Genomic DNA, 70,814 nt, shown 5'->3' with positions numbered 1-70,814 from the left:
TGCTTTGTCGTAGTAAAACCTATATGCATACATAAATACATCACAACAGCATTACCAGCATTACCAGTTTGGGGAGAATTGTATGGGGTGGGAAGTAAGGGCAGTTGAATCCCACCTCCCAATGTCTTGGTTTGGTCATGTGCTCACTCAGACAGGACCAAGTGTACTCACTAATCAACACTGAGATAAACTGTTTGATGTCTAATACATTCCTCTGCTTCTATTTATCATGTGTACAGAAACAGAGATAAAATTTGTAAAAATCCTCAACCCTGCATGTTAACATTTATTTAACTATGCGTTTGTTTTTCGTTTTCTGCCATGCAGGTGGCATTTCTATAAAACCAGTCTGCTAAAACCATTGAAAAAGCATAATAAAACATCAGTTAAATCAAACATTTTTGCCTTAACAGTGCAATCCTATGTACATCGACCCAGCAGTAAACCCCATTGAGCTCAATGGGATTTACTCCCAGGCGAGTGTGTATAGAATTGAGGCCTACAGGCAAAATATGCCCTGATTATAAGGCCCAATTATAAGTCTGAAATCAAGTGTATTATCTTAGCAGAAGTATATGTGTGCCAAATGCAGCTTTCTATCTGTTCTGCAAGTATCCTAACAGTTCCCACTGCATGCCCCATGAGCGAGCCTGTTGGTAAGGCTCAAGTATTTTTATATATGTAATATCTATCTACAATATATTGGTTGTTAGTATTATTCTAAGTATAGCCATATTTTATCAATCATAGGAGTGATGTCTATTTTAGCTCCTAGGTATCAGCCTTTTAAATTTTTATTTCCTTTGTGTAAATTTTTGGGCTGGTTTGGCCATCCTCAGCTGCAAGACCCTTTTCCTAATTCTGTTTATTAGGTAGATATAAATCTTGTTCCAAACCAGGAGTGGAAAACTTCAGGCCTGGGACAGAGGATGTGGCCCTCTAGGCTTCTCTACCTGGCCCTCAGAATTCTCCCCAGACACATCTCCACATGCTTCACACCCTCCTTGAGTATTTGTACCTGGCTGGAATGTGTCCTTGAGCTCCCGATAAGGTCTCTTGCTTGTCTGGATGGAGGAGAGAGAGCTGAAGGAGTAGAAACTAGCCTATTGTACAAAGGAAACGTTTCCATTCCTTGCTCTGCACAATTTTGCCTCTGGCATATGGCTAGCCTAGAAGGTTATTGTGCTCCTCCACAGCATCAAAAAGTCAACTATGTTCCCAGTGATTTATGTATATCCGACCTGTTTTACCAGACCAAAGGACAGTGTTTTAGCCACATAACAATATTGCAGCAGTAGGTTCAGGATAAGAACCATTATGAGATATTCACAGCTGAGCAGCGATTTGAAGCTGATTTTTTTCACATCCAAACCTAATACTTTATAGCACGATCCTGCTCAGAAGTGAGTCCTGTTTAATTCAATGGGGTTTACTCCTGGGTAACTAGGGTTAGGATTGCAGCTGCTCTACACCAGCTCTAGGAAAGATATTGTGTTCAAATTGAGACATACATACCAAAAACAAAACACCCCACCAAACACACATACACAGAGCTTTGCCTTTCATTGTGGGTGTCCCCCCCCCCGCTCCGCCCGCTTATAAAACATGCAGAAGAAGGGGTGGGGGGAAGGATGCTGAGCAAATGAAAGATTTGAAAATGAATTGACCACCAGCCTGGGGAAGCAATACTGCAGCAACCAGATTTAATCCTTGTGTGGAGCAACGACAGAGACGTGTTGAGAAGTACCGGTACATGTTATTTAACATTTATTTCAAACATTTTACAGAACTTGAAAGTTCCCTGTCAACCATCTGAAGAAGGAAAAAGGCCAGTATGTTGAAACATCAACCCCAGCTAATGCATGCTGCTGCCAGTCCTGTATTAAGCACTGTTAATATTTGAGATTATCTCCCCTGCTTCAAATATGACTGGTTGAGTTAATATCTATCTCCACACCTCATTCACATTCAAGATTATCTCCCTAAGCAAGCAATTTGCATATATCACCTCATTAGTATTCTTCAGCAGCTAATCTCAGCTCATGCTGTGCTGGGGATCACCCCCCTCCCTAGTAATTCATTAACATTCAAGCTTACTTTATTATAGCAGGGCTGTCAGATAGAAGGCCAAGGATTGATTAGGCCTCATGGGGTCTCCAGTGTAGCCTGCAGCATCCTTCCACATTCCACCCAATGCAATCACTTTCAAGGCCACAAGTGGATGCTCTTTCCGCTAGCTAAGCAAAGGGACTCTTGGCAATGGCTGCTATTGCATCCCAGGGCATCAACCCCTCTTGAATTGTATTCATGACTATTAAGTAGTGAAGTGAGCATAGCACTGAGTAACATTTGCTACAATCCGCAACCTAGTTCCTGCTTTCATTTATTTTTGTTCCTTTTTGTTCCAGTGCCCCACACCCAACACTACTTGCTTTTAAAACATTTCTAGTTCACACATACAAAGGTCTTCACAGGAATCACTCACAAGGAAGTAGGCCAGTGGCAAGGAACTTGTGTGCCTTCAGATGTTGGACTAAAGGTAAAAGTAAAAAGGTAAAGGACCCCTGGACAGTTAAGTCCAGTCAAAGGCGACTATGGGGTTGCGGCACTCATCTCGCTTTCAGGCTGAGGGGCCCATGTTTGTCCACAGAGAGTTTTCCGGATCATGTGGTCAGCATGACTAAACCACTACTGGCGCACGAAGGACCGTAATGAAACGCTATTTACCTTCCTGCCACAGCGGTACCTATTTATCTACTTGCACTGGTGTGCTTTTGAACTGCTAGGTTGGCAGGAGCTGGGACAAAGCAACGGGAGCTTACCCGTCATGGGGATTCGAACCACTAACTTTCTGATCAGCAAGCCCAAGAGGCTCAGTGGTTTAGACCACAGAGCCAACTGCCATCATCCCTGACTATTGGCCATGCTAGCTGATGAGAGTCAAGCGAAGGCTTGCCATATTTCCTGACATGTCCTTGGTTTTGGGTGTAAAAACGGCATCAGGAAATTTTTGCTGAAACAGCAAAATGTCAGGTGAAACCCGGATGTATGGCAATGTGATGGGAAAAGCAGTGGAAACAGCTCAAAAAGCTTAACATCACTTTGTGGGAGGGAGGTTTTCCTAAAATGGCTACAGCAACACCTGCAGGACCAATGTGATGCATCCCTGAAGCAAACTCCTACTATGTGCTTTTAAAATGCGTATGGTGCATGTGCCTCTCAAACTTGAGCCTTCAGCAGGACCATAGCATGGCAGAAAAGGGGTCTATCCCTTCTCCTCCTCCATGGACCCAATCTGCTGTTAGCCATGGAAAAGCAAAATTTGCTTGCTAAGAAATGTAACAACTCAGGTTTTCTTCTCTGTAACTCATAGCAGCTCCCAATGAGCAATGTGGCTGCAGCTTAGGGGAATGTGGCTGCACCTCTTCATCTTCCATGGGTGCCCAGAAAAGGGCTTCTGATGTAGACCCCAGGGTCCAAGTGTGTTTCTATGGGAAGAGGTGGCCCCCCCTGTGCTATTTTGGGAAGAAGGGCAAGCTATAAATTTAATAAGTAAATAAGGCTTTATAGATCAAAACCAGAACCTTGAATAGACTCTGGAAATCTGATAATGCTGTATTCTACTGGTAAAATGTGTCCTTATGCAGCGAAGGCAAAATGGTAGCTTTACATTTATGCACAAAAAACCATGCAATCATCATCTAAGGCCTTTTTTTCATGTGCCTCGTCCACAAGGGTCCGGAGGGTGGCAAAACAAGAACGGGCCTTTTCTGCAGTGGCTCCCTGTTTGTGGAATGCTGTCCCCAGGGAGGCTTGCCTGGCACCTTCATTATACACCTTTAAGCAGGGGAAAACGTTCCTCTTCAACCATGCCTTTGGTGGATTAACATCCTATATTTTTCTAAATGTGTTTGTGGGAGGTGGGGTTATTGTTCTGTTCTTGTTTTTATGTATTTTGTGTCAACCCATTCAACAAATAACAATTAAACACAAAACAGTGGAATAATTAAAGGGGGGGGGCAGATTCCAGCTCCTGAGGGGGAATTAAAGGATGCACAAGGGGTACACAATCCATAACATTCAGCAGTGTGGATGGGCACTAAGAAGACCCTTGTGGGAATCAGGTCAAAAGTGCACCTAGTCCATTCTGTTCTCATAGAGTCGCAACTATACACCTCTGGGAAGCCCACAAGCAGGATACTTAGTGTAAAAGCAACTATTCCCACTTGCAGGGGTGAAACTAGGTTTTATTTTACTCAGGTCAAAGACCCAGTTTGGCACACCCACCCATGTGCATTTGCATACACCTTCCTCTTTGGCAATCACTCAATAGCTGAGTAAGATTGTCTTAACAATGAGTCCATAAGTGACTGTGGAGGCCAATTTTGGATCCACACATCCTTCCACAGTGGGCACATAGGTTTCTGGACGAGTTGATCATGGTGAGGGTTTGCCAAGTGTGCCTTCCTCTTAGCACGTTTCTCCCATTCATCCTGCGTTTGAGCTTCAAAGCCCACGACACCTTTGGTAAAGGCTGTTCTCCATGTGGAGCACTTGCAGGCCAGTGTTTCCCAGTTGTTGGTGTTTATACTACATTTTAAAAGATTTGCTTTTGTCGACCACCAGCATTATGCTTTCCACTCAGGCTGGCAGCCTCTGTGGGGGCTTCATGGGGGGCAACAATGTTGCAGCTGCTGCACTGCCCACTTGTGTTATCTTCAGCAACTGATATGGCAACATGGCCATTTTAAGCCAAGGTAAACCTTTGTGCCGATTCTCTCTCTCAGTGTAGTCCTCTGTCTACTCAGATGTGAGCCCCATTACAATCAACGAGGCTTAACTCCCAAGTAAGTGAACAGAGGTTTGCAGCCTTAATCATGAACGCCTTCAGAGAGCAGTTGCAGTCTAAAGATGTTTCCAGTGAGAAGGAAGTTCCTTCACAGATGGTGCTAATGGCAGCTGTCAAGTGTGTATGTCCATGAACATTATTGAGGACAGGATGGTTGAGAACATCTCGAACTGGTCGCCCGAGCAGTCATTTCCCCTGTTAAGCCCCACCCGCTTCTTAATGTATCCCGTCATTATGCATAATTATTAGACGAAATATATTTAACTTGTTCAGCCCTAATTAGCTGCTTCCTGTCGTCAGTTGGGCGGGTTTACTTTTCTCATTTGGCCAATTAGGAACCTGCCCGCTTTGTTTGAATAAGGAAGAACCAGGGGCAGAGCTTTCCCCGCAGCCAGACACTTTTTCGTCGCCTATTGGCTACATCGCTACGTCAAGTTACTATTTCTCCGAGCCGCGTCTCTCGCGCACTCTCACATTCTATTGGCGAAACGGCGCGTCAGTCGAAGGATTTGAAATTCGCCCCCACCCAGTTTCTTCCCGCAACCGTTAGCAGATAAACAAACTATAGTCCCTTTAAACGCCGCTTTCAACAAACGTTCGTATTCAAATCCGTCCAATCAGGCACTATAGCGCCGCCTCTCCACTACGCCTCTCCTCATTGGCTGCCGGCCGTCGCGGACATTGGTTGTCAACGGCTCTCCGCGAGGAGAGCACCCGAGAAGGGAGGGGGGAGGAACGGACCCCCTCCGTTCTAACGGGCCTGATTGGGCGGTTGGGGTTCCAAAGGGGTGTGGCTGGCTTTGGCCGAGGGTTATAAAAACGTTTGCTGGGCACCGGCCACCCTCATTAAAGTGAGGGTGGCATAAGCGAGTTGGTAACAGCGTGGAGAAGGAGGAGGGTGGGGGGAACATCTGGTTTCCCCCCCGTAAATGCATGGGAAAGGTGGAACTTCTTAAACCCTAGTATCTAGCGTTTTTTCAATAGGGGTAGGGGGCTCCTGACCCAGGTTAGGAGTAGGCGCACGATATTTTAGGTGTAGACTAAGGTGCGTATGTGAGCCCTCTAAAGGTTGTGCTGTTCTACAATCCTCTGTGCAGACCCTACACAATGGTGAGTGGCTTTTGGCTCGTTTGCCCATGCCTAATTTGAAGTTTTCTCCTTGGTTCTGGGACCCACCAGAACTTGGTTGGGATTGGTGGCATGTGACTTTTCTGCACAATAACGATCAAAGGTTCAGGAGATGGGTAACATGGGGATCTGTTCACATTTGTGTGCCTGTAGGCAAAATCCAGGAGTATGGAGTGAAACTGTTTTCAGCTGGGTTCCAAGGTTATGGTTTTGTATTGGGGAAGGGATCTGAGAGTGGGGTTCTGTATAGGATTTGCTTGTAATAAGATACTTGGATTTAGCATTGGAGGTATCTCAGTGTTTGTGGCGCGAGTGGTGAGAAGCCTGTTGAAGTCCTGGTGTAGAGAAAGGGTGGAATTTCCTGATCTAGTGTCAGGTGTGGGTTAAGATCTAGTGCCAGGCTTAGGGGTGTCATGATAGAGGAGGAATCCTAATAGAGGAGCTACTGATGAAATATGAAGAGAAAGAGAAACATTCAGAAGGAGCTTCTCAGTTCCTAAAGGAACTCATTTTAAAATATAGTGAAAGAGGCCCATATTCTTTGGTGTGGAATGAGTACACTGGAAAGGCATTTAAAAATGGAGGTGCAAGTATAACAGATGTAGTGATGCCGGTTTCTCTGAGTATTTGTTTAAATTAAGCAGGGTGGGGAAGCTGTTATTGGACTCCTACTGCCACCATCTCTGACCATTGGCCATGTTGACTGGGCATGATGGAAGTTGGAATCCAACAACAGCTGGAGGGCTGCAGGTTCTCCATCCCTGGTATAAAACCCTAATGAAGTCGGACATTTTAAAAGTGTTTATGGGAGGAATAATTTTTGTATAGGAGGTGTGGGCAGTTACCCACACTGGAAGTCAAACTTGAAAAAAACTTAATTCCCCACTTGCCACAATATTTTCCATCCTTTGTTACAACTTTGCTCCTCCTGTTTCCTTTCTTGGATGTATGAGCTGTGGCATCCTTGATGCATGTTCCATATGAAAAACACACATTATTGAGAGTATCAAGGTCTTTAAAAAATCCTCAGATATTTATTTGGGACAATAGATTCCTTACAGGGTAAATAATGCATTTTGATAATAGCCACCTTTGCTTTTCTAGAATTTAAATACATTCCCTGTTTGGATCATATTTGTTGAGGCATATTTTATATTGTTTGATTTATAAGTGAAAGACAGAATGTATTTCTTTCCAGTGGCTTCCAAAATACCTTGTATTTTGTTTGATTTCCAGGTGCAGGGCTAAAGGCCTATTCCTTGCTGCAAACACAGAAAGTCATCACTTGTACAAAATAATACATAATAGAAAAGGTGGATTGTTCTTTTTACATATGGGGAAACATCTCAGACATTCTTTATTAAGGTTGGAATCCTGGGCATTGAACACCATGAGACTTGCTCCTGAATAAACATATAGGATTGTATTGGGAGGCATCTAGAGTTTGCTTTCTGAGTAGTTTTATTTTTTCGTAGTATGAGGATTTAGGAAGATACAGCAGTACTCTGAACAGTTTGTCTTCTCCTTCTCCCCCTTTCTCTCAAAGCAAAATCCTCCATTTTTGCAAACTCTTCTACTCAGTGGAGTTGTAAGAGTACTTCTTTAAGGTCTATAAAGTTGGTTAGCCTTTTAAAAACCTTTTGTCTTGATTTGTTCCAGTCTAGGCCTTTGGTTCCCTTGGGTATATTTTTCTATGTGCAGTGCTGCATACATGTTTTTAAATTTTCATCTTGTATTTGAGACCTGCGCAGTCCTTTGACCTCTTACATGCTTTCAGATGTGTTTAATTGTAAACTCTTTCTCATGGGACGAATCCTTGGCAAGCAGTGCTCTCTCCTCTTCCCCACCCCCACCCCCCAGCAGATGGTTTATACACAGGCAGCAGTTTTGTGTGCAGGGAAGGACTGAGCTTCCATGATAACTTTATTTTTTTGTAATCTATCAAAAACCATTGGTCGTTTCTCAGCACATAGTGTATGTGTGTGTCAGTGGAGGTTAAGCACTTTGTAACTTAAGCAGAAGTGACGACTTTTATGGAAGAAATGAAAATGTTCCATGTAGAAAGCCAATACATAGTGGTGTGTAATATTTTTCTCCTTGTTAGTGTGTTCTTTATCTGTATGCTCTTGAGTGTTGGTACTTTATTTTACAGTTACTCCAAAGAGATGCTAGGATGCCTCTTCTGATGTCTTCCTTTATAGCCAAGGGTGATACATTTTTGCCATTTGACATCCTTACTATTGGTTTACTCTTGAAATGCCCTTTGGGGGCAGCATTCCCACTGTTGGTGACTTTGTGTTTTAAGTTCCATTAGAATGAGCCTGGCATGGAATCTGATTTTTGTTAGCTTTGGAGGATCCCAAGGAAAAAACATCCAGCAACGTGGGACACATTGCTTTGATCCAGATGGGATCAGAAATGGTATTGTGGAGTGTTCTGTTTAAATGTGGCCTTCTCTGTATTTCTGGTAGAGGAGGCTGTGGATGTAGTTAACTAATTAGACTAGCCATTCACAACTTTAGGTCCCCAGGTGTTGTTGGACTAAAATCATCCCTGGCCACTGGTCCTGCTAGCTAGTCCAACATAATCTGAGGATGCAAGATTGATAGAGAGTCTGAGTTAGACTGTGACCCAAATTGTTTATTTTTCAGTTTGGGGCTACATGCTTTTGTGTCTATGTACGCTACAGTAGTAAAACTTAGTTTCTATTGGAGTCAGAGAGAGAGAGAGATGGGAAAGAACTCCCCAGGAAGAGTTGGTGCATGTTGGAAGCTAGGTCAGCTTGCTCCTTTTAAAATGGCAAGTGGGCAACCCCTTTAGCACTCTGGAAGATGTATGTGGGCACCTTTAGGGTGTGTGCAGAATTGGTCTGAGAAGCAGAGGCTGCAAATAGCCACCCTATGATGTTGAACTGAGGTGGAGTGTTTGTAGAAATGACAGCCAAGTAACAAAAATTGTACACCCACAAATACACACTGTGTCTGAGGGAAAAGTTAAGGCATTCCTTGCCTAAAGACTGCGTAACCTAAGTACAAAAGGTTTTCTTCCTTCGCAATTGTCCTGCTTTTGTGTGTCAATATTTGCTGGCAATGCAGGCCACTTAATTCCTTCTGAAGGTACAAATGAGGATCTACAGTTGACAGGTGTCAAAATATAAATAAATAGCAATTGGGGGGGGCTGTTTAGATGAGGTGTTCTCAGGATTAGGGGGGGGGGTGAAAGGTGAGAGCAGACTTGCCTTCTCCTGTATGTTTTCTTTCTCTCTATTTCACTCACTCACTCATTCACTATCACACACACACACACACTGAAAAAGTGACTAACAGACCAAGAGATCCTGTGTTTGTTTGAATGGGGAATCTCCTCTGCTTTGCCAGATTTAATCTCTGCTTTGAACAATCATGGAATCCCTTGCCTTTGTCCATTGGCTTAGTAAGTGAGGAGAGTGAATTGGGAAACTGTAGGCCTGAGGCTTGCTCCCCATCTCTTTCTGGCTACCTCATTTGAGTTGGGGGGTCACACACCATCTGAACAGCCCCAAATAAAACTGTCATTCAGGTATCTGCTTAATTTGTGTGTTTCTCTGCTTGCTTTCACCCCGTTTCTCACCTGAAATTAAAAACATACAAACCCGTGTGTGCAAAAGAGGGTTAGAAAAAGCCCAGCCACTCCAGATTTGTTGTGTTTGAAAGCAGTGCTGCAATATTGGCAGCAGACTTTTGAGAAGTCAGATTCAACTTTTGCTGTGAAAGCTACCTTGCTAGTGTATTTTCTCAATCCATTATTACATTTTACTCTTGCCTCTTCTCCAAAGGGTTCAAGGGCTGTGCCCATGATTCTTGTATTTCACTCTCCCCTGTTTTACCCTCACAATTAAACTGTGAAGCACAGTAGGTTGTTCTGAGAGTGTGTGATCGGCCCAAGGTCACGCAGTGGGCTTTGTGACTGAACTTGCCTCTCTGATCCTAATACAGCCCTCCCTGTCCTCACCACACTCACCCACATTGGCTTTTCTCAAGTAGCAGCATTTGCCTTGGGGGTGGAAGGGTTTTATGTAGGATTTGACACTGTCCCCACCAATTAGTACTTTTGAATGCTGGGATTCTTGAGCCAACGTGACTTTGGCTCTTTGTAACACATCTAGCCTTGTTGTTTTGACAGTTATGAGAGTTTGTGCTCCACCAAAGGACTGCGAGCTCAGGGCTGCAAAGTAGCTGCTTCCCATCCCTTCTTTCCTCATCCCTGGAAGTTCCACTCAGGCAGTTTTGAGGAGGAATTGTGCCTGTGCTTTCAAGAATTGCCGCTATGAGGGATGTAATATTGCTTTAAAATACTTACCATTGGGCTTCTGATCCCTTTGGAAGCAATTGATAAATGAAACAAGATAAATCAATTTGCGCAAACAAGCTGTTCCTTTTTCTTTTACTCTGTCTAATTTGATGCGCCTTTGCTATTTGGGATGGGTGTGTCTTCATGTCACTCTTCCCATATGTGTTTATTTCTGCCTTGCAGTATACAGTGTAGTTGCCCATGAGCTTATGCGCACATAGATAGATAGATAGATAGATAGTGTTAATTTTCATTTTAAAAAGGGTTCTTCCAGTTTATAAAGCATCCCTGGTTCTTGCTTGCCATGTGCAGGCAGGTGAGTGGCTGTTCAAAAGTACATTTTAATTTGTGCTGTTTTGCCTTGGATCTCTCTCCCTGAGTCTGTGTGTTGGTGTGTCTTTTCAGGCTAGAGGTACATGGTTTTTTAGTGGAGAGAAATTAGACTGTCTTTGGGTTTTGCAGTCGGGGGCTCATCAACAAAAAATTACTTTAAAAATAAGACATGCATAATTCTTGGTGAGTGAGAATTAATCAGAAGAAAGTGCATTTTGAAATGGATCCTATGTTTTGTCATCCTCCTGCTGCATGAAATGGCTTTCGGGGAGCCTACTTGTGAGTAAACATAGGAAGCAGACTGCGTTGCTGCTTGAATTGGCAGGTTCATGTGGGTTATGGGGAGATTACTTAGGAGTAAGCATTTCAAGTGGCATGCTGGCAGAAGACAGTGTTCCAGTGACATGTCTTGGAAAGCAAGTAGCTATTTAATGATTCACTGACTTTGCTGGGAGAAGACTAGGAAGTGGAGGCTTATTTTGGATGGTGGTGTTTCTCCACAGGTGTGTGTGTTCCAAGGCATTGGGACATTGTTTGACCCAAGTAAGCACCTTTTACATGCACCATGCTTTCCTTCCCATTCCCTCCCCCAAGTAAATCTGAGTATTACTAGTGCCTAGAGCTGGCCTTCCTGTTCTGTGTTGCTGTTGGCTCTTGGGTAGATCTGTTGGTCACCCTCTATGCAACTTTTCAGGCATTCTGCAGCACATTGTCACTCCCAATATTGGTCAGCCCTTCCCCCTTCAAGAGTAGCGGGTGGCAGATCCATGCAGGGACTGTATTTCAGCTAAGAACCATATTCTTCTTTGCTTTTCCCTCTCCCACCTTTTCTGTCCTGCAGAATTCCAATGTAGAAAATTTGCCTCCCCACGTGATTCGGCTGGTCTACAGGGAAGTCTCCACTCTGACCTCAGACCCACCCGAAGGCATCAAAGTATTCCCTAATGAGGAGGACATCACAGATGTGCAAGTTACCATTGAAGGACCTGGTAAGAAGGGGCACGTGGGGTTTGCTTTCCGAGACTCCTTTTTTAAAAAAAGCATGTGGTTAGGAGGCAGAGGGCAGTACCTGCATCAAGTACAGCAGAGCTCTAGCTTATGGGTTGTTGTGAAAAGGGCAACAGTGCCAGGTGGCATTGTCCAAGCAAGAATGGAAAGGTGACTCTTTTAAGGGGTTGTGGGGCTCTTCTCCACAGGCAGCCTAAATTTAGCTTCCCATCAATATTCCTATGTTGTCCAGGAGAGCTTGTTCCCGTCACCTGCTTCCAGGATGGGGAAAGGAGCTCTCTTCCGCACCTCCTGTGAGGGAATCCAGATACCTTTGTGCTGCTTATAGCATGCAGGTATTTCCAGTGGTACCTCTGGTCGCGAACGGGATCTGTTCTGGAGCCCAGTTCACAACATGAGCAAGATGCAACCCGCGTGTGCGCGGGTCACAATTTGCCGCTTCTGTGCATGCGCGTGACACCATTTTGAGCATCTGCGCACCCTTTCCGGTACTTCCGGGTTGCCGCAGGACGCAACCTGAAAAGATTTAACCTGAAGCAAATGTAACAAGAGGTATGACTGTATAATATATATGTATATATAATACATATATATATATTTATATATTCTAACCTTGTGGTTAGAAATAAGACAGTTGTGTGGGGTCTTGTAGGCGGAGGGAAGCTCTGGAACCAAGCTGCAGCCTTGAGCCGTGGCTCAGTGCAGACATAACACTGAAGTAGAATACAGGAGGTCAGGACTATTGGGGTGTATCCAGTTAAATTATACTCTGAGTAGATGTGTTGAAATTAACGGGCCTGTGTTGATTATGCCCATTGATATAAATGGGTCTAGGGCTAACATTGGAGACAGCCCATTGGGCCAGTATTCTGTCTTTTAGCAGAAGAGAAGTTTTAATTCTCTAGGAATACCAAGTTCTCAGTTTCCACAACGCGACCATATACTTTCAGACTTCTAGCAATAAAACCAAATTAACCCTTTTCCCACCCCTGGTTCTAAGAAATGTACAGGAGGGTCCATATCTACCAAAGTTGAGGTCCACTGGTTTCAACTGGTGAATGAATCCTGGAGCCCCAAACTGGAAATTAAAAGGGAAAAGAAAAATCTAGCCCCTATGAAGCTTGTGCTGAGAGGAGTAAAAATATCTGCCTTGCAAGTAGACAACCTTGCCCCAGAAAAGGGCTTGGGGTGAAGGCTAAAAGAAAAAAGGGGGGGGGACCAGACTTATTAGTTAGCTCCTTAAAAAAAGAAGTCAGCAAGCCTTCAGTATTCAGGAGAGTTGCTGGAGAAAAAGCAAAACTGGGCTAAATAATTCTAAAAAGGAAGCAAAATTAGGGTACAAAAATTAGGGTACACTCTAGTTTGTCTCCTTCAGTTAGACACATATGAATAATATACTCATTAAAAATTAGCCTTTCATTAATTTATAATGACAACCCCAAAATTCTGGATTGTTTCTTCTCTTTTTCCTCCTTGTACACTAAGAATCCTTCCTTATTTCAGTTGGGTTGTAAATATTGTTGAGACCAAGAGGAACCTTGAGACTTTTTTGTATCAGATTTACAATCTCTGTCTATGATTTCTCAGCCTCATTGCCCAAAGTAGAATCTTTTATCTCTAAACGTGGTGTTTCAGAGAGAGAAGAGTTCTCTAATGTAACAGAGGTATGGTGGGCTTTATCTAACATTTGGGACATTCTCTCTTAACTGAAGAGAAGATTCAGTTTTATTGAAATACCAAGTTCTCAGTTTCCACAGCAAGACCATATAATGTCTGTCTTCTAGCAATAAAACCACACCAGAAATAAAATGGGAAAACAGAAACATTTTGCGTTTTAATATAACACACTCATAATTTCATCTGGGCCTATATAAACTTTAACTTTTAACTATTAATTTTTAAAATGCCATCTTTTTTTGTCTTGTGACCAACCAGTATTAAGTTCTGGGACTTCAGATACAATACATGAAAAGAAGAACAGAGGTTTTCTCTGAATTTAAGCAGGGCTGAATCAGGAATAAAAGTACATATTCAACGGTAATAGAAGAAAGTTCTGCTAATCCAGAGACGTGAGGATGATGATAGTATCAACCATTGTTGCCTCAGAACACTGTCCAAGAAAATAATAATTTAGGAGTCAAATTACTTTCCCCTCCTTTTCAGTGAAAATTCCACAGTTTTTGACAAGGCATATCATTTGTTGGGGGGGTGTTATAATGCTGTGGTCTAAACCACTGAGCTTGCTGATCATAAGGTTGGCAGTTTGAATCCGCCTGATGTAGTGAGCTCCCGTTGCTCTGTCCCAGCTCCTGCCAACCTAGCAGTTCGAAAGCACACCAGTACAAGTAGATAAATAGGTACCACTGCAGTGGGAAGGTAAATGCATTTCCATGCGCTCTGGCACTCATCACAGTCCTCCGTGCACCAGTAGCGGTTTAGTCATGCTGGTCACATGACCTGGAACGCTGTCTGTAGACAGACACTGGTTCCCTTGGCCTGAAAGCAGAGATGAGTGCCACACCACGTAATCTCCTTTGACTAAACTTAATTGTCCATGGGTCCCTTACCTATAATGTGCTTGAGAGGGGGGAGTTATTGGATTGTTCTTGTTTTTATTTTGATTATGTATTCTGTGTTTTTATATCATGATTTTATCTTGTGAACCACCCTGAGACCTGCAGGAATAGGGCAGTATACAAATTTTTACAAAATAATTTGTTCCCAATGTGGTACAGAGCACCAACCACATCATAAACAACACTCAGGTACCAATAGCTTGGCCAGCATCTTTTTTAGCTCCCAATGTCTTGTGGATCATCATGGCTGCTGTAGAAGATGGAATCTAGAGGAGGCCATATTGGCGTTCTCAAAAAGTGGAGACGTGGTCATATGGGAAAAGGGAGCACTCCTTGGGATCAGGCCGCCAACAAAGCAAAATAGTTAGCTGGACATCAGAGATAACTGAGCTGTGGTTTAAACCATGTGTGGGGTACAATGAGTGGGAGATGCCATCCTGCAGTATTGCTGAGACAACCCTTCTCCTGTTCCTGCTGCAGAGGGTACCCCATATTCCGGTGGCCTCTTCCGCATGAAGCTCATCCTCGGCAAAGACTTTCCAGCCAGCCCACCCAAAGGCTACTTCCTGACCAAAATATTCCACCCCAACGTGGGGGCCAATGGCGAGATCTGCGTCAACGTCCTCAAGAAGGACTGGAAAGCGGAACTGGGCATCCGACATGTCCTGCTGGTGAGTGTGGTTTTTACTGGGTTACATCCCAAAATGGTATGTTTGGGTCCTGAATTGGGGTGTAACCAAAAATTGTTAATATTGTTAATTCACCTGGTCAGTCTTATCGTCCAGTACTTTCTATACTGCTTGGTATTGGTGTGACAGGGTTTCAAGTAGGGAGATACATTTCTTTTGCCTGGAGCCTAAGATCCTTTCAGTAGGCAATACCAGGGATTGAACTGCATGCAAAACACGTGTCTCACCTCTGAGCCATGGTCCCTCTCTTTGCTTGGTCCTGGGCTTATCTAGGCCAGTGGGGAGAATGGTTCAACCTAAAGCAAAACCTACCATGAAGTGTCCTGCAAATGTCCCATTCAAGTGACAGAGAAAAATGGCTTGGCCAAAGCTGTCCAGTGATGCGTCATGGCAGAGCATTGAACCAGGAACTGTTTAACTCTTGGCATCAGTGCATTAAACCAGACCTCTGGACTTTGTTTTCATGCTAAAAATTTTAATTAAGTTTTTAACAAACTTCAATGCAGTTTACAAACTTGGTGCTGGAGCAAACTGAGACCTCCCTCTCTCTGTTAATAGTCAGGATGTGTCTTTCAGTGCCGCTTCTTCATTTCCTTTCATGTTTGGTGTCATGTGGCTCCTGTGTTCCAGCACAGGGTATCTAATTCAGGTGGCGGCAACCTGTTGTTACTTGGAGGGATTGGTTCATAAGGGTATGATCTCCACTGAGAAGATGTTCAACCTGATTCTTGGCACGCTGCCCAGCCAGCCTGCCCTCTTTTAACTAGTTATTTAAAAGATTTCCAACAGTACCTTTCCACTGATGCTTCCAAGGTAGTTCACACAGCAACACTATTATTATTATTATTATTATTATTATTATTATTATTATTATTACATCCAAATCACATCCAAATTTAATTTAATTTCAAAAGAAACATTAACTAAAAGCAAAAGTAAAAGCAGCAATAAACAAAGAAATGGCAATAATAATAATAATAATAATAATAATAACAACAACAACAACAACAACAACAACAACAACAACAACAACAACAACAACAACATTTATACCCCACCCATCTGGCTGGGTTTCTCCAGCCACTCTGGGTGGCTCCCAATCGAATATTAAAAACACAATACAGCATTCAACATTAAATAATAATAATAATAATAATAATAATAATAATAATAATAAATTGTTTGTAATATTATAATATAATATTTATAATATTATCTCTTAGGAGAAGAAGAAAAACTTCCCTTGGTGCTGATTGGATAATAAAGTTGGCATCAGCCACGCTGTCCCTGGGGAGAGCAGTCATTGGCTAGGGCTTGCCCTCTGCCTGTGTGCTGAAGACTGGCTTCCTGCATGCCACAAACCAGCATTCCGGAACCAAAGCCTCATTTTCCAAGTTGGCAGTGAGAACAGGGGATTGTGGTGCCTGGCTTTGTTTAAAAGAGGTATAGATAATTTGATGTATAGAACACCCCAGGCAATTTACAATAAAAGCACAGAACAAAAAGCAGCCTAAACAGACACCAATTGTCCCTTCCCACCCTTCTGAAACCTTCCTCCATAAGTGCCGCAGAGCACTAAAGGGCTCAGTGCCATTTTTCCTTTTCACCTTTCCTAAAATCTCTCTGTATGGCAGGGATGAGGAGCATGTGGCCCTCCAGGTTTGTGTCATTGCACCCATCATCCCTGACCAGGTGGTCTGTGCTGGCTGGGGCTGTACAGTAGCAGAGTTTTCTAAACCAAGTGCCATGCATCCCTCCCACCCTAATATCTCTAATATCTCTATTTCAAGCAGGCCAATTTCCACCCTCCTCCTGAAAAAAAAAAGGTACCTGGGTTAATGTTATTTTAAAAAATAACCCAAAGTATAAACTGAATATATTAAAAACACAAAACAATACGATAGTGCGGTTTAAAAAAAAAGCACTAAAGCTGAGGATTCAGTTTTACACGATGAAGCCATGCAAAATAAATGATGAGAAAAATTCTTTTATATAGTGCCACCGGACCCTGTATTTCATTATAATAAATGTATCCAAATATTTACAGTAGCCTGTTAACATAGGGTTTCCTATAGCTTTTGTTTTAACTCTTGTTTTAGAGGGCTGGATGGTGATTATTCTTGATTAATAGGCAACTTGACTTTTGTGTACCTGGAGAAGTTTGTGTTCAGAAACCACCAGGTCATTTTTAGATTGTCCCCATTTTGTACCTAACCAAGGGTCCACCCAAGCATTCAAGGAAATGATGTGATAATTGGTGGGCTGAAAGAGAGTGAGGCAGGAAGAAGAGAGAATGTGCAGCACAAGCATTTTAAAACAGAGCAATAAGCATTAATTGGTAGATTAATTGACAAAAACTTTAGTTGATTAGTGAGCATGTGTTAATCGGTCAGTACTGATTGCTAGTTTTGATGCTGTGCTGGTTTGCCCCTGTCATTGGGAATATGACCATTTTCTTATGGGTTCTTCCCATGCAAGTGGATAGGTCTAAGCAACTCTTAATATTTTGGCAGTATGCTGAAGTATTTAAATTTAAGGAATCAGTTAAAAGGGAGGTGATGAGTAAGTTAAAAACACCTTAGTCAGCGGCCATAAAAACTTGCTCCTTTCTAAGTTTCCTACCACCTTTCCAATCTTTAAGTTAGGTAACTTTTGAAGCAACAGAGATAGGGCTCTGTGGGAGCTAGGGATAGATGATGCCACAGTATTTTGGTGCTCCTGGGGCCCCAGAATATTAGCTGCTTTTTCCTGGATTTGAATTGCAGCTCTCCATCATGGTGACTAAGGAAAAAAACATACTGCAATGCAGGACAGTTCCTGTTGTCTGTTCCACCTCAGAATGTATGAGAGAAGAATCTTGCTTTGAAATCATCCACTTATAATATCCCTGCTAGTAAAACACTTGCAGCTCAGGAAGTTTGCTTGCTGCTTCCTTAGCCTTTTCTCTAACTCATTCACTTCCCACAAGCTTTGAGCTTTTGACAGGCACTTTCAAACCAGCAACACTCCTTTTTCACAAGCACATATCTGTACCGAGGTGATAATAGAGTACCTTGTTCCTGGCTCCACTTTTTAATCTGAATCTGGTGTCGGGCTGAGAGTGAGAAACTTCCGCAGGCAGAACTCAAGTCTGCTTCAGAGTTACGCCCTGTCTCTAGAACTGAATGATTTCCAAAGGGCAACTTGCAACACATGGGCAGCTTGATGCCCTCCAGAAATTTTTGTCTACAATTTCCATCAGCCCCAACTACTGGCCATGTCAGCTGGTGCGGCCAAAGGGAGCTGCAGTACAAAACATCAGGAGAGCACCACATTGGGGAAGGCAGCCAGTGTGGTATAATGCTTAGAGTGCTGGACTATGACCTGGGAGACTGGGGTTCAAGTCCCCACTCAGCCATGAAGCTCTTAGCCTAACCTACCTCACAAGGTTGTTGTGAGAATGAAATGGGGAGGAGAACCTTGTACACGACATTGACCTTCTTGGAAGACAAAGGTTGTATATATAAATGGAATAAATAAATAAATAGAAATAAATTCAGGCAATATGTAAAAGGGTGCCTAGCAGCTTGTGACCCACTGACTGCTGACAGGGGTCAGTGCATCTTTCTCCTCACTTTAGCAGTCCAAAGACAACTGGTTCATGAAGCAGATTTATTGCTGGGGCAGAGGGAAGCAGCAGCCAAGCAGTGGCTGAGACCATGCTGGTCTTCCTCCTGTCCTGCTGCTGCTCCTGGGAGGGAGTGGGCACAACTTCCTGAGACGCCCTTGTTTGGCTGGCCAATGGCAGAGCTTGCTGGATTCTTTCCCTCAAATAATAATAATAATAATAATAATAATAATAATAATAATAATAAAATAAATAAATAAATAAATAATTTATTACTTAAACCCTGCCCATCTGGCCGGGCCTCCCCAGCCACTCTGGGTGGCTTCTAACAGGATATAAAAAGCACAATAAAAGATCAATAATAAAAAACTTCCCTAAACAGGGCTGCCTTCAGATGTCTTCTAAAAGTCAGATAGCTGTTTATTTCCTTGACAACTGGTGGGAGGGTGTTCCACAGGGTGGGCACCACTGCCAAGAAGGCTCTCTGCCTGACACTCTGATAATGTCTCGCCTTCCCCTGGTTCTGACTGCCCTCGCTCCTTGTTCCCCTCGTAGACCATCAAGTGTTTGCTGATCCATCCCAATCCAGAATCGGCCCTGAACGAGGAAGCAGGGCGCCTCCTGCTGGAGAACTATGAGGAATATGCCTCCCGGGCCCGCCTCCTGACGGAGATCCATGCCCAGCCTTCGTCCGGCCTGCGCACCAAGGACCCTGCCGAGCCTTGCTCTTCTTCGGCCGGTGCCTCTGGGGAAGGCCCCATGGCTAAGAAACATGCAGGCGACAGGGACAAGAAACTGGCCTCCAAGAAGAAGACCGACAAGAAGCGAGCTCTCCGGCGGCTTTAGGGGCCAGCGGGGACGGGGTGGGGTCTGGCACACAGGGTGGGTGGGTGTGGTGGGCGTTGGGGTTCCACAAGTACATTCTCCATTTCTCCTCTCTCTTCCTCTCCCACCTTCACGTTGAGGCTACAGTCCAAGTCTGTCTCGCCCTTGTCAGATTTTTCTTCTTTTCCGTCTTTAAGTTATTTAAATTATAAAAGCAGAAAAATCTATTAAATGCCTTTTTTTTCTTAAGAAGGCTCTTAATGTTTGGTTGTGCCATCTAAAACCAGCGGCCCACGTTGAGAATGCTCTGCCCTTACCGTTAAAAAGGATGTTAATAGAAGCGCAGAGGAGCATCGAAATAAGAGGATCGGAAATGGGGAGCATCTTCCTTTTTGACAGAGGGCTTTAAAAAGAGGTTGCTGCTTTACGGTTGGGGGGGGGAGATATCAAAGAAGAGACTTTATAGAGGTGGATAAGATTGTGAACCGTGAGGAGCAGGTAAAGGGAAAGAGGATTCTTTACTGTTGGACTTCAGGATTGCTTTGTTGAAATTGTTTGATGAAGGATAACGAGAATGTTTCTCTGCACAACACATAATTAAGGAATTCATTGCTCCGAGTTGTGGTTTTGACCACTAACTTAGTTGTTTGTTTGTTTTCAAAAGGAAGCTAGGCAAATCTAAGCAAAGAAGGGCCCTTTCCATGCAAGCTAAATGTGACCTCGGTTTAGAGGCAGTATGTTGGGGTAGCCATGGGCTTTCCTGGAAACATCTGGTTAGCTGCTTTTCAGGCCTTTGGCCTGATCCAGCAAGGGAGTTCTTAAGGCAAGTCAGCCGAGCAGAGTGATCTCCCTCTGTGTCCAAATGAATTCGCTCATTCAGAATACTGGCCTCTGCATCCCTTACCACCACGACCGCTTAAATTGTCCTATGGCACCAGTGTTAAGCTACCTTGATGTGGGAAGAGGTGATGAATGCTGGGATTTGTTATGACACGAGGGGCATCCGAACTGTTTCACACATTAGCTGGCAAGTACTTAAGTGATTTAATGGAATGTGTGAATTTCTTCTCCCTCCATCAGTGTCCCAGTTGTATGCATTTGTATCATAAAAATGCAGGGGCAGCTTGGGACAATACTAGTACGGTTGTCTTTACCCAGTTCTGTAGTTTACACACACAGACCCCTCAGCAGTACACAACATGCCAGCAGCATAAGGTAGCCCACATGGTTTTTTAAGGGCCTTGTGGTGCACCCTCTGGCTGGCACAGTAGTAGGCAGTCAAGGGGCTGTTTGGTTTGACAGGTCTCCACAGTTCCTTGTATGCTAATGTGCACACACATTTCTCATGGGCTATACCGCATGGTGTGTGCTTCTTTGTGCACACAGAACTTTAACAACTGTCTTCCCTCCCACAATTGCCACCACAGGGCTAGGGGGAAAACAGATCTGGCTTTTTAGAAGTGTTTTTCTTCCTCCGTAGTTTTTCCTCTGTAGCTTATATTTACTATTTTATTAAATAATTTTTAATAATGTTTATTTGAAATATTTTCGTGTAAAAACATTTTGAGGTTCACCTGGAAAGCAGTATATAAATATTTTAAATATTTTTTTAATATACCACTTTTCTAAAAGACGTGGTGCAGAGTGGTGTACAAAATTAAAAACAGAAAAGCAATAAAGTTACAATTCAGTTGCAGTTCAACAATCTAAAACTATCGACAAACACCTGTTGCCAAGTAGGGGCTATGAAACGTCTTAAAACTGCACTAAAAGCATTTGTTAAGTCTTCAAGAGAAGGACAAGAAGAAGAAAGCCTGACACCACCAACGGGAAGGCCCTGTTTCTGGCACTTGTCCTTTCAACTTCATGTGTTGGTGGGACAGCAGACAGGGTTCTTGAACCTGATCTTAATTGTGATGCAAGTTTATATAGGCATAGATAGTCCTTAAGGCAACTTGGAATGTTTCCTGTTTCAAACAGGAATGTTTCAGTGTGAGTCGTCCTTTTGGACTTGGGTTTAAACTTTGTTTAGTTGGGAAAAGTCAAGGCGGTTCAGATTTGCACTTGGTGAACTCTCTAAATGATTTGTCACCAAATGCAGCTCACAGATAAGTCATTCTGCCATTTCAAACTGGGTTCATCTACTAACCTGCATAAACGTTAGCTGAGCACATAAAGCTATATGGCAAATTAATCTGATGAACTCTTGGGTAAGCTTGATTTGGAGGTATGAATATAAAAAGTTCCTGAAATGAGGCTGAAAACCAGTCTTATAATGCAACACTGAAAGCTGAACAACTGAAATGGTCACTGGCTGGAGCACCTCTCCTATGCGGAAAAGCAATATTGGGAGCTTTTCAGTTTAGTGTAAGGAGCATTTATTTTTGGCACACCTATGCTGCCCCCATTACCAGAGTCTTCTAGGTGGCTTGATTTTTTTATATAAAAAAGATGTAAACACAAAAAATAAGAATACAGCATACGTAAGAATACCAGTGGAGACAAAATCTTAGTAAAGGTGGGCAGATGCTTTTCTCCAGGGAAATCCAGCAAAACTGAAAATCCAGGATGAGAGGAAGTACTTCAGACAGTTCACAGAAAACTGGGATTCACGGCCACAAGATACGACTACCACTAATTTAAGTGACTTAAAGTAGATTAGAAAAATTCATGATAGGTAAAGCTGATACTGAGATGACTAGCTATTCTACCTCCAGATTTGTAGTCTGAACCTCTGAATTTCCATTTGCTTTGGAGCAGTAATGGGAAGAGGGCAGTTGCCCCAGTGTCCTGCTTATGGGCGTCTCAGAAACATACTTTGCCATTGTGGGAATGATTCTGGGCAGGGCTTTCCTTGCGTTATTACTGCATTTTGGATGTCGGAATATACTGAACCAGCGGAGGGCAGCACTGTCCTTTATTATCTTCCTGTTTTGTGTGTGTTAGCCAAGTTTCTTTGGATGAGCCGTACAGAACATTGGTACCCTAGAGGTGTAGGCCTCTCAACACATGAAGGAGAATTGCCTGGGGGTAGTGTGCCTTTCCCTCACCACACTTGGCAAGTTTCCTGTGTATAAATTTTGCTTTATGCACAGATTTTCCAGAGCTGGCCCAGGACATTTTGCTGCCTGAAGACAGAGCAACAAACAGTCCCAACCCTGCTCCCTACTGTCACCCAAATCAAGGCACAAGGTCATCCAGGCCAGTCAAGTTAATTTTGGCATCTAAGGCCGAAAATCCAATATGAGCCTCTCCCCGCAACTTGGCAGCAAAAATACAATAATAAATAATGGACAATTTACTGTCCTTTTGAGATGCTCAAAAAATCTGCCTGAGGTGGCCACCCCAGTTGACCTAATGGTAGGACCGGCTCTGATTGGATGAATGGATAAAGGTGAAAACTTAACTTTGCACATATTTGGATCTGTCCTGAAATAGCTTGCTTCATTGGTTAGTTGGGTAAGGGCTGTTCTAGTTAATAGTTGTCTTAATTCAAAGCTGGAGAATATTCACACACTTATAAATTTCCCCATGATGAGAAATGTATCCTGCCTGTTCCCTCTCAGGCCCTGTCACCCATTCTCGCCACCTTGCTACATGGCACACAGTTAATAGGGGTCCCTGGTGGATAATTGTTTGGGAGAAGAATGGGCAAGGGAAGCTGTGGTTGCCTAGGGTCCTGCCTGCAGCAGGGGATTTAAAAGCATCCATGTTCTCTGACTTTGAACCTGACAGCCTTAATTCCCAGTTTCCCACCTCTTATCCCTCTTAGACTTGACTGCAAAGAACCACAAGTCTTGAATTCCTGGATCTTGGCCCCTTTTGCCCACCCCACCCCTTGTGTGTTTTCGTTAAATTCAGGTGGATAAATTAGGAATGATCACTGCAGATGGTGACAGCAGTCACGAAATTAAAAGACGCCTGCTCCTTGGGAGAAAGGCGATGGCAAACCTAGACAACATCTTAAAAAGCAGAGACATCACCTTGCCAACAAAGGTCTGTATAGTAAAAGCCATGGTTTTCCCAGTAGTGATGTATGGAAGTGAGAGCTGGACCATAAAGAAGGCTGATTGCCAAAGAATTGATGCTTTTGAGGAGACTCTTGAGAGTCCCATGGACTGCAAGAAGATCAAACCTCTCCATTCTGAAGGAAATCAGCCCTGAGTGCTCACTGGAAGGACAGATCGTGAAGCTGAGGCTCCAATACTTTGGCCACCTCATGAGAAGAGAAGACTCCCTGGAAAAGACCCTGATGTTGGGAAAGATTGAGGGAACAAGGAGAAGGGGACGACAGAGGACAAGATGGTTAGATAGCGTTCTCGAAGCTACAAACATGAGTCTGACCAAACTGTGGAAGATAGGAGTGCCTGGCGTGCTCTGGTCCATTGGGGTCACGAAGAGTCGGACACGACTAAATGACTAAACAACAACAACAAAATTAGGAATTCTGGAGAAGCATCCTTAAACAGAGTCAGACGCTGGTGATTGAAGTTGGGAATTTCTGTGTACAAGGCAAATGCTCCACCACCCATCCTCTTCTGCCAGGAAGTTGGACACAACACTTGTTCTTTCTTTCTTTTTCCGACTCAGTTGAGCTAGTATTTTAGCTTATTTTCAGCGATAGGCCTCAGGCCTTTGGCATGATATAAGGCATAACGTGTATCTGAGCATGTGCAGAGTATGCTTTCCAGCACTGAGGAATCACGAAAAACTCTGAAATCTAGTTGCAAAGGCATAGTTTGGCCTGGCTTGAAGCTATATTTGAGCTTTGCCTGCCTTGATTTAGAAATTAAACTGCCACTTCAGATACAGGGATTGTTGGTGCCATTTTCCATTCTGCCCACCAGGTGGCACTACTTTGCCATGCTCAAAGCAAGAAGCGGGGGATTGAGTCCGGTTTTCATCGTACCAGTTTAGCTCTTTCTGTGTTTTCGTAATTGGTTTTGTGCTGATTCCTTGTAATTTTTAGCAAGGTCTTTACTGCCACCTGGTTGGTTTTGCACAATATGCTGGGGGTGGGGGAGAAGCGAAATTTCAGAGCTGGAGAGGGGCTCTTTCCAGCAGCAGCAGCAGCATTACCTGCTTCTAGTGTCCAGCTGATTATCACAAGCTCCTTACAACCATATTTACAGCATCCTTTCCACATGGGGATTAGTGCAGATCAGCACTAACTGGCTTGTGGTTAAAACTCCAGGGAGCAAGAGAGCGGGGAAAGAGACTGGTTATATAACCCCGCTTCCTCTCCCCAGCCCCAGCCCTCTTCCTAATCATTGGGCCAAAGTAAAGCTCTGGAAGGAACAAATTGAGTTAGAAGCACTGTTGTTGTAGTGGTAAATTCTGTCGGCAGGCACTCTTCACAGGCCACAACCCTCCTTTTAAGATTATACAACACAAATGAACTTGGGACCCATGCAGGCATTACAGCTGCAATAGCAAGCCAGCTGTTTTACCTCATCCCACTTTTGCCTTGCTAAACATCCAGTCTGATGAATTGTGTGGACGCAGAAGCTTGCTCACTATTTTGTTATGTTTGGGTTGGTCGTCATGAAGGGATTTTGGATTCCCTCCCCTCACCCCATAAAATTGGTAGTTGGACACACGGCTGTGGGTGCTGTGTGACCTCCCCTTTCCCTCTGCTTACCTTAATTAGTAGATTTCTCTCTGAGGGGAAAAAGAAAAGCTTATTTGTATGGCATCAGAAATAGCTTCTCAGGAGATGGTTTTCAATGTCCCTGTTGGAGTAAATGACGATGCTTTGGCTTGGCCTTCTCCAAGAATGAAAGACAAGGAAAACCTGGACTTTTCCGTTTCCTAGGCCAACATTGCTCCTAGACACCATCCCAAGGCTTTTAATGAGTGATTTAAGACAGAAATCGAACAGGGAAAGCTATATCCTGTGGATTCAGCTAGGAGGGCTTAAAAAGAGAGGGGAATCTAATGGCAACTTGATGGGTGTGCCTTGTTTTAGCGGCCCTGCTTCTGCACATTTAACAGAAGGCAGAAGAGAAGGTGGCATTTGCAGGTGAAAGTTGTCCTGGCACCTGCCTGCTAGGAAAAGAATAATATACTAAATTTCACTGTGTCGTGTATGGGAGGGCTTTTTCTTTTTTAAATGGCAACCTAAAGGGATCCTGGAAGCCAGTGTCTGCAGGGTTAAAGTGGGCAGGGGAGAAGATGGATGCCAAGACTCCTGAGTTCTCTGAAAATAGGAGTAAGGGGAGCTAGAGAATTGGGATTTGGTACTTTTATGGTGTGCCTTTACCTGCTATGTGCCAAGTACAGTGGTACCTTGGTTTAAGAACAGCTTAGTTTATGAACAACTTGGATTAAGAATGCTGCAAACCCTGAAGCAGGTGTTTTGGTTTGTGAACTTTGCCTTGGAAGCAGAACATGTTCTGCTTCCTGTTGAGTGTGTTCCATTTGTAAATTGAGTCCCCCGCTGCTATGGGAAAGCACACCTTGGTTTAAGAACACTTTGGTTTTAAAACGGACTTCCGGAATGGATTATGTTTGTAAACCAAGGTACAACTGTATAAATCTAGAAGGGGAAGATTTTCCTGCCCTCTGGTCTTGGCAATATTGGGGAACAGCTTCAGCTGCAGAATTGCTTGACACAACTAATGCCTTATTGACGCTGGAGCCCTGTTCTGGGGTGGAGAAGCCCCTATAATGAAAATCCCTAGAATGTGCTGAGGAATGGTTTCAAGTGTTTGGCCAGAGGCCTGTCCGCAATCCATGTACACAGGCAACATCAGGCTGTGAGGTTCAAGGAGCTGGTTGCGGACGTTTTTTTCTTCCTCTCTGCTAGCGCTAGAAGCTGGGGTGATCCAATGGAAGCTGAACCGTTGGGAGATTCAGGAGCAACAAAAAGAAGCAAGTCTCTGCAACAAGATGTAGCAGTCACCACTGCCAGTTTAGCTTTAAAGTGGATGGGATAAATTCATGCAGCATAAGGCTTTCAATGGCTACTAGTCATGATGACTATTTGTCTGTCTGTCTTTCAGTTATCAAAGGTAGGTGACCTCTGAGTTGCTGGGCTCTTAAGTAAAGTGGGGGGCTATTGTCTTCCTGCCTGCTTGCCTGTAGGCTTCCAGAAACTTCTGGTTGGCCACTGTGTGATGGACTAGTTGGACTTTTGATCTGATCCAGAAAACCTATTCTTATCTTCTCATGTATCTTGTAAGACAGTTCTCAGGCCCGTTGATCTCCACTGCCCTCTGGAGAGCTTGGAACAGCACCATATGTTTTTCATTGATCCCGGTAAATCCCTGCTCCCCACAACTTAGATATATTTGAACATACTACTTGTGCCAAAGTATGTTTCACACAATGTCCTTTATTGAAAAACAGACACAGTACATAAATTTAAACACGTTCCCCCGTTAGTAAATTAACTACCTGACACCCGCTCCCTAGAAAGTTACCCCGCCCCCTTCTTTTGAAGAAATGAAATATTCTAGTGTCAGAGGAAGGAAATCAACAGAGATGCATAAAAGTCCACTTCTAGAAATGATGCCAACTCTAGATATCTCTGTTAGCCCACCCAGCCCTCTCCTCTGGAACAAGCAGAGGGGGAGGTGGGGGGCGGGATTTGTAAGGTTTCCATTTTAAATATACTTTTGGGAAAGGCAGGATATGGACTGAGAAAGTATTAACCTTCAACAGGAGCAGAGGAAACAAGGGTGAATGTGCTGATTAAATGTTGTAGTAGCCATCCTGGGCTAACCTTTCAGACAGAAAAAAATGCAGGCTCAGTGACCCCAATCCAGGGAAAGTGCAGTTCTAAGCCTGCTCACCTGGAAGCAAAGTCCCATAGAGTTCAGTGTGGTATTTGCTTCCAAGTAAGTATGTTTAGCATCGGGGCTGCAAGTCACCCCCCTGTCCTCTTGAAATATAGTGGGATATGTTAGCAAGCAGCTGTGAGCCAGGGGAAGCTGGCAGCTAAAGAGACATCTGCGCTACATGTTTAGCTGTTTTTACACTCTTGTCATCCGTCATGGCTTCCCCACAGAGAATCTTAGAAGTTGGTTCTGGATGAGATTTACGAACTGGGAGCTAGTGAGCCAACTGACAGGCAGGACTCCTAAATGATGAGTAGCAGAGAGAACAGAGTGGTACTGGGTACCCAGGATCCTTTGAGAGAGGGGAATGGGGTTTCATAGTACAGAAATCAGGGCACCTGTTTTGGTCTTCCTCCCTATTTTTCTTTTTAAAGGTGAGGGATGGGGAACTGAGGGCCAAATGTGGCCCTCCAACCCCCTCCCCCGGCCCATAGGACCTTCCCTAGATCACACCCTCTTTCTCCAGGTCACACCCCTTCACCTGCCTCACGTCATACCCTCCTTGACTGTTTGCCTGACTCAGGTGTGTTTTTGAACCCTGACAATGCCTCTTCCTTGCCTGGATGGAAGATAGAGAGGGGTGTAAGTCTGTGTGGAAACTGCTCCACTGCACAAAGCCAAAATTCCCATTTCTTCCATCCATTTTTGCCATCGATATAATGCAGCCTTTGGGTTGGAAAACGTAGATTGCTTTTAACAGGTTATTTCTGGTCTCAAGAGGCCTCTACTGTCGATCCTTTTATTTATTACCTTTGTATCTCAGCCCCCAGGGAGCACAGCGTGACCCCTGTAAGGTTTTCGCATTTTGTCACTGAGCTTCATGGCTAAGTGGAGATTTGAGCCTGGGTCTGTCTACTCGAATCTAGGTCCTCATCCTTTTTCTCTTAATTCCCCCAGTTTCCTTTCCTTGTTTGTTTCTGTCCCTCCTCAACTCTTTACTACTACTACTTTTAAAAACAAAACAAAAATACCTGCTAAAGTAAATGGTTCTTATGGCTGCCAAGCCTACATCCCCCATTGGAAAAATTCCAGTAAATTAAAGAAGTGGGCTAGTAGGGATTGTATTGAAAGGGGCACAAACTTATTTTTGTAGTTGTACTTTTGCATGATCTCTCTCTCTCTCTCTCTCTCTCTCTCTCTCTCTCTCTCTCACACACACACACACACACGGTTAGGGGTGTTCAGTGTCCCCATCTTCCCCATCATGTGTACATTTATTCTTACATCTCATAGAATCATAGAATATAATCTCTGTGTTTTCTCCTCCTCCTCCTCCTCCTCCTCCACCTCCTCCAACCCCCAACCCCTTATTTTTTCTTTGGTTCGTACTGGATGAGCTTCATTATTGCATCGTTCTTCATCACCCCTTCAATAAACTCCTTTTCAGCAAGTTTGTCTGCAAAAGGAGAAAGAAAAACAACGCATGCATGTAAAATGTGAGCGGTAGAATTACACACAAAAGAAGCGAATGGATGAGCCAAGGCGGCAAGGGGTGGGGTGAACTGGGGGAGATTGTGAAACTCTTCCCCCCCCCCCAGGGCTTTCCTCCAATTGGGGCGCCTGATTTTTGAGGAAGAGATGGGTACAGTGTGTGTGTGTGTGTGTGTGTGTGTGTGTGTGTGTGTAGTTCTTTAGCAGCACACTCATTTGTTTATATTTTGGACATCCATGCAAAAATGGTAGTCCACAAAAGTTGTTAATAATGCTTTGGATTTGTATGGCACCTTGGTTTCCCTATCCTCAGAATTAAGAGCATTTGTAATCTGCAGGCAATCTTGTGCAGTAATCCTTGCAACAACTTGCATGGGGAGTATACTTTCCCCCCATATGATGTGCATATATGTTAATGATGAGTGCTGTAATGCCTTCTGCAATTTATATAGGAGCTCACCGCAAGCTGAGTTAACAGTAAATCAAACTTTTATTCTTGATGAGGCCCTGCCACAACATAGTTCTGATTCAGCTCTCCAGGAGCTGGACTCCTGGGTTGTCGCTGCTTCTCTTAAAGGGGCCACAGGCCAAATATTTAATTGATAATAAATACATTACAGGAGCTATCTTTCGAAGGTATGTCCCCACCACCCCCTCTCTCTTTTGCAAGGCTGCTTAATTGCATAAGTAGTTAGTGATTTGTAGGCACACCAGAGGCCTGGAAGAAAATGTTTCCCTTCAAGTTTCTGAAATCTCCTTTTATGGTTGCCTTGAGGATTATTTTTCCTTTGTCAAAGGCCATCAGGCAAATGGCATTTACTTTTGTCTCCACAAGGTGGGCTATACTGTGTGGACCAGGTCTAAAGAGGAACACTGTGTGCATGTGTGTGCGTGTGTGTGTGTGTGCGTGCGCGCGCGCGCACACACACACACACACACACACACACACACACACACAACTAATATTGTTCTATTTATAGCACCAGTGAAGTAGTTGTCTATCTTTGTTCTGTGATATTTCTCCTTATTTTGTCATTTCCCCCCCCAACTTGCGTGTGAATGCCTTGTTAAAAACTTCATGTGAGTTGATAGCTTTACTGCTTTTTAAAGTTTCAGCCTCGTCCCCGGTCTACAGAACATAAATCTCTATAAGTTTGCATGTGGCCGTGGATTCATCCTGTTTCTAATGCTCTCATGCACTGCACACAAATAGATGTGTGGACACATGAAAACAAAGGTGCCACATTCACTCCTCATTGAGCTGTTTTGGGTTTACACCCATTAGCTGTTTCCCCCTAAATATTTTTTGGTATTCTTGTAAATCTTGGGCTTCTTCAAGGTCAAACACCAGTGAAGGACTGAAGGTTCTGAGACATATATATATATATAATGCTAACTGAGAAAGAGGTCAATAACAGTGGGCTGGATCCAAGCAAAGTTAATTGCACAAGTTGGGACTAGCTTGTCCCACTGATTTCAATGGGACCCAAGTGTAACTCATGCCAAAGACCACTGGGCCACCTCTCTCCATACTCAGTGGTGCTTCATGAAAGCCTGTGCTCTAGTGCTGAGCTACGGCCATTTAAAATCATTCTAGCCCACTGAGAGGCTCTGGATCCAACCCCATGTGTTCATATAGGGATAAAATACCGTATTTTTCGCACCATAGGACGCACTTTTTCGCTCCTAAAAAGCAAGGGAAAATGTGTGTGCGTCCTATGGAGTGAATGCAGGGGGGAGGCAGAGCTCCATGCACTCTGGCGGGCTTTTCCACAGGAGGGAGAAGGGACTGACTGGCCGCATCAGTCCCTTCTCCCACCTCCCAGAAAAGCCAGGAGAAGCCGTGATCTCTTTAAAGGAGTTGTGCGGCTTCTGCGGGCTTTTGGGAGAGGTGAGGGAATCCCCCCACCTCCCAGGAAAGCCAGGAAAGCCCTGCGCAGCGTCTCCCGGCAAGGAGAGGCTGCACGGGGCTCAAGGGGAAGCCAAAACAGCGAGCGGGATCTATCCCGCTCGCTGCCTTGGCTTGCTCCATAGCTGCGCGCAACCCCTCCGGCAAGGAGAGGCTGCACTGGGCTATGACTTCTTTAGCCGTGCGCAGCGTCTCCCGGCAAGGAGAGGTTGTGCAGGGCTAAAGAGGAAGCCAAAACAGCGAGCGGGATCCATCCTGCTCGCTGCCTTGCCTTCTGCCATAGCCGCGCGCAACCCCTCCGGCAGGGAGAGGTTGTGCGCAGCCTGTATGCTGCTCTTTGGGGCTTGGGGGGGGGGAAGATTTTTTTTCTTGATTTCCCCCCCTAAAAACTGGGTACGCCCTATGGTCCGGTGCGCCCTATGGTGCGAAAAATACGGTAATCACCCCCCACCCTGCCCTCTTGTGGCAAGAAAAAGTGTGTTACAGACTTAATAGCTTGAAGGAAGGTCGCTACCTGTTTCTCCCTTGCCGAAATATGCCCACAGCTTGTTGGCCCGTTTCTGGGGGGTGTTTTCATCATCAGCCAGGGTTTTCTGCTCTTCTGGAGGAATCATCTTAAATATGGCCTGTTGGAACAAAAGGGGGGAAAGATCATAACGCAACCACTCATTGGGCCTACTCTGAGCAGGACTTGGTTGGATGCAACCCTTCTTGTGCAGGATAGGGTGCTATATATATATATATATATATATATATATATATATATATATAGCGCATCTTTACCCTTGCAAGCCAAAAAAGTTTCCCAGAACTCTTGGCTTAACAAAAAAGATGGTCCCTGGTCTCGGGCGTACAGTCTAAAAGACATGACCCACAAGGTAAAAGAGATGGGGAAGGAAGAAATAGGAGAGAAAGCAAGCTCAGGGGTTTAAAATAAACATCAGTTCAAGTAGCCTCATGGTGATAGTTGACGAAGAGAGTTTCCATTGCAAAGGTACTTGACGACTCGCGCAAAGTCTACACCCTTGTGCTTTGAGCAGGGTGTCAGGGATAACCAGGTAAGGCCCACTCCCTCAATCCACTTGGAGCCAAAGTTCCAGTTATGAGTTTCTGGAGCCTAAATGATGCACTTCATTTTTCTGTGGTTCATTCTGGTGGCTATTTCACCAGTGGGAAAGGAGGTGGAACATACTGTTATGAGTTTGTGGTTGCTAGCCACTTCTAATCCCTGGATTCAGCAAGTGTTAAAAGTGAATTATTTTTTTTATAAATATTTATTAAGGTTTTTTTTTTTATAAAAGAAATGCACAAATAATAAACAACATTAGTTATATCATAACAAAATCTCATAACTTCTTTGGACTTCCTCACGTCTCCTGCTCCCACTTACATCGTTGAAAAACTTTTTCAAGCAAATTATCATCTTGTTTACAATCTTATTTCCACTCATTTAAATATAATCTAACAATTCTCCAAAAGGTTTATGTTTTCCTTAATCTCACTTATCATCAAATTCCAGTCTAATTTAGTGGTGGTCAATTATTTTATGATCAAGCATCCTTCTTAACATTCAACCAAATTACAATATTTTTGTATATAAATCTTAAATTTCTTCCAATCTTCTTCAATCCTTTCTTCTCCCAGGTCTCGGATTCTGCCAGTCATCTCCGCCAATTGCATATAGTCCATCAGCTGCATCTGCCACTCTTCCAGTGTGGGTAGATCTTGAGTTTTCCAGTTCTTAGCGATGAGTATCCTTGCTGCCGTTGTTGCATACATAAAAAATGTTCGGTCCTTCTTTAACACCTTCTGGCCGACAATACCCAGGAGTGTATTGTGAAAAGTGTTAAAAGTGAATTAAGGCAGGCTAGCCTCCTGGGTTATTAAGAGAACAAGGGATGAAAGGGCTTGTGCTAGATGGCAAATGAATGGGGGTCCCCTCCAGCAACAGAGAAAGGCAGGGTTTAGAGTAGAGAGGGAAGGAGTGATGTCACTGAGAAGGAAAGCAGCAAGCTGGAGCGAGAGGAGGAGAACAACATCATTAGAGAGCAACGTTTGACGTCTTTGTGAATTTAGGGCTTCCTTCTATGGAAGAAGCAAGACCCATTTGGCGTGTAAATGCTGTGAACCCCTCCATCCTAAATTCAGGTTCTATATATAAGTAAATGAACCATATGTCATCAAGACACTGCCATCTCCACTGTGCTTCATTTCCAAAAGGAAACACGAACTCTGTGTGAGCGCCTGGCATCTTGCCCTGCTCAGAGATCGGGATGGCATGCAATACTACTGACTTGACATCCTTGACTTGCAGGCAAATATGTGAGTCTGCTGGTGGCATGAAGGAAATGTTATAAGCAGCAGCCTATCTGGAGTCTAGACATTTCCTGTTGCATAACGGAAGCAGAGAATAAGGCTTCTAATGTAAAATCGGGCCACTTCGGGAGACAGCTGAGAATCCCAGCTTTAATTTCACAGTAGTAGACACAGGTCTCTTGCACAGAAACTAATCTATTGATAACCCTGGGCAGTGCAATGTGTGCAGGGCTAAAACTGAATACACTAAGGCTGATCATTCTTTGTGGAGCCTTGGGTGGTATTCAACCAAATTTTACTGAGACTAGACCCGCTGAAATGAATGGTCACAACTAAGTTAGGTCCATTAATTTCAAAGGGTCTACTCTAAGTAAAACTTCAATGAATACCACCCCTTATTTTCCCATCTGCAGAGTGGAAGTACCCCATGTGCCTGTTTCACACACGTTTCTTGTAAAAGCAAACAAGGATTGTAAATCATATTGCACCTTTAAGAAGTTAATAGCAGCTACTATTTTATTTTTAACTCCATTCTCTTGGGGGTGTCTAGTGAGGTTAAATGTAGGATACTGTATATGTGTAGTGAATTAAAAAAACAAAATCAATCTACTGAATTGGACATATGTGAGAAGCTTTCTCCCCATGCATACCTTATTAAACAAAGCAAGTTTCTAAGTTTCTAGTCTTCCTGCTGAAAGAAACTGCCGGGAAATATTTCAGTGTGGCTAGTGAATGCTCCAAAGACAGAAAAGGACTGGCCAGAGCTGCTTCCAAGGGGCCAGAGAGAGTTTTCATTGCCCTTCACAGCCTCCTGTGGATTCCAAGGCTGCTATTGTCTATAAGAGCAATGAGGACTCCAGCTTTCATCAGCCCAGCCAGCATCACATTATTTTTTTATACTTATTAGTTGCTTTACTCACTAAAGTGACTCAAAGCGTTTTACAACATAGTATAAGCATTAAAACCAATTGCAGCAATAAGCAAACCAACACAAGCCTAAAAGGTCACAAAACAGGGAGCAAGCTCTCCAGTCCCCCAGAAATGGCCATCAATCTGGATGCCAAGGCAAAGCAGGAAAGGTGTGAGGGGGAAAAGCTGACTTCACATTGAAGCTACAAGGTTCGCACTGGTAAAAAACAGCAAGCCCATCTTTGTTATATGGTCCTAGAAGGGGCAGGGCTGAAGCGGCTGTCATGAAGAGTCCCTACAGGTAGAATTTCCCACATCACCAGTGAGTCCCATGTAGAATGAAAGAGCATTTTATAGTAACCGTCTCAGCATTATGGCAAAATATTGTCCAGTTTCCCTTCTTTCCCATAACTGTTAATCCATGCCTTTTCATTCTGAGGAAGTGTAAAACCCAGAACAGATCACAACCTGGCCTTTGAATGTTGCCTGTTTGTGTCCTTCCATTGCCTTCCTTGAGGACTAGATACCTGCCTTCAAAAAGCATGCCACAGCTTTCCCATCCCTGGTTTACAAACTTCCCCATCAGCCACCTTACCACCAAACCACATTTTTTTCCTTTTCTACCTAAGCCATTTGTCCTGCTAATTTTGCCAGCATCCTTTGATCAGCTGAGCGGGGGGGGGGGGGAGGGGGAGATGGTGCATAATAAACAAATTGCCTTGGCTTTATTTTGACATTGGCCTGAGGGCTGTTTCTTTCAGAAGGGATTCACGGGCATAGCATAACTTTTGGTTTCCACAATTAAAGTGGATTAAAGGGTTCTGTGGCCCTTGCCCACAAGAAATCCACTTAAAAAAAGAAAAAGAATCAAGCTTTTGGAGGTATGGAAAGTGACAGAAATGCATTGAAATGTATGAACAGGTGCCCAGTGGAAAGACAGATAAATACCCTGCAAGCAAACACAGATGAATGCTCACTGGCATATAACTGCCCTGCAACCAAATCAGCATAAATGCTCAATAAAGAATGGATATAATCTAACCACCGTGTTAGCTTTGCACAAGCAAATCAGTATTGACTGCCCAGTAAAAATGAATGAATGATGTAAGATGCTGATTTCTGAGCATGGGGAATGTGCTGCCTTGTTTCTGATGTATGTTGAGCTAGACTCTCATCACCTCATCTCTCAGCTGAATGCCTGGAAAACCTGTTAGCTGCCATCGTGACACATGTCGAGACATGGCAGTGAGGAGTTGGCATTCCCCATAATGCTAAACAGCAAACAAAAAGGGTACCTGTCCCTTTTCAAGAATGACTTTCCACACCTGCAGTCCATCTCACTCTGCAGTATATTTGGGTCTTCAGGAAGGGTGTGTGTGTGTCTGTCTGTGTGTCTGTCCATCCATCCCTCTGTCCCTCCCCTTTCTAGTTTATTTTTTACCACCCCTGTTAAGTTGTGGGTGAACATATCAGACGACATAGCGATTCTTCAAACAGCTCTTGTTTATTCACAGGCCAGAACAGAACTGAACTGAAGGGTTCAGCCAGCCTGCTTATATAGAGCTCCACTAGAACGCAACAGTAACCATTTTCTGTAACTATCCAATCACTGAACGTCACTTTCAATCCCTTATTTGCATATGTGGACCTGAACTATCTACAGTATCCCCCTGCAGGGCCAAAGTGGGAACTTCAGTACATAACAACCCCCTAAGAAGGATTTGGGCTAGTAACTAAGGGTTGCTTCCAGTCAACCCACTTTTCGAGTGTTCATTCATTTATTGAGTGGGGAGGTTACTTGACACTGCATCAAACCATTCCCCCCTCACTTTCCTTATGGCAAAAAGTCAGATCATGGGGGTAGCCATTCGTTGTGCACAACCTCCTAATCAACTATAATCAGACAACCCGAATCGCACCTGAAGAAACAACGACAGCCCGCTAGGTCTTATTCCAACTTCTCGTTTTCTCTCAACCTCCGTTTACCCTACCTGTGCTATTCCAATAATCGTGACTTCCCTCACACAAGGTTGTTACAGGAATGACCAAACAAAGGAAGCCTTTCTTTACTAATCTATAAACGGATGGACATACTTAGGACAGGAGACATGTTTATGTGGTGGCCCTTCTTCCTGGGAGACCTGTTTGCTAATGCTAGCTTACAAGGGGTCTGTGATCTGCTCACTGGATTTCAGTACGAAGTTTTGCTCAAGAGTGACAGATAGCGTTGAAGACCAAGAAGTCTAAGAGAGGCAACCCGAAGATATAGGGAAATGAATTAATGTACCACAGAAATGGAGGGAAAACGAAGTTAGTGTACATGGATGGAACTCTTAGTCTGTTTGGAAACAAAATACAGATTTCTCTCTCCATCCATGCAGCACACATAGGAAACGGAACTCCCTGTGTTTCACACAGCTGTTAATAACACAGGAGCCCGGCTAAGGAAAAACATGTGGCAACACTAATTTAGGGCCTCCACAGACTTCCTTTCTATTTATGCTTATCTGTGCTCGTGTTGGTATTGTGGCAGGTATGATGCGGTCCTGCTTTCAATACGCTTTGCGGCTGCAAAAGTTTCATGGTGGACATACTGCTTCGTATCCAATCATTACATGTCCTGCTGAAATCCTGTAACTTATTTTACCACAAATGCCCTTTTGTTGAGAGGAGCGTTTTCATTGTGCTACAGTGCGAAGGGGTGCTTCTCCAGACAGCAGTCATGAGCTAACCCTGTGGAGGCATTGCAGCAGTGCTGGATTTAGGGTGATGTGGGCAGTTCTCCCACACAGGGCACCAAGACGACGGGGCACAAAATAATAATAATAATAATAATAATAATAATAATAATAATAATAATAATACCTATATTTCTACAGATACCTACTGAGAAGATCCATAAAAAAGTTACTGTTACCAAAAGGAATTCATGTGAAAATAAGAAATATTTTGGGGAGGGTGCCAAATTTTGTCATTGCTCGGGATGCCGTATTACCAGAGTCCGCCCCTGATTGCAGAACAATGAATAAAGCGGGATGGTGTGCAGAGTCGATCCAGTATAAATTCACCACCAATGCGCTATGGTTGCATCAATGACAAATACATCCACACACAAAAACCCCACAGCCCAGCCTGGAGAGGAAAGGGTTACGACAGTATTCTTGGTACTCTGGAAGAGGAAAGGATCCATTCACTGGTAATTATAAATAAATTAATTAATTTCCCCCACAAACCGAGCTGAAATGTGGATGGATCTGGAGCACGTAATTCTTGTGGGAAGGTCATTCAGAATTCCCTAAACAAGTAAGCCTCTGAAAACCAACACCAATACCCTGTAGCGTTTAAGAACCAGGACTTTTGGGTTATTGGGGTGAGGAATGGGATATCTCTGCACCAGCTTCCCCAGCCAGCTGGTGGGATTTGTTGTACAAACATCTGCTCCGTTGCCATCTCTTTCAAATACTGTATGAAATTCTTCAGCCCTTGCTGAGATCTCCTCCAAACCTATCCCCAGACAGACTTTTCTGCTCCTTGTCTCCCCTTTCCAAGGTCGGAGGAAGCTATTCCTCCGGACAAGACAGTTGAAGCGAGGCAAATACTGCACTGAGAGGGTCAGGGATTTAACCCTGCCTAATCCAACTTTAATCTCAGATTGCTCTGCCCTTCTTCCAAGGTTTGTGGCAAACACATCTGCAGGGGGAGTCTAGATCAACGGAGGAAGGCTGGCAGCAAGGAATTATGGGTTACGTATGGGTTAGATACTGCGCACAGCTCTGTGAAATCTCAGAGGTGCAAAATTTGTACAGGCACCTTGGCAGCTTCTAATGCAAGGCAGCCACTTTTCAGTCGGCTCTCAATTTAACAGTTTTCCTGAAAAAGGAATTACCTCGCTATGGGAATAGCAGCATCCAAATACTTGCCTACACTCCAAATTTTATCCATTTCAGGCCTGTTTAACATGTTATGGATCCCACCACAAACTGAATAAAGGAAACTGTAATCCCCGCTCTGGTAAATACAGTATTGTTAACGCACCTGCAAAATTAGAATTCCCAGCCACCTTTGTGAGAAGCCATGATGGTTAAACTTGCTTCAAACTAGTTTATACAGTATTTTGTAATACATATGTGTTTAGATTTGATTCTGGACCTGAGGGCGCAATTGTCGGGTTTTAAGAAATATAGATGTACCTTTCCCTCCCTGCTCAAAAAATATATATGTGAAAATGGCTTCCTATCTTCCTTAAAAGATGAACATTTGCTTGCAGGAATGAACCTGCTGAGGGCAGCTGAGGCCATGAGATAAAATTAGGAGAGGATTTGAACCTGTTTACTCTGCTGCCAATCCAGCTCATCCTGTTAAAGGAATGTAACAGGATTTCCCCTGCCATTGGGCAAGGCTAATTCTATTTTGACACAATGCAAAGCCTTCAGCTAAGGTAATCCGTTGTCATCCCATCACCTCAAGGTGGGTCAAGAGAAAGTCACATGACCAACCATTCCTGCTCCCCTCTTTAACTGGTGCAGCCATGAGTTTCAACATGTGAGGCACCTGCCATGGGAACACAGGATATGTTTCCATGTTGGGGGACAGGGCGAAGGAGGGTAGAGATGATTGAGGGAAGAGAGAGCCTGGAGCTCAGCTAGATGGGTCCATGAATGGGTGGAAAAAGGGTAGACACTCTTATAAATTTCCATCTACTGCAGCAGGTTTGGGGTGAACGGAATGCTGGGATAAGTAAGGCCCTGTTTTTCTGACCAAGAGTAGGCCTGATGCAAGGTTAGATGGGACCAAAATGATCCAAGCAGGGGACTGGAAAAATAAAACCAAAACCCCAATAAGGATTTCAGTGCAGTGGTTCCTTCAGGTGGACTTCCGTGGCCTTGTCTCCAAACATATTATGTGTTAAAAGGGAATATTCCCCCCATGTAATTCCACAACCAGTTTCAGTGCATCTGGTCTTGCAGTGGGGAAGCTCTCAGCCTGGGTCTTCCCAGTATTCCCTTGTCGTCATCCCCACCCCCCCGCCTACAAGCCCCCTCCCAAAGCCTCCCCTCTGTCTCGCCCCACACGCCCTCCTCACTCACCGTGACGATCTCAAGAACCTCGTTCTTGCTGATTTCTCCATTGCGGTCCACGTCAAAGAGCGAGAAAGCCCACTCTAGTTTAAGGTTGGTCTTGCCGGTGGAGGTGAGGTGGAGGGCAATGATGTACTCCCGGAAGTCGAGGGTCCCATCATCGTTGGTGTCGAAGCTTCGGAAGACGTGCCGGGCATACACCTTGGGGTCAGAGTTGGGGAAGAACTGGGCATAGATCTTCTCAAACTCGGACCTGCTGATGCGCCCGTCCGGGCACTGCTTCTGGAAGCTCTCATACCATTTACACAGCTCGTCCTCCGAGTACTTGGTGTTCAGCTTCAGGTCTTCAAGGATCTCCTTGGAGAGGGCCCCACTCTTACTATTGCCCATGGTTTGGCTGTACGCTCACCCCGCACCGCCAATGCTCCGAGCTCGTCCTCCTGGTCCTGTTTCAACAGAGCTAGTGGAATGGTTGGTACCTCGGCACCTTCTTATATAGACTCCCTGAGGCGGGGGAAGAGGGTTGAGAGGACCACGCAGCCCTGCACTTGCCACACCTGGTGGCTGTGAGTGTGCATGCGTGCACACACACACACACACACACACTATACACACAAAGAGAGGGGCTATTTTGGTTGCACTGATCACATTTGCCCCCAAGCTCTTTAACACAAGGCAAATCGGATTTAGGCATCATGGGCCTTTCTTGCTCCCTCCTTCTTGATTGCCCTCCTGGCCTCCCTCCTCTTAATGCCTTGCTCAGTGCTGTTTCCGACCATGTGCAAGCCTGGAGAGTGACTGGGGAGGAGAGGGGTATTGGGAAGAACAAAACCATGGCCGGAAGCAGCATACGGACTGGTGATTGACGGATGGACAGAAGAACACAGCTGTTGCTCTGTTGACACTTCCCCCCTCCTGCAATATTCCCCACTGCTGGTGCTAAAACACACCATGTAGACTGATGGTATAGACAGACTTTATATAGACAGACAGATAGAGCATAGATCAATAAACCATCAACCAGACAGAAAGACACAAAGGCCAAAGAATGGGAGGGAGCTAGGTTTCAATCCTATGCAAATGTAGCTGGGAGTAGCCCCCCCCCCAAAAAAAAAACACACACAGTGGGACTAAAGTTAAAGCAAGCCAGTGCATAGGGTTGCACTGTTAAGTATGTGCCTAACTTTCCTATTATAATTATTGGGGAAGGAAGGAAACCAACTGAGTGGCTATTTGCAAGCCCAAGTTAAGCCACCTCTTCCCACCTTGATCATTTATTATATAGAAGAGCAGAGTGCTCTGTTTCTCTGCAAGGTGCTTCATCCTGATTTGTTTGCAGAAAGATTAGACAACGTCAGTTATTTAATGAGCATTTGTTCTGATTTACTTGTGGGTAGGTTAGCTGAGGTTCCATCAATGCAAACACCACCCCCACATTTTCCAGTGCATTTCCCCCTCACTTTTCTTACTGCAAAAAGTCCACTCTTTCAGGTGAAGTGGGTTTGTTGTGTAAGACCTCCCAATCAATTGCACAACCTGAATTTGCTGGCATATGATCAAATTTATAATTGAGCAGCCTGGATTTGCTGGCATGTGATCAAATCCCACCTGGAAAAGGGGCAGTCTGGAAGTGCCCCTAGTTTCTTGGTTGAATAGCTTTCAAGCAGGTGGAGAGAAGAAAGACAGCCATTATTATTATTATTATTATTATTATTATTATTATTATTATTATCATCATCATCATCATCTTCTCCATCAAGGCAAAGGCACACAATGAACTGCAAAAAGGCAGACCCAGATTTCAGACCCCAACACTATCTGAAAGGCAGCGGGATAGAAGCTTATCATGATCTGGGTCCTGAACATCTCAGGGAACATTTCCCTTGTGAGTGTCCCTCTGCCCCCACCCCAAGCTTTACCTGCTCCAGGCTAAAGATGGTACCTAATCCAGGTACCATCTTTCAGCTCACCCTCCCCTAGAAGCACAGCCTTTCCCACTGTGGTATCTGGGTTATAGAATTCTTGCCCTTGAGTGGGTCATAAAAGCACAACAGCCTTCTGGATCAGGCCAGTGGCCCATCTGTTCAAGCATCCTGGTCTCACAGTGGTCAGCTACACAGGACCTGAGCACGAGCCCTCTCCCCTCCTGTGGTTAGTAAATCCTTTGTCCCCTCCTTTCTGAAAGTCACTCAACTTGGTGCCCATTGTGGCTCCTGTGGGAGGCCGCCCCACATCTTAACTGGGAGGAAAACTTTTCTCTAATGTGTCATGCTTAATTTTATAAAGTTCTACCATGTTGCCTTCTTGCTCGCCTTTTCTCTAAACTACATTGACCCATCTAGTTTAGTATTGTTTACACTAACTGGGACCGGCTCTCCAAGAATTCAGATTAAGGAGCATTCCCATCCCTACCTGGAGATGTTCGGAAATTGAACCCAGGACCTTCCGAACATAAAGTAGATGTGCTGCTACTTGAGCCCACAGCCCTTCCTTCCTAGTGTAAAGGTAATGGTAAAGGTACCCCTGCCCGTACGGGCCAGTCTTGACAGACTCTAGGGTTGTGCGCTCATCTCACTCTAGAGGCCGGGAGCCAGTGCTGTCTGCAGACACTTCCAGGTCACGTGGCCAGCGTGACGAAGCTGCTCTGGCGAACTGGCACCAGAGCAGCACACGAAACGCCGTTTACCTTCCTGCTGGTAAGCGGTCCCTATTTATCTACTTGCACCCGGGGGTGCTTTCGAACTGCTAGGTTGGCAGGCGCTGGGACTGAGTGACAGGAGTGCACCCCGCCGCGGGGATTTGAACCGCCGACCTTTCGATCGGCAAGTCCTAGGCGCTGAGGCTTTTACCCACAGCGCCACCCGCGTCCCTATCTCTTCCTAGTGTAGGGATGCCTTATTTCAAAAAGTGAAGAGTTGTGGAGCTTTTTAAATTTTTAGTTTAGTTTTGCTTTTTTGGCAAATTGCAAAGAATGACACTGCTGACATGGGTCCCAGACATGTTTCTGATTTCCACCCAAACACTGCTTATGGCTGCAGTATTTCGGCTATGTCCAGAAAACATATGGCAACCCTTTCCTAGTGTCTGCGAGTGCTCCAGTTGGAGATCAGCCTTTACCAAAGGTGTCATGGGCTTTGAAGACACTTGAGCTCAGCGCACAAGAGACGTGCTAAGAGGAAGGCACGCTTGGCAAATCCACACCGTGATCAACTCCTGCCCAGAAACCAATGTCCCCACTGTGGAAGGATGTGTGGATCCAAAATTGGCCTCCACAGTCACTTACGGACTCATTGTTAAAACTGTGTTTATGGAAGACAATCTTACTCGGCTATGAGTGATCGCCAAAGAAGAAGAAGCCACAGAGCCATAGATTTGCAGAGTTGGAAGGGACATTGCAGTTACTTTCAGTTGCTAGGTTTAGTTGATTGATATACAGACTTTGACTTCTATGATTGTCAGCTTTTTAAATGTTATGTTAAAATTTCTAATTGTAAACTACCGTAGCATTAATCCAATACAATATAACATTATTATATTTCACATAAGCTGTATATCCAGGGGTAAAGTTTGGATAGACTTTGGTGCTGAAGATGTCATATGCAACCCCAGGATAGGATGGGGGCAAGCATCAGAATGAGTGTATATTTAAAAACAGAGCTTTAATAAATATAGACAAAAGTAGTGGGAGGGTGTGGAAAGGTTGACAAGAGCAAAAGGGGTGTGTGAATGCAAACAAAAAGCAACATAGGGGATGGACGGATAAGACAAAGCCAGGGTGGTATAGTGTTGTTTAGAATACAGAACAAGGTTCAGAGAGACCTGGATTCAAATCCCCTATCGTTTGTGAAGCATATTAGGTGATAATCATCACTACTTCTCCACCTAGCCTGGCTCATAGGGTTGCGAGGATAAAATGGCAGTGGGGAATGTTATTGCATGGAGCTCTTTGAAGGTAAGCTGGATGTAAAAGGAATAAATATATTGGCAGACTATATGAGTAAGTGCAATGAAGAACTATTGGGTCCGACTGTTCATTGATGGATTGATAGCATTTATATCCCACCTTTATTCTCCAAGGAGCTCAGAAATAATACCCACAGGTTCAGGTCCTGAAAATCAGATTTTTAATCTTATCAAAAGCTGCACACCACCAGCACAGGATAATGATGTTTGGCTGTCTCTTCCAGGTGAGGTGTTTACTACTGAGCATTATCTGCCTGCTGGGAGGCTGGACAAAGTTGTGTTAGAGCAACTGTTATCTCGCCACTGCATCCCCCCCCCTTCACTCTCTCATTGCAAGTGGGGAAGTGGTTCTGTTGCATAAGAGTGGGATCTTAATTCCATAATGTGGATCTTCTTATATGTGACCGAATCCCACTGGAAAGTAGAAACGGCCTGGAGATACTTTGGGATTCAGTCTCCTTTTCCTGTCAGGCTATTGATCTCAAGAGGACTACAAAAAGGCCTAGTGTTGGGCTCTCAGACTCTTGGTTTCCACTCAAGTCGTGGCTCCCTATGGCTCCTATCCCATAATGCCTCACCTGGAAAACCTTGGTGTTCCTTGTGGTCACTACCTGCTGTTCGTGTTCTCTCTTTCAAGAAGATTCAGACTTATGTTAATTTCTCTCATTCTTTAGGTCAAACTCCTCCCCAGGAATTCCTAGTTCCCAGCCTCCCCCCCTTCTCTAACCAGTAGGGAGCACTCCTTTCCCAATGGTGTTACATAGTCTCTGACCGCCTCATAACACCCACCCACCCCACTCTGCTGGCTAATTGCAATGGGCCATGGCTAATTTGTCTGTCCCTTGCTGTCCTCAGCCATATGTTCAATCCGCTTTGCCCATCCAGATCGGCCAGTAAAGCAGTATTAGTGTCAAAATTAATCTTGTCAGGATTCAATTGTGTGTGAGGGGAGGGAGAGGCAGAGAGAGCGATCACCCCAAAACCTCAACCCCTCACGAAGGGAAAAGGGAGAAAGATTGCAGCATAAAAAAGATGGCCCCTTAGCGAATTTCTATTTCTGCTTTAGAGCAAGTGAGGTAGAATCACTAGGAAACAAAGAGTGAATCGCCCTGCAAAGTAGCACCTGGAAACTGACTTAGGCTGTGTACCTTCAAAGCACCTTCAATGCACATTCCCCCCTCAAAGAATTCTGGGTACTGTAGTTTGTTAAGGGTTTCTGGAAGTTGTAATTATTTGAGGGGTAAACTACAACACCCCTAATTCTTTAAAGTGAAGAATGTGCTTTAAAGGTATAGTGTGTGTGTTCTGCCTTGGGGCACTTCCTTAGGCTATCACTTCCCCCCAGCTCAGATTCGATCACATCCTGGGAAATTCAGGTTGCGTGATTATAGTTGATTAGGAGGTTTTGTGCAACAAACTGGTTTCCCTGAAAAATTGGACTTTTTCAGATAAGGAAAGTGCAGGGTGGCACTTATTCTGATGTGACTGTCAGCTAATCTCCCCACAAACAGGTAAAAAGGAATGATAATTTAACAGCCAACATCATATGAGCTTTCTGTAAACAAATCAGGACAAACAACAATTTTTGGGGTGTCCTGGTCTTTACTTTTTTAAATATGGGAACCCTACAGATGTTCAAAAGCAGGTAGTTCAGAAAGAACCCATAAGTCCTCTTGGCCTTGTTATGACTTGAGAGATGGAGACAGGATGATGACCTGACTCTAGAACAGAGGGTACCCCTTCTCATATCAGCTTCTCCACAGTGCTGTGCAGTAAAGGTGGGCAGTCTTTAGCCTTGAGGTATGAGAGAGACCATGTACAGTGGTACCTCAGGTTACATACGCTTCAGGTTACAGACTTGGCTAACCCAGAAATAGTACCTCGGGTTAAGAACTTTGCTTCAGGATGAGAACAGAAATCGTGTGGCGGTGGCACGGTGGCAGCGGGAGGCCCCATTAGCTAAAGTGGTGCTTCAGGTTAAGAACAATTTCAGGTTAAGAACGGACCTCCGGAATGAATTAAGTACTTAACCCGAGGTACCAATGTACAGGAACTTGGGAAGCTACTGTATACGTGGTCAGGCTCTTTGTCCATCTAGGGGCCCAGTATTTTCCACTCCAACTACTCTGTAGGTCCGGATATCAGGCAGAGAGATAGGATTATGCCTTCACCTGTTGCCTCATCATCTTCCTTTCAGGGCCTCTGGGGCTCTTTCACATACTAACCGTGTTCCACATACTAACCTGCAGTCTTATGGCTCAGTCCTGGTTAGCGGGGGTGGAAGGATTTGTCAAATTTTTGTTGTCTCAGTTTCTTTTTTCTGCCAACCTTAAATTCAGTACAGTGGTACCTCGGGTTAAGATGCTTCAGGTTACAGGCGCTTCAGGTTACAGACTCTGCTAACCCAGAAATAGTATCTTGGGTTAAGAACTTTGCTTCAGGATGAGAACATAAATCGTGAGGCGGTGGCATGGCGGCAGTGGGAGGCCCCTTTAGCTAAAGTGGTACCTCAGGTTAAGAACAGTTTCAGGTTAAAAATGGACCTTAATTCCAGAACGAATTAAGTTCTTAACCCGAGGTACCACTGTACTCCAGTTTAGTGCAGCAATTTGTGATTTTTTAAAAATAATACTCATGAAAATCATTCAGATTTTTTTTAAAAAAATAATATTTATTACATTTAAACCTTATAAACAAGAAGAAAAAGAAAAGAAGAAAAAAGAAGAAGAAAGAAAAGAAAGAAAAAACAATACAGTACAATATATAAACAATACACCATACAACCTTAACACATTAAACTAAACAAAACAGAGCAGAAAATCATTCAGATTTTAGTGCAACTCTATCCCGATAAGCACATCTTTGTATATGCAGTTTTGACTATTTGCAAGCAATTTCTCCCAGTATAATTCATTTTTGTATGTTGTTTTCACGAATATATACATTTTGTGCACATTTCCCCCTAATACACGCATTTCGGTAAGCATTGTTTGGTTTGGAGAACTACTGGTACATTGCAGAATTTGGATGTGTGCGAATTTCAGAGGATGGCTGTGTTTTGGTTCTCCTCTCGTTTCAGAAAGTGCAAATTGGATGAATTCGGCTTTAAATATGAACTGAATTAAAATTTCTCTCCCATCCAGCTCAGATTAAGCCTGGCTTGCATCATCAGAGCTCCATGGAACAAGGAATTATAGGTCACATCTCCTTCATACATTTAAACCACACAGAAAGCACATAGCTTCGCACACACATATACACAGGACCCTTTTAACTGTAGTTTTGTAAGGATGCCAGGAGCTGTCTCTCTGCAAAGGGTAAACTACAGTTCCCAGGAATTTGGGCGAGGGGAGTGAAGCCATGTGTTTTAAATGTATTGTGAGGATGTGGCTGTCTTCTAAAGCTGTGGTTTTCAAACTGTTTTTTCCCCCCTGGAGAATTCATGGAAGCTTATCAGGAGTTCCTTCCTAATAATGTGTGCCTGCGCACACACACACATATATAAATGACAGGTGACTGAATGGGCTCTGTTCATTTATTTATTTACAGCACATTCTGAATGGCTGGGTGTGTACCTGAGGCGTACAATGTGCTGTGTGCATGTGCCGTGTCCTGCATTCAAGTTTCTCCAGTGCCTACTAAGTTACAGGAACTCTCTAATTGCCTCCTTATCATTCCATCATCCGTGTCCCTGCATTGATAGACATTAAAATAAATGAGGGTGGGGGCGGGAACCAAATTTGAGGTCCTGAGCAGCCAGGCTGGCAGCAGAGGAGACAAACTGACCCCAAGAACACAGACTTGGGGTGGGGATTTTGCAGTGGAAGGAGGACAGAAACAAAGGATTGATCGTGAGCAGGACTGGCACACTAAAGGAATGGGGAAGTAATACTAAAAAAAGAATACTACCACCAAAACTCTTTTTTGAGGTAAGAAAGGGGTAACGGTTGAATTATCTCGAGGGGAGCAGAGTGAATGGCTCAGTCAGATCCATAGCTGTCAACTTTTCCCTTTTCTTGCAAGGAATCCTATTCGGAATAAGGGAATTTCCCTTTAAAAAACATTGACAGCTATGATCAGATCGCCCTGGAAGGAAGCATGTTTTTAAGGGATGCTACTTTGGAGAACCTCAATAGTTTTAAGGGTTGCCAACCTTTGAACCTCCCTCTGCAGCTACTGATGTGCATCGAGGTGATCAGGTTTATTCCACGTTATGAAAAAACCCTCCCTCTCATTTCTGCAGAAATGGGAGCGGTTTTTCCCCAGGTTCATTGGCAACCCTACAGAGTATACATTTGGAAATGAGTTACTGTTTGCCAGACTTGTGCGTTCGGGTGCTGTGGGGTGGGAGGTGTGTGTGTGTGGTTGTGTGGGGTGTGGGGACAGAGATCTACATCCATTTATTTGGAGCTCCATTTGTGTGTGCCATTCCGCCTAGGGAGGGTTGCCAACTTTTCAGCCGGGAAATGTACCTCTTTGCCTGTAACAGTCAATTGGTGTGAGGGCAAAACATTTAGAACGGTGATGCTGTATTACCTCCATCCTGTGAAACTTCACAAGTTCTTAACATGCTTGTTCATCTTGGGTTATTGGTTGCCAACTTACCACCAGTATCACACGGCAGCTCAGTCTGCATCAGTTGACCATTCTGAGCAGGGGTTGCCTGCCAATTTCAGCGGATCAGAAAAGGCTCAAGAGCAGGCTGAGCAAAGGGGATCATTTAAATGTGCAATTCTTTTAGTCAACTGGCCAACACAAAGAAAACCTGTAATCAAACTAGAGAGTTTTTAGGCATATATGCAAGGTGCCTCAGTGATCTTTTATGATTTCTGCTACCCTGACTGTGTTTTTATTTCCTTATCTTGTCAGTTTGTATTTAATGATTTGATACAAAGTTTAATACTAGTTGTAGAGGATCAGGACAGGTTGTTGGGCTGGATTTTATGGTGTAGTAATGGTAACTCCGCCTTTCGCCAAAGAACTCAAGGCGGTTTCCCTCAAGTGAAAGCTGTGTGGAATTCTTTGGCAATAGGTAAAGTCATAACTACAGTGGTACCTCAGGTTAAATACGCTTCAGGTCACAGACTCCGCTAACCCAGAAATAGTACCTCAGGTCAAGAACTTTGCTTCAGGATGAGAACAGAAATCCTGCTCCAGCGGTGCGGCAGCAGCGGGAGGCCCCATTAGCTAAAGTGGTGCTTCAGGTTAAGAACAGTTTCAGGTTAAGTACGGACCTCTGGAACGAATTAAGTACTTAACCCAAGGTACCACTGTATAAGGAAACAAATCTCTACAGACAGGAGTGAGGCAGAGGGATGTAGGATGGGTGGGGAGACACAGAGATAAAAGAACTGATGTATCATTTTTGTTCATGGCACAAATAGATAATATATAGAAGTGTATTACATTCTATATTCAGGTTTGGCAAATTTATAAAGGTTTAAATTAAACTTTATTTCCAGCTTTTCAGGGGTCTCTGGTTTCAGATATTTGTAAATATCTGATTAGCAGGACTCAGGGGCTGGGCTTTGTTCATTGTGGCACTTAGGGATTCTACCCCCCAGGGAAATCTACCAAATTCCATCTCTGCTAAAACGCTTAAAAAATAATCCATCAGGCATTTACTGCTTTTATGCTGTCTCCTGGGCTTTAAACTTATAATGTAGCTGTGCTTTGTACTTTTGCCATTTGATTGACTTAAAATTAGTGTTTTTATTGTGGTTATACCGCCTGGTTCATTTTTTAAAAAGAAGCTAGGAACTCTTTCAGCCAGAAGGCAGGCATTCCCCAGGTGCCACAATACCCCATCTCTGTATCTCATTGACACAAAGACATTCCACCTATTGGTTCAGTCTGCTGGACAGCTGTTGAAGGCAGCTTTAAAAAGCTGGCCACTTTACACAATTAAGGATGCCAATTGACCAGTGAGGGACTGTCCTTTTACTTTGTGTTTTTAGTGGCTGTGGGATGTGTAGAACTTAGCAGAGGAAGTTTTGTGATGCATGGAAATAAAAATATATAGTCTGTTACAGCAGCAGCTTCAAAAACTGGCAACTACCAACTCAGCATTTGATCATTGTTAGAAATCCTCAAGAATTTTACTCTCCCGGGACTGCAAACTCTTCAGCTGACCCCCAGAGCTGCTGGCTTTACATCAGCAGTTTGACTTGAAGCAGTTGTTGCCAGTTTAGATTTTAAAAAGCTTTGTCTTCTATAGCTCAAACTTCTGTTAAAGGGAGAGGAGCCTGGGCTAGGCTGTTGTTTTCCTGATCAGTATGGCAACCCCTATTCCAGGGGTCAGCAGACTTTTTCAGCAGGGGGCCGGTCCACTGTCCCTCAGACCTTGTGGGGGGCTGGACTATATTTTGAAAAAAAAAATATGAAGGAATTCCTATGCCCCACAAATAACCCAGGGATGCATTTTAAATAAAAGTACACATTCCACTCATGTAAAAACATTTTGATTCCCGGACCATCCACGGGCCAGACTGAGAAGGCGATTGGGCCGCATCTGGCCCCCAGGCCTTAGTTTGCCTTTCCCTGCCCTATTCCTTTCCTAGCTCCTCCTGAAGTCAACCTTCTTTATATCTCTTTTTTTAAAAAAAGATATGGGCACCTCGACACTTTCCCTTGAGAACGTGTTCCAGTCCTGGGCTCTTTCTCTCAGCTCAAAAGATTATCTTCATATGTAATCTAAAGCTCCTTTCTGGGCAGTGCAAAGCAATTCTGTCTCCTCTCATTCTCTCTCTCTCTCCACACATGCAACCTCCCAGATAGAGCCTGATAAGAATTCCTCTCTTCTTTTCCAAACCAACTGGCGACATACAGGACATCCTTTTCTACATGGCTTGGGGAATAAAACATTTCAATGGTCAGCTAAACAAGAAGACGGGCATACGTGTCCTAAATGTGGTAGAAATGGCTTTGATGGTCTGGAAAACACACTCACAGCAAATGTGTATGGAAACCCAATCCACCTTAGAATGTTACATTTGTTTTCATCCTTGCGATGTAACATCTGTCTTCACCCTTACCAAATATCTTTAGGCTTCAGACTGTTACCTCTCTCTTCATTCCTACCTAGTGTTGTATACAGTACAGTGGTACCTCGGGTTAAGAATTTAATTCACTCTGGAGGTCCGTTCTTAACCTGAAACTGTTATTAATCTGAGGTACCACTTTAGCTAATGGGGCCTCCTGCTGCCGCCGCGCGATTTCTGTTCTCATCCTGAAGCAAAGTTCTTAACCCGAGGTACTATTTCTGGGTTAGCGGAGTTTGTAACCTGAAGCATCTGTAACCCAAGGTACCACTGTACTGTGTTGGTCAAATGGAGAGCTGACACCGTGAAGTTAATGGACTTGATGACGAAGGTCTATTAATTTCAGTGGCTGAGTATAACTTGGTTAGATACAACCCCTAATCTTTCTGTACAGTCATAGGTAAGGTAAAGGTACCCCTGCCCGTACGGGCCAGTCTTGACAGACTCTAGGGTTGTGCACTCATCTCACTCTAGAGGCCAGGAGCCAGCGCTGTCTGCAGACACTTCCGGGTCACGTGGCCAGCGTGACAAGCTGCATCTGGCGAGCCAGTGCAGCACACGGAAACGCTGTTTACCTTCCCACTGGTAAGCGGTCCCTATTTATCTACTTGCACCCGGGGGTGCTTTCGAACTGCTAGGTTGGCAGGCGCTGGGACCGAACAAAGGGAACGCACCCCGCCGCGGGGATTCGAACCACCGACCATGCGATCGGCAAGTCCTAGGCACTGAGGTTTTACCCACAGCGCCACCCGCGTACAGTCATACCTCGGGTTAAATATGCTTCAGGTTGAGCATTTTCAGGTTACGCTCCACGGTGACCTGGAAGTAACGGAATACGTTACTTCCAGGTTTTGCCGCTCACGCATATGCAGACGCTCAAAATGACGTCACATGCATGCGAAGAAGCAGCGAATCACGACCCGCGCAGACGTGCGTTACGTTCTACTCAGGATTCGAACGGGGCTCTGGAACAGATCCCGTTCGCATCCAGAGGTACCACTGTACTTACAATAGTTTTCAGACTTGCTTCTCTACAGGCTTTGTGTTTTTCACAGCTATATCAGCACATTGCTGGATTATAGCAAGATCCATTCAATCCAGCATTCTGTCTCCTAAATGGTCACCAGCTTCTCTCTCCCCCTCTCTCCCTCCCTCCCCCCCCCCGTGTGTGTGTGTGTGTTTGTATGGGGATTTTCTGTCTGCTTTTCACCTTCAAGACGGGGTGCTCAAAGTGACCAACAAGGCAAAACATATAAACGGAGAATAAAATAGTTAAAAAGTAAGATCCAAATCTAATCCACCATTATGCTCTTATTTCCCTGGTTTTCCTCCCTAGGATGGATACTGCTGCCACCCTCCCAACCGTGCCTTATGACCATGTGAGGGTCAACATGGAGAGGGAAGAGGTTTCCCTGGAGCGCTCGGCCTTGCCCCTGGACCCCCGCCTCATAAGTACCATCACGGGAGGCGTGGAGGCCTCCTGCCGAGACTGCCTGCTTCCCTTTGGGCTGCTGATGAGCATCATCGGCCTGGCTGCCACTGGTGTGGCTGGTGCCCGTGACCCTCCTGGCTCTGTGCTGTCTGTCCTGGGGTGGGTCTTGCTGGGGTCCGGGGTCTTGGGGGTGGCTGCCAGCTGCTTGTGGCAGCAGTACAGGAGCCGTAAGAGGTGTGGCAGCTGGACTCTACTGATGGAGCCAGAAGCAAAGAAAGCGGTCATATGAAGACCTGAGACCAGATTTTTCCTGTCAGCTGGAAGAACACTTCGGCATGGAGTGAGAATCCAGCCCGAAAGGCTGTTTCCCAAGGAAAGCCCAATTTTGAACTGGTGACAGGTTCCGAAATCCATTGCAAAATCTCAATCCAAACCAGTCCAGGTTTTATAATCAGCCAGTTTCAACTTTGAACAAACGGCAACTGCATTCTGGGGTTGCCAACCTATATAAATTGGAAATCCATGCTGGGCCATTTCTTACCCACGTTTCCCTTCTAGTCTGGACACACTTGGGGCTACTCCAACCATCCTGTTGAAAGTAGTCACCTGATTCTGACATGGTAAGACTGCAAGAAGTGACAGTGTTTTGGAAACACTTCGGAATAATGTATTACCTTTTACGCTGTGCCAGCACTTGGCAACAAAGTCCTAGGCCTGGGTGAAGAGAAGGAGCCCTTTCCCAATCCTAATTCCTTGCAAATGACGAAGTGGAATGCAGTCTACAAAAGTTTACGTCTCTATAAGTTCCTAGTCCTTATGAGGCATGAAGAAAATCCATTGCCCTCCACTAAAACCTCATTCCTCACCATTATAAGGGCCAATAATTTGTTCATATTGATAAGATGACTTGTTCCTAGAAACCACACGCCTACCCCAAAATTGGACCTCTCTGCTTTCTTTTCTTTCTTTCTTTTTAAAGCACGTTTCTCGTTCCCAAGTTTGCAAATATTGGCTGAGGTGGCTTTCCATGGGTAAGAGAGGGTGGTGTATTAGTATCTTGTGTAGCTCTTTGAACTTCTCTTACTTACCAGAAGCGGAGTATTATATTTTAGAATTATTTCTGGTGCAGAACGAGTTGGTAGAAAGCTTATCCAGCCCTACTTGTGCCATTGAAGACAAAGACAGAAAATATATATGCCTCTCTCTTTTCGTTGAACCCTGTTGGGCGCTCTCTGATAAAGAAGGGATAGACTCCCTCCAAGTTTCCATCTTAGGCCAAATTCACAAATGTAAGCAACCAATTCCCTGCAATGGTGCTTCCACTTCTGAGCCATCTGCTCCTCCTGGCAGTATATTTTCCACACTGCAAATCTGGGGAGCTGGTCAAGGCTCCAAGGAAGACCAGGAGAGATGGTAAATGTGTTTCTGGACTACTTCAGACTGCAAGGGGCGACTCACATGCTCTTCTAGAAGTGGAGGGAGCAAAGGAATTCCTGCACATAGAAAATTAGCATATCAAGAAGAAAAGTAGGTTAGATCCTTTCCCTATAGATTTCTATGTGCAGGGCATTCAGTCACGGGAGACCTCATTCCCAGTCTGAAGTGGTACTGTCCAGTTTAGCATACAAATTACTGAAAACTGCATCTTTAGACCTCATACAATCAATTTGGCCCAGACCCATCCAGCAAAGGCAAGGCCTCAAAGAGGAAAGGAAGGCCCCGTTCCCAAACCCTGGACTGACTACAAGTGTAACTGCAGACAATATACTCTTGGTGGCTGGCTTGATCTCGGCCATCTCGGTGCCCATGTATAAACAGACCAAGCTTATCACTCCGGCCCACGGTGCCACTCCTAGGTCAGGACATTGTTCTGAGAGCAAGCCCCGGTTTCCTGCTAATGACACACCCCAGGCATAGTTGGGAGTTTGGTCTAGGAGCTGTCTGCTTTCAAATTGCATTAGGAAAGTCACACACACACATCCTAGAGTTCACCAAGTCACAACATAGCATAGTACATTTTCATCCCCACATTATGCACTCAGTCTCAACCAAAGTCCATGTGCAGGTGAACATCTGCATTACTTAGCCAAGAAGATATGGCCAGTCTCATTGGAGTTTTGCCTAGACTTACAAGATGGTCCTAAAGAGATGCCCTTTGGCCTTTGCCCATGTGCAGATGCTAACTTTCCAGAGATTAAGCGGCATTACTACAGCATGTCATTCATTTTATGCATCCTGCCACATTCCCTTCTATATTATATTTAGCTATGCGCCTTATTGCTTTTCCATAATCTAGTGATTCATTTATTTATTTTCAATCAGCTTTATGTATTATCCTTGGAAAGAAACAGCTCAAATACATTTTGCAGCCGAAAGCAAAGGACAAGATTTCTGTCACAACCACATCCCCACATGACACATACAGAAGCTGAGTAAAGGGGGCTGGGAGACAGAGACATTCATGTGGGGAGGAGGTTTTCTCTTCTCTGGGGGAAAAGGGCCAGAGGAGGGGTTGAAGGAAAAGGCTGTGGCAAATAACGCAGCCATTTCCAGAGATGGATTAGGTATCAAGCAGAAAGCAAAGTCAGTTCCTGCTAGTTGACTGATACAAGACCAAACTCTGCTTTCACCTGCTGCCATGTTGTGATTGGCTCTGTCCCTGCAGCACCATTTAGTGGCTGATGGGCCTCAGTAACTTTCAGCCTTCTCAAGTGGTCCCTGGGGGTAAAAGTTTAAGAAGCCCTGACCTAGAGGACATAGCTGCGGCCTTTGGCCCTTCACTGCTTCACCACCGGCCATGCAGTGCACAACAGCCCACAGGGTGGTGGTTATGCAATAACCTTGGTTTGTTTTTATCTGACAGAAGCATGCCATGTCCATTGCCATGCCAATGAATATTGTGTATGAAGGTGCATCTAACATTTATACCCTCTGAAGATATTTACTTTGAGTTGTAAAGGTAAAGCTGCAAGGCTGTTGCATGGTTAAGCTGGGGGGAAAGAGTACCTATATATGAGTTTAGTGATGTAATGGTGGGATATTGAATGAAATTAAATATATGAATGAATTCCTAATACAGTGCTGCTGGGAAAAGGTCTTTTTTCCCTCCCAGAGGACTCTGTGCCAGAATTGGGACTTCTGGAGAGAAGGGGGAACCCTCCACCCACCCCTCCCAACTCTGGCTGCCCGCTCAATTGTGGTGCCCAGGAAGGGAGATGGCAGGGCAGGAAAGAGGTCAGGACATACGTCAGCCCAGGGCTTCATATAGCTAGCTGGGGTCATTGGGAGGCCTGCCAATAGCCTGCTGGGCCTATTAGATCACCTTGCTTTGGCTCAGCAAGCACCACAGAGCTCTAACAAAGATAGCTTGGGGCAGGGGACAGAGATAAGAGCCACCTGTAAGGATAGGTGGATTTAGGGAAATGCACTCACACCTGGCCCTATGGCCACAGCCATCTCCAGAGATCCAATCACCTCAGTTGTGGACCTGCCAGAACCTCACAGCTTTCATGCGGAAGGCACATGCTATACAGGACAGTGAGGTGTTTTAAATCTGGAAGCTTCGCCGCATTTCTCACCAGGGAATCAACGTTGAATGGACAGGTGAGGTTCACGAAGCATGCATGCGAATGCACATCCATTTCACACCAGGTCCTATTTCCTGTTCAGTCCCCTCCCTTTTGGGATGTTCCTTTCTGATTGCCCCACCCCACCCCTTTAAAGCATGAGAATAGTAGCAGCAGTGCTTGGACCAGATTCAAATCCCAGCAATGAAACCTGTCAGCCTAGTTTCCTCTCAGAATTGTTGTGGAGAATAAAAACATGGTAAGGAAAGGAAGCCCTGGACCACCAGCACTTCTTGGGAGAAAAGAAATGCAGTAGAATTTTGTGTGTGTGTATATATATATATGGCTAGTCTAGCCTCTTATCAAGTCTTCCTGTGGCTTCTCCAACCACTAAATGCAAGGGGAAAGGGAACAGAAGTTTGTGAAAATATTTGATGCAACCCTGTGTCTACTTCGATGTAGGTCCTAGTGAATTCAGTGCGGCTTACTCTCAGGTAAGTGGAGCTAGAATTGCAGCCTATGCCTTATCTCACCAGTGAAAGACTTTCCTAGCTTAACTACCAGATTCTGCAGGCAGCAGCCCATCAGTTTTTGCCTGCATCGTTCCTCTCTCACACAACGATGCTCTGAACGAGCAGAAAGTGCAATTATCATTCAGCAACTGCAGCCAGCTCTTATATCTGAGGCGGAGACATTAACACAAGAGTTGGTTTTCAAGTGCTTCTAAGCCTCACCTCAGAATAAAATTCACTGGTATTCATCTATCCCTTGGGACAAGAAAAAATGGAAGTATACTAGGTGGTAACAAGGAGTTTTCTTAGCTCTAAACTGCCATCTGTTGGTCATTGTCAAGGCAATTAAACAAGCATCTGTAAATCACCTTCATGACCCCCAATAGTGGACATGGAGACTTAAAAGAACGGCTCCTTTTATTTTCTCTCCCCACCCCACCCCACCCCATTTCCTCCTATGCCTTTCTTCTATTCCTTTTCCCCCCCACTACTGAATTTGTCTTGTAGCACCTTAAAGCCTACCACATGTATAGTGCTATATGCTTTTACAGAGGCCACTTCCATTATACTCTCAGAGTGCTATTCTCAGCAGGAGTTATAAAAGAGTAAGCTTCCCAACAATTGGGACAAGAGACTCCACAATGCAAAGTAGTTGTATGTATATGAGAAACCCAGTTATCAGCAAGATAGGAGAGTATTTGGCCACAAACTTTTTGAGTTGACTGGCCTATGATGTTCTCTTCGTGCAAATGAATCTCTCAGGACAGGAAGCAACACAGCCTCTTTTGCCTTTTGGGAGGCAGTTCAGCAAAATGACAACTGCAGACCAGGGCTTGTATTCACTGGGGAAGAAACAACCCAGGTTTCAATCTATTAACACCATTCAGCAACACCATGTTCTGGTTCTAATCCTTTATTGGATAATCTGACAACTGTTTTATGTAGCCTTTGTAGCCCGAGTTCGCTTCTTCTTCACCACCACCGGCTTCTGGCTGCGCAGAATTGCACTGGCACGACGCAGAGCAGCCTGAGAGAGAGTGTTAAGAGGAAAAGTGAGCTAACAATATCCTCCGATGGAAAACTGAGGCTGCAAAGCACAGCAGTTATTTCCAGGTCAAGCACCTCCAGCGGTTTCTTACAAAACCCAGATCCTGAAACACCTCGTTTCTATACTGCTCCTCAAACTTGTAATACCCTCCTCTCCTCCCCGCCTCTTTTCAGATCTACTAACTTAAATGAGCAGAACCACCTTCACTCTTAAAGCGGGAGTGAAACAGAAGCCCTTTGGCAATTTCTCAATGTCTTTTGCAATTCAAAACATGTTATCGTAACCCTGGTTTTACACAGAAGGGCGCTTTTCATTGACTGCACCACACTTTGAACATTCATAGCGTTACATAGATTTTGTAAACATCTCAATTTTCACTCTAAAATGCCAGCTTACCATGCCATTTTGTTTCTGATGAATTGCCACCATATGCTTCATATGGAGACTAAATATATCCCAGTGCAAATCTACAGAGGGAGAAACCAAAGGGCCTCATCTTACCATGCGCAGGTCTTTGCGGTAGTTGTTCTTGCGGATGATGTGGCGGAGGCTGCTAAGAGTGGCACGGGCATTTTTGTTGATGGTGATCTTCTCGTAAGAGGTGGCTGGCTTCCGCTGGCCTGCAAGAGTGAAAGGTTAGGTCACATGGATGTTAGGTCGCATGATTCTAGAGAACCTAAGATGGAAGCAGCAATGCCAAATGACACACCAGTGCACTTAGGAGAAAAATATAATAGTTTGGAAGTCCTTACCGTCAGCCCCAGTCAGCATGGTCAATAATTAGTATAAAGGTAAAACGGTAAATGTCCCCTGGACAGTCAAGTCCAGCCAAAGGCAACTATGGGGTGTGGTGCTCAGCTCACTTTTCAGGACCAGGGAGCCAGTGTTTGTCCACAGACGGCTTTCCGGATCATGTGGCCAGCATGACTAAACCACTTCTGGTGCAATGGAACACCGTGACGGAAACCAGAACGCACAGAAATAACATTTACTTTCCTGCTGCAGCAGTACCTATTTATCTACTTGTACTGATGTGCTTTCGAACTGCTAGGTTGGCAGGAGATGGGACAGAGCAATGGGAGCTCACCCAGTTGCACGGATTAGAACTGCCGACCTTCTTATCAGCAAGCCCAAGAGGCACAGTGGTTTAAACCACAGCGCCACCTGCGTCCCTTCAAAATAAGGAGATGTAGTCCAGCAACACCTGGAGATTCTCAGGTTCCCACGTTATAGTCACCACACAAGGTAAGCTCACGTTATAGTCACCTACTCAGTAAGCTCAGCTGAATATTTCAGCTTGAGACTTTCAGTCCAAATTCACGTTCTAGATGGCAGCACACGCAAGTGAGGGACAATGGCTGATCTTAAAGGATGGGAAGATTCAAAAAAGGGGAGATTGCCCTTCAAAGAGTTTGGTCCCAGGCAGAATAGGGTTTAATATGTAATAATCAGCACCTTGAATTGCATGGGGAAACAGACTGAGAGCCAGTATAGCCTGTGTTATTTTTTTCTGCTTTTCCCCTTGACAGGACTCAAGGTGGCTTTGGCTTACAGACAAAAACAAGAACCTCTAAAAAGAAATAAATATTGATCATTAAAATACAATTAAACATTGACAGAAGTAATCCTATATACATCATAAAGGGGGGGGGGGAGAGTGGCCACACAATCGCAACAGCTTGCCCCAGTCAAGATTTCCGCAGCAGCCTTCTGCACCTATTGGTTTTTCTGTGGTTTTCAAAGGCAGCTCCACACAAATCACACAGCAGTAGCAAAACTGAGATATGCACGTAGGACCACAGCCAGAACTGACTATCAGGTAAGGCACATCTGGCAAAGCAGCTGAACTTTGGCAAAAGTACTCCTAGCCACAGCAGATTTGTGAACATCCAACAAGCCGGATGCAGGAGATATTGGAGAGTGCAACATCATCCAAAACAGGACAACCTCCTATTCCTGAACCAGTAGAACTCCTACCCAACAGCACTGTTGTCTTGTCCCGATTTAAATTTCAGTTTGTGTACCTTCATCCAGTCTGCTGCTGGCTCCAGATACAGATTCAGAACTGTCTGGCCTCCCCAGAACAGGGTGGCATGGAACTATAGAGATGAGTCTCATCAGCATACCGAAGTAATCCCACTCCCTGGCCCCAGATGATCTATCTCGAAGTGATATCATGTAGATGTTGAAGAGCATTGGTGATTTTATGACCCCACAGAGAAATATGTAGACCTTAATTTTTGATAGCATTTCCTGTTCCCCAAATCTGTATTTTCAAGCATTTAGAATTTCAGTTTTAAACAATGGCTGGAATGAATATGGGCACTTGGGACAGCCAGGCAGTGTTGGCAAAAGGGGTAAGGGTATTAGAAGTCCCTCTCCCTCCAGCCACAAAACTGCATCCCTCTGGCACTCTACCAAATGCTGCACTATCTACACACAAATTTTCTATGGTCTGGTGGGACTGCTTCCACCACTCTATTGTAGTGCTTATTCACTAACCAGAGCTAAACAGATCTTTTACACCCTGCTCACGTCTCTCCCCCCCCCACCTCCGACCCCCCACTCCATTCAGCATTATTTTGCTCTAAACTAGGCTAACCCACCTGCACGCTTCTTGAGGACCACAACAATGCCCTTCCCATCAGCTGCAGGTTCCACCCCAACAGTCTTGCGATGAATCAGTCCATTGTAGCGGAAAGAGTTGCGGGCTTTGAGGTTGTTTGGTTCCTTGGAAGAAACAAGAAAACATGTTACTAGGACTCCTGGGTTCCAAGAGGAAAAGAGGAGAGCTTAAGAGGTGTGGAACAATGTGTTTGAAAGTGAGGGATTCCCCCCCCCCTTTTTTTTGTTTCAAAAAGCGAAATAGAATTGTTGGAAAATAAAACCTAGGTTTTTATTTTTTAATTGAGGGAAGCTCACCGTGCTATATATTTGCTTGTTCCTTTTGATAAGGAAACTCGAGCAGTTGCGCACTATCATCCATTGCAGATGGGCAGACATCGTGCAGAATCCTAGGGATGAGAAGACCAAGCAATGAGAATATAAGAAAAAGAAATACGCCATTGTCAGAAGCCCAGTGCATATCCATCTATGTCCTCACACTCTCCTGCTTTAGGTATTTCCCCTCTAATTTTATGCTCCTTTACACATTATTTCAGTCTTGACATCCTGGTACCTCTAAATGTCACACTCCTCTCCTAACACAATGAAAGAGACAATGTGCTATTGTGGTTAGAATGCTGGACTAGTACTTGGCAGATCAGGGCCCAAGTCCCCACTCAAGCAATGAAACTCACTGGCTCACCTTCACTCAGTCATTCTCTCTCTCTCTCAGGCTAACCTCACTCACTTGTAAAGATGAAATGGAGATGGGAGAGGTGTGTATGCCACCTTGATCTCCTTGGAGAAAAAGTAGGCTATAAATGTAGTAACAAAGAGGGGGCTATGCTCATCAGATTCCTAATACAGCACACTACAATACAGTAGACAAAAGAGAATTATTAGGCATCAACCTCAAGAATAGGCTATTTGTTTAAATACCAAATCTTCTATCAGTGAGTGATAGTAGTAGAATTCTGTGGTATCTTTTTCCCCCTGATATGCCACAGGAAGTAGAGACACAGTCAATGAAGGAAAGGGAAATATAAACTTAAAAGGAGGACAACAACACAGGTATAATATTATCGGAGATTAGGATGTGATTAGGAAGATGCCTGCAAATGAGTTGCTGTTTACCATCAGACATAATCTACCCTTATAACATCGTTAAGCCAGGGTTTCCCAAAGTGGTGGATACTGAACACCCTGAGGTCAATGGGACTATGTAGAAGGTAAATAAAGACCTTGGGGTCAAAATGAAATTTACAAGGGATAGTGCAAATGAACGAACAACGAATTACTTAGGAATTATGAGCCTCAGACAAAAAGGGTGTGGGAATATAGAGTGCACCTCCCTTGCCAATGAGAAGCCTCTGTACTTAATAAGATATCTAATTTTTAGACTTTTTGAATCCTAGTGATGGCAATTGATTGTTACTAAATGTTGATTATATATCATTCATGCCTGATTTTATTTCATTTACATTTCTAAGAATTTGGGTTCGGGTGAATGACATCTTTCAAAGCTAATCAATGAACCCTGCATTAATTCTCCCTACCATACACAGATTGATATTATACCTTTGTAACATGCCACGCATTCATTCTAACCTCAAGCTAGCAAGGCAACAATGCACAGACATTATTTCACACACACAAAAACCTGCCTCAGGAGCTGACAAGCATCCTCAACACGGTAAGGGAGAGAGCGCCCCCTTAACTGTTAAAAATTTAGCCCAATCTTAGCGCATACCAAAAGTAAAATGAACCTGCGCGCTGCCTCCAGGAATAATGGTAGGAACTAGGCGACCCACAACCCAGACAACTGAAATTGAAATTGTGCCCAGACAATTGAAATCAACCTACAAGACTGAAATGGAGGGACTAGCCACGTGACAGCCCCCTCCAAACCAACTTCCCCTCCCCACTATCTGGTAGGCCTCAGGCCCATACACTGCGGGAGAGGACCCCGAACCTGCCCTCACTAAGCCCAATTCTCTTCCCTCCCCTCCAACCGGGATAATCCCACTTCCCCCGTCCAGGACAAACACGAGGCCCACTCCTTACCCTCTTCTCGCGACGACGGCCGGAAACGGAAAAGGAGGACCGGAGCCGGCGCGAGGGGGTTTTATACCAGCTCCCTCCCACCTCTTCGGTGCCGCCTCTTCCGCTTTGCGGCGCAGGGAGTCTCGCGGACACTTCCGGCCTACGTTCGAACCGCTTTTCCAACCCGACTGTAAAGGGGCGGGGGGAGAGAGGGCTGTTTCGCCACAGAGATGTCTAGGGATAGAGCGGCACCATCAGTTTTGAACGGCAGCCTTCCGGGGACCTTTCGCGAAGCTTTCGGAAAATGGCGGCGTTCCTATGAGGAGGGCTTCGGAAGAGTTCGGCGGCAGCTCGGAACCGTTCGGGTTTTCCTTCGGGCGGTTCTGCATGACGTCAGGAGCGTTCCGAGAAGGCGGCAGTGGACGATCGAGCGAGAAGCTGGAGCCAATCGGAAACCGCCGGGAGCGCCTTTCGGAGGCTCTGCTCGGGCGGCTCAGTTGAGCGGCTGCTGCCTCTGGCGGAGGGTGACGAGAGCCTGACTCACTTTTGCGCATTCTACACTAGCGTGGTGGGGGAAAGAGGGAGAGGGGGAAAACCCTGAATTGAGTTTTGAGGGACGCCTCTGCCGCTCTATTTGTTTTAAGCATTCATATACCACTTTTTAGATATACAAAACTCCAAAGTGACGTAAAAAATGTGAGTGGGAAGGGGATTAAAAAAACACACACGCACACCATAGCTTAATAAACACAAATTGGGACAAAATAGAGACTTGCGGCGCATCAGGAGATTAGCAAATGTGGCATCATCTTTCCGTGGATCAGATGTGAAGTGACAAAATGGGTTGGGGTGTGTATATTTTTGCACATACCCTAGTAACCGTAACTAAGCATAAATACATGTACCTGAAATAACACAAAGGATCCCCCTTTTCTTCCCTACTGCTTGCCCCCTTTTCTTCTGTTGTCTTACCTGTGATGAATTTTGTATTGCAGATTCCTTGCTGCAAGGACCTCTCCTCTTTTATCTTTTGAAAAGCAACGTTCATGAAGAAGGCAGGTTGTGTTTTGATAAAAAGCATATTTCTTGAGCCTGAGGCACCCACCATCTGAGCAAGAGAAAGTGCACACACTGAACTGAATGCATGAGTTGACGCTGAATCCCAGAAGATAGGAAGCCCTTTGGGTAGGCAGTTCCCAGGTTGGGGAATTGGGCAGTTTGCTTGTTCTGGACAGATGTGTAGTATTGGGCGGAGGGGGTGCTTATTGAACCATTGTTGTCAATGGATGGTTCAATAAGTTTCTGCAGTGGCTCTTTGCATCCCTTTTCCAGCTCGGGCTGGTGTGCGAGATACAGCCATTACCTGGAATGGGATGGCTTCATGACAGTGACCCATGGGTTGGTTAATCTCAAGATTTGACTCGTGGGTTGTGCACTGTGTAAGGCTGCCTTAAGGTTGACTCGGAAGTTACTGCTGTTGGACTTCCTTTGCCAACCAAGTTTGTGCAGCGACTGGGATGATGATGATGATGATGATAATAATAATAATAATAATAATAATTTATTATTTATACCCCGCCCATCTGGCTGGGCCTCCCCAGCCACTCTGGGCGGCTTCCATAGAAACCAAAAATACAGTAAAATATCACACGTTAAAAACTTCCCTGAACAGGGCTGCCTTAAGATGTCTTCTGAATCTCAGGTAGTTGTTTATCGCTTTGACATCTGCTGGAAGGGCGTTCCACAGGGCGGGCGCCACTACCGAGAAGGCCCTCTGCCTGCTTCCCTGTAACTTGGCCTCTCGCAGTGAGGGAACCGCCAGAAGGCCCTCGGCGCTGGACCTCAGCGTCCGGGCAGAATGATGGGGGTGGAGACGCTCCTTCAGGTATACTGGACCGAGGCCATTTAGGGCTTTAAAGGTCAGCACCAACACTTTGAATTGTGCTCGGAAACGTACTGGGAGCCAATGTAGGTCTTTCAAGACCGGTGTTATATGGTCTCGGTGGCCGCTCACCAGTCTAGCTGCCACATTCTGAATTAGTTGTAGTTTCCGAGTCACCTTCAAAGGTAGCCCCAAGTAGAGTGCATTGCAGTAGTCCAAGCGGGAGATAACCAGAGCATGTACCACTCTGGCGAGACAGTCTGCAGGCAGATAGGGTCTCAGCCGGCATACCAGATGGAGCTGGTAGACAGCTGCCCTGGACACAGAATTGACCCGTGCCTCCATGGACAGCTGTGAGTCCAAAATGACTCCCAGGCTGCGCACCTGGTCCTTCAGGGGCACAGTTACCCCATTCAGGATCAGGGAATCCTCCACAAACGAGGAGGAAAAACCATGTGCCCCACATAGGACAATTGAGCTCCTTGGGAGAAAAAGGTGGGATTAGAAAAGCAATAAATAAATGTTTGAAGTGCAAGCAAATAAACAGCAATATGTTCTTCATTAGTTGACTTAAGGTTCTGCTCCAACCTGTTAACTCATTGCCGTATCTCTTATTCTCTGAGAATGAAGCTGCAACAACAGCCTATAATAGGATATTTCCATCCCTCCATACACCTTAGAAGTGACTGGTTACCCACCCCCCCAGCTCACTTTGCAACACGTCACCCCCCCCTTGCTTTGGTTCCCCCTCAGAACTCTCTGTGATTTATTTTCCTGCCTCTTGTGACTTTTGTTCTGCCATGGAGATTCCCCCCCCCCTTGTTTCTTTTATGCCACCTTGTGACTTCTTTTATCTCTCTCTTTCTGTGTAATCTTTCACACCTGCCAATGACTCTGTGTGTGCTTCCTTGCTGTCTCACGCCCTCCTCCTCTGTTTTCTATTTATTTTCTCCTCTCATGCAACCACTTCATGCTGCGATTTTTATTTTAAAACAAAATAAACCCCCCTCTCCCCCTAGAAACTAATTTCACACTTTCTTCTGCAATCCTTGCTGTGCAAATTGCTTATTTGCTGCACCTTTGGGACAGGTCCTGACAGGGACCAAGACTGGCAAGGGGCTTCCAGAAGCTGGCTCTGCGCCCTCTACTGCAAGGGAAGCTCTGCAGCAGGCAAGCAGATAGGAGACTTTACGGTGGACGGCTGCCCGTTAGGGATAATGGGGCACTGCCATACCAGTCTCACTTGCCATTGATGGGCCCCCACCTGCCTACCTTCTGACTTGCAGCCATGCCAGGTGGTAGTCCTAGCTGTCAGCTTCCTGCTCCTTATTCCCAGTGCCTCCCAGAGTGGCTCCACCTACTGCTGCCCTCTCTGCCTTCTGCCCTGCCAGTCCCACTGTGACTTAGCAGATCCTGGAGGGAAGGAGAATGGCAGAGGGTTGTGTGTGTGTGTGTGTGTGTGTGTGCATGGGCCAAACTGGCAGCAGGCAAAGTGGTGGGCTCTGGAGGTATAAGACTCAGCCCAGGGTATCCAAGGGTGCAGAGACATTCCCATGTCATTGCACTCAGCTCAGCATCTCTCAGCCAGCATGGTGTAGAAGTTAGAGAGCTTAGACTAGCACCTAAGGGACCAGAGTTCAAATCCCCACTCGGCCATGAATTTCACAGGGTGACCTTGGTCCAGTCACAGTCTCAGCCTAACCAGAACAGGATTGTTCTGTGGATAAAATGGGGAGGAAGAGAACCATGTCTTGAGCTCGGAGGAAAGGCAGGATATAATTCGTTAAGTAAATGATTTTGGAATTAACCTCAGCAGAACTCCCAGCCCAAATGCTTGAAAGCCCTGTATCCAACCACTACCCCATCAATCAATTCATCCTTTGTGCTGGCAAGCCACTGCAGCATCACAGGGGCAGAGGACCATTTGACCCTTCCAGTATGTGGGTATGCCTGGTGATGTGGTGGCTGTAATTATTGTTATTTTTATTCATACCCTACCCATCTGGCTGGGATCCCCAGCTACTCTGGGCAGCTCCCAACAGAATATTAAAAACATGATAAAACATCGAACGTTAAAAACTTCCTGAAACAGGGTTGCCTTCATATGTCTTCTAAAAGGCAGATAGTTCTTTATTTCCTTGACATCTGATGAGAGGGTGTCCCACAGGGCGGGTGCCACTACCGAGAAGGGCCTCTGCCTGGTTCCCTGTAACCTCACTTCTGGCAGTGAGGGAACTGCCAGAAGGCCCTCGGAGCTGGACCTCAGTGTCCGGGCAGAACGATGGGGGTGGAGACGCTCGTTCAGGTATACTGGGCTGAGGCTGTTTAGCATAGCATAGCACTGTAGAGTTGGAAGGGACCCTGAGGATCATCTAGTCCAACCCCCTGCAATGCAGGATTATGCAGCTGGTCCATACAGGGATCGAACCTGCAACCTTGGCATTATCAGCACCATGGTCTAACCAACTGAGCTATCCAGGCTCAACTGTTTAGCCAGACCATCCTCCCTACCAGGGAACAGATTAAAACTGCAAGTGAGGCATTAGCATGACCAGAACCGTTTTGAATCAATTTATCCCACTTTGATACACACCCCGTTCTCTGAGTTTTGCGACATTCTAGGGGTGCATGAGGGCTTACCTATGTTTGGCTTCCTTTGGAAGGAAGCCACTGGGGGCTGACTGGTGTTATGTAATGTTTGAGTTTATTTACAAAAGTATAGGTTGAGCATGGGTGGTTTCATGGACTGGTTGGTCACAGAAGGATGCTGGGATGAACCATCTGGGGAACCACCAAGGGAAGAAGATTCAGAGCCCAGGGAGTGGTGGTGAGAACCATGAGTAGTCAGAGGGAGGACTGGGAAGAGGTGTCAGAAGCTGAAGAGGTACCAGGTCTTAGTGAGCTGGGAGAGTCTGTGGCAGAGAGGTCCAGAATCAGAGACAGAAGCTGAAGCAGGAGAGAAGGGAGGCCAAGAGGCAGAGATGAGTCAGGCTGGTGAAGAGTCATGGAGCAAGTCCCTCCCCATCTCCCAGAACCAGGAGAGGCGTGAAAAGAGTGGAGGAGAGGTTGGCTGCATGCAGACACAGTCTCTGATTGCTTGGGGAAAGCCCTGGAGAGGAGGGGACTTAGACAGATGTCGGGAGGCAGGGACTTTCAGTCTCAGCAACTGATCCATGGGGCAAGACCTACCAGGGATGAGCTGCTGTGCTCATTAGGTTTGTCACTCAGCCAAGTCTGTGCAGATCGTGTTCTTGCTAATAAAGAGTTAACTCCAACTGGCCTGGTGTGATTTACTGTTGGCTCCTGCCTGACAGATTGATCCTGACTGGTGGAGATGCACACAGCTTAAAAAAAGGGATAACATGCCTATGGGCTGCATTTAGCTCCCCAATATTTGTCATTTTATTAAAAAAAATGTGGCTGTCAGCTGCTTCTACCGTCATCTGAACGTGGCCCCAGTTGCATTGGCCTGACTGGGGGACAGGAAGTTTCCCCAGTAAATGAATGCAGTTGATCAAACTTTGGGAGATCTGGTGGGCTAGCAGGCAGGACCACTCAGCTTCACCCTTTGATATAGGATCTGAATTCATCTGTGGTCCTCTTGAGACTTCAGGACTGGGATTGTGCACATTTTTATTTTTATTTTAAGAGAGCGGGAGAGAGAGTTTGGTTCAGGGAGGACGGGGTAATTAACAAGCTATTGATTGCCCAGGCGGGCTGATCGATTGGGAAGGAAGCGAGGTTGCGCTGAGCACCGGCCGCACAGTGCGAGGTTGTTAGAGGGGGTGCAGATGGCATTGATGCTCTGGCTGCTGCTGTTGCCCCTTCTCTGGGGTGGGGGGCTCCCGTTTGAACTGCACGAGGCCATTGAGGAGCTGCAGAGTGAGAACACACAGCTCCAGGGCAAGATCCAGAATCTCACGGAAGCCCTAAGTGAACTCAGGCTCTTCGTATGGAACCGATCGCAGGGTGAGACCCCCCCCCCCCAAATCTGGATCATGACCCCTCCCTTTCCTGGCAGCACCAACACTCCTCTATTCCAACCTATATTCCCAGGGCTATCATCTCTTTTATCCGATCCCATTCTTTTCAGTATAGGTAGATTTGTAGTAGCTCTCTGTTAGTTGCACGCAAAGCAAGTTACTAGTCCTTATCGGTATGTGGAAGAGCTTGGAAAACACTGAGCAGTTTCTGGTGAAAGATCGGAAGCTGGTACAGTGGGCGCAGATTGCGATATCTTGTGGTCAAGAGGACATGTGCATGTTGTGACAAGCAGAAATATTTTGTCCACTTAAGTGTGCCACGTTTGGGGGGAATACCAGAAATGTGCTTCTTCAAACAGAACATTTGACTAGTGGCAAGAAAGCAACAACTATGTGCCGTGTTTAAATCCCATGCTGAGCCGATGATGAATAAACTATGCGAGGTAAGGCGATATATATGCTAATTAATATGCTTGAAAAAAATTATTGCAGAACCGGGGTGACCTTGAGATGGAAGCTCTGCTAACTGTGCTCATAATTAACAGCATTGATTTTGCTCACTAGGGAGGTGGGTTCACCTGCCTGCTGCAACTATCCAAAGGGCCTCACCTTTGTTGACAGCAGATCTTAATAACTCCAGTGTTTACAGTGATTTTGAAATCCTGAAAATGTTCCCGTTGGGGAGAGTGCTGCTGCATGTGATGATAAAGGCAACCCAATGTATAAATATCAGAATGCAGCTCCTGTCAACTGCTATGATTAAGACTAGGTAATGACCAAGCTACAATGCCTTTCCTGGCTGATTGGAAAGCAATTTACTCTTTATTGAATAAGAGCAATCTATATGAAAATCTGTGCCCTCAAATATTTTCCATGTTGTTGATGTTTGAGTGATCCATATACATTAGGTCGCAGTGTGTGGGTACTGTAAATCAGTCCTTGGCTCTAGTAATGGGTTGGATGAGGGCCAACGAACAGAAGCTAAACCCAGATGCAGAGAGGAGGAGTGTGTGGGTACGTTATTGGTCTTCCCAAGGGAGTGGTGTTCACAGCACAGGGGGCTGGTGCACAATGGAACTGGTTGAGTGGGAGGCCCAACAGTAGGTAGCGCCATAGAGCCAATGACGGGCAGAACCAACGAGTTGTAGTTCTGCCCCATTATCTTCCCTGCTGAGTTTTACTAGTGAGTGCAACACTGAGACCAAGGAAGAGGAAGCTGGCAGGTGGGGCTTGGGGGCTGGCTGTGAACAGACTGAATTCGGTGGAGCAGGGCCCCATCCGCCCCCATGGGCTAGCCTTCACTGTGTTCTTCTTATTGATCCACAGCTGCAACTGCATGTAAACAGAGATAGCCTGGCCATGTTATCCCTGTGCTGGTAATCTCCAGTCTAGACTACTGTACATTGGGCTGCCATTGAAGGTTGTTCAGAATCTACACTTGGTGCAGAATGCAGATGCTACATTACTAACTGGGCATTGTTTTCATATTAAGTACAATGTTATGCCCTCAACACTGCTTCTAGTCTATTTCCAGGCCCAATTTGACGTTAAGCTGTTCGACAGAGGGCTTCCTGTGAGGGGCTTCTTTGTGGTGGTGCCCCAGTTGTGGAATACACTCCCTGCAGAGGCCCACCTGGTCCTTTCAGCCCCAGACATACATTTTTTATTTTCCTGAGATTGTTTTCCTCAATCCTGCTTACTGTTTTATGATTATTTTGTGGCCTTTTAGCTTATCATTTTTAGTCATATTTTACTTTTTATGAACCATCCTGGGAATACAATGGAAGGGTGCTATTAAAATGCTTAAAAATAATTTATTTATTATGCCTTATTAGCAATTGAGTGACTGTATCTAGTTCAGTTCACCATTAGCCATAAGAAACGCCAAGGAAATTAAATGTTAAGTATCAAACAAGCGAGCGGCTTTAATATTAATACTTATGTTCTTCTTAGTCAAATCTGTTCGTGACTCAGCTAGTGGTATTAAAAATGTAGCACTGTTCCTCATATCTTTGAAATCATTATTTAAAAGTATAAAAGCATAATTTAAAAGTATAAAATATCCTTTGAAGGATAGATCGGATATAGAATTCCCTTAAAATATCTGTGAGGTATGCCTTTATCCTTACAACCTGGGATTGTATATAATTGTCCAGTTATTTGGTATTTGTCTTTTTTCTTCTTTTTAAAGTATGCTAAAATAAATGATCAAAAAGAAAGAAAAGATCTGAGTCCCAGTTGTTGAGGAAGGAAGGAGATGCACGGAGAATGGGAATGTGGCAAGCGAAACGCTTTGTACTCCAATGCCAGAAATGTACTTTTCCAAACTGAAGACCATTCAGATCTCATCCATAGAAGCTGGATACTCTGAAGTGATGTCTTAAAGACCTGGGCCAAACATAGTTTGATCCCAGTCAGCTCATACCCTCCAACATTTCTCTGGTGAAATTAGGGACGTCCTGTTCCACAATGATAATTTTACTAGTTATACCCCACACATCTTACTGTGTTGCCCCAGCACTCTGGACAGCTTCCAACATATATAAAAACATAATAAAACAGTAAACTTTTTTTTAAAAAAAACTTCCCTATACAGGATTGCCTTCAGATGGCTTGGGGGGGCAGATAACTCCATACATTTCTTCAATGAAAATAGGGACATCCTAAGGAAAATCGGGACATTATGGGATCAAATCAGAAACTGGGACGGCTTCTCTAAATCAAGGATGTCCCAGGGAAATAGGGACACTTGGAGGGTCTGTCAGCTCCATAACCTCTTTCTCATGCCTCAGCCCTTGAAGTAGTTGTTATGTACTGAAGTTCTCACCCTGGGCCAGCAGGGGGATACTGTAGATACAGTAGTTATGCAAATAAGGGATCGAAAGTGACGTTCAGTGATTGGATAGTTTTAGAAAATTGTTACAGTTACATTGTACTGGAGCTCTATATAAGCAGGCTGACTGAACCCTTCAGTTCAGTTCTGTCCTGGCCTGTGAATAAACAAGAGCTGTTTGAAGAATCGCTGTGTCGTCTGATATGTTCACCCACAACATAACAGTAGTAATAAAGAAAAGCAGCTTAATGGTGTGTGTGTGTGTGTGTGGAGCATGCCTGAAGAATGGTTAATTTCACAACATGTCCTTTCCTTCAGGTTCTCATTCCACGGCTGAACACCTTCTTCGTGAGCACCTGCCCTGCCGCCCAGATGCCCATTGGCGAAACACGGCTGCTCCCCGCCTTCCTGAGCCTTCCTCGTGGCTCCTTGCTGCTATGCTCTTGGTGGCGATGTTGTCAAAAGTCATGGGCTGAAAAAAATAACAATATAGGTGTGCGCGCGTCTGTGCACAATGCTCCTCTGCCTCTGCTGGGGGAGCTCTGATGTTTCTTGGAGCTTCCTTTCCCACCTTCTAGAAGGGAGATCATGCTTTCTGACCTTTTCTTGGACTTTGGCTCCTGCACCAGAGGGTTTTGGGTACAATTTTTATTTGTGCTATCTTGACCTGTTGATTCTGGATTGCATCTAACCCAGCCAGATGGGCAGGGTATAAATAATAAAAGTATTATTATTATTATTATTATTATTATTATTATTATTATTATTATCACCATCATCATCAATGATGTCTGTGAACAGGTAATTGAATGGGTGTACGCAAAAGCTCAGTGGTTGCTGAGCAGCCCTAAGTGATTGGGGGTGGGGCCCTATGAAGGGTACTTTGAATAGTAAGTTTAAGATGTTTCAGTGGATATTGTGCAGGCTTGAGTGTTGATCAAAAAGCTTTGGATACATTGACTCAGTTTTTGACCAAAAGGAGCTAACTTGGGGAGGGGGGTCATTAGAAAGGGGTTGGAGTCTTTGATTTCTTGCAGTTTCTAAGCCTGGGGCTTAGATAGTAGATTTTTTGGCGATTAT

General features: G+C 44.9%; 3 protein-coding genes and 2 long non-coding RNA genes across 5 annotated transcripts; 3 read left to right on the top strand and 2 right to left on the bottom strand.

Moving 5' to 3' along the window:
• Positions 1–5,528: 5,528 nt before the first annotated feature.
• On the top strand, positions 5,529–19,596 carry UBE2S (ubiquitin conjugating enzyme E2 S). Its single transcript, XM_081836941.1, has 4 exons — positions 5,529–5,959; positions 11,481–11,628; positions 14,704–14,894; positions 19,075–19,596. Exons 1-4 carry the CDS (start codon positions 5,957–5,959, stop codon positions 19,363–19,365), a joined length of 633 nt encoding a protein of 210 aa, XP_081693067.1. The 5' UTR covers positions 5,529–5,956; the 3' UTR covers positions 19,366–19,596.
• An 8,870-nt stretch (positions 19,597–28,466) lies between these two features.
• RCVRN (recoverin) lies at positions 28,467–39,727 on the bottom strand. The gene is made up of 3 exons (XM_081836213.1): positions 38,838–39,727; positions 31,040–31,151; positions 28,467–28,581 (listed from the first exon to the last, which is right to left on the bottom strand). Exons 1-3 carry the CDS (start codon positions 39,216–39,218, stop codon positions 28,493–28,495), a joined length of 582 nt encoding a protein of 193 aa, XP_081692339.1. The 5' UTR covers positions 39,219–39,727; the 3' UTR covers positions 28,467–28,492.
• A 6,666-nt stretch (positions 39,728–46,393) lies between these two features.
• On the top strand, positions 46,394–54,337 carry LOC309327139. Its single transcript, XR_014150423.1, has 2 exons — positions 46,394–46,720; positions 51,168–54,337. It is a non-coding gene; the product is annotated as an uncharacterized lncRNA (long non-coding RNA).
• A 1,901-nt stretch (positions 54,338–56,238) lies between these two features.
• RPL28 (ribosomal protein L28) lies at positions 56,239–61,212 on the bottom strand. Its single transcript, XM_081836947.1, has 5 exons — positions 61,058–61,212; positions 59,312–59,403; positions 58,996–59,119; positions 56,891–57,009; positions 56,239–56,368 (listed from the first exon to the last, which is right to left on the bottom strand). Exons 2-5 carry the CDS (start codon positions 59,390–59,392, stop codon positions 56,279–56,281), a joined length of 414 nt encoding a protein of 137 aa, XP_081693073.1. The 5' UTR covers positions 59,393–59,403; positions 61,058–61,212; the 3' UTR covers positions 56,239–56,278.
• A 112-nt stretch (positions 61,213–61,324) lies between these two features.
• LOC309327622 lies at positions 61,325–70,471 on the top strand. Its single transcript, XR_014150596.1, has 2 exons — positions 61,325–62,221; positions 70,053–70,471. It is a non-coding gene; the product is annotated as an uncharacterized lncRNA (long non-coding RNA).
• Positions 70,472–70,814: the final 343 nt, after the last annotated feature.

Source organism: Podarcis erhardii (genome assembly GCF_964252035.2).
Source record: "Podarcis erhardii genome assembly, chromosome: 13".
In the NCBI taxonomy this organism is placed as follows: domain Eukaryota; kingdom Metazoa; phylum Chordata; class Lepidosauria; order Squamata; family Lacertidae; genus Podarcis; species Podarcis erhardii.
The sequence above is the reverse complement of the archived record's forward strand: the minus strand, read 5'-3'. Positions and strand labels throughout refer to the sequence as shown.

Coding starts and splice junctions, on each gene's coding strand:
- UBE2S (XM_081836941.1), top strand. Junction 11,629..14,703: donor AGTTACCATTGAAGGACCTG/GTAAGAAGGGGC, acceptor TTCCTGCTGCAG/AGGGTACCCCATATTCCGGT. Junction 14,895..19,074: donor GCATCCGACATGTCCTGCTG/GTGAGTGTGGTT, acceptor TTCCCCTCGTAG/ACCATCAAGTGTTTGCTGAT.
- RCVRN (XM_081836213.1), bottom strand. CDS start 39,218: ATGGGCAATAGTAAGAGTGGGGCCCTCTCCAAGGAGATCCTTGAAGAC. Junction 31,152..38,837: donor AGGTTCTTGAGATCGTCACG/GTGAGTGAGGAG, acceptor TTGTTCCAACAG/GCCATATTTAAGATGATTCC. Junction 28,582..31,039: donor TTTCGGCAAGGGAGAAACAG/GTAGCGACCTTC, acceptor CTCCTTTTGCAG/ACAAACTTGCTGAAAAGGAG.
- RPL28 (XM_081836947.1), bottom strand. CDS start 59,392: ATGTCTGCCCATCTGCAATGGATGATAGTGCGCAACTGCTCGAGTTTC. Junction 59,120..59,311: donor ACAAGCAAATATATAGCACG/GTGAGCTTCCCT, acceptor GTTTCTTCCAAG/GAACCAAACAACCTCAAAGC. Junction 56,369..56,890: donor ACCGCAAAGACCTGCGCATG/GTAAGATGAGGC, acceptor ACTCTCTCTCAG/GCTGCTCTGCGTCGTGCCAG.